Source organism: Zea mays, chromosome 6, assembly GCF_902167145.1.
Source record: "Zea mays cultivar B73 chromosome 6, Zm-B73-REFERENCE-NAM-5.0, whole genome shotgun sequence".
NCBI classification, from domain to species: domain Eukaryota; kingdom Viridiplantae; phylum Streptophyta; class Magnoliopsida; order Poales; family Poaceae; genus Zea; species Zea mays.
This window is the reverse complement of record NC_050101.1, coordinates 71,052,000-71,124,088: the sequence shown is the minus strand read 5'-3', so window position 1 is coordinate 71,124,088 and position 72,089 is coordinate 71,052,000. Positions and strand designations below refer to the sequence as shown.

General features: G+C 52.0%; 1 pseudogene; it reads right to left on the bottom strand.

Moving 5' to 3' along the window:
* Window positions 1-17,251: 17,251 nt before the first annotated feature.
* LOC103631086 (B3 domain-containing protein Os02g0683500-like) lies at window positions 17,252-25,506 on the bottom strand (annotated as a pseudogene).
* Window positions 25,507-72,089: the final 46,583 nt, after the last annotated feature.

Below are 72,089 nucleotides of genomic sequence, written 5' to 3'. Positions count from 1 at the left end.
ACGGGCGTCTCGACCTACGGGCCTTCTGGGTCCGAGGAAGACGACGACCCCAGCATCTGTTGGGATTTCTCTGGACTTGGCAACCCCAGTGCCATGAGGGACTTCATGACCGCATGTGACTACTGCCTCTCCGACTGTTCCGACGGTAGCCGCAGCCTCGACGACGAGGACTGCGGCCCAAGCCACGAATGTTTCCACGTCGATCTAGGGGGTCCCTCCGAAGGCAATCATCTCGGCATGCCGGAGGACGGTGATCTCCCTAGGCCGGTGCCCCGTGTTGACATCCCACGGGAGCTAGCTGTGGTCCCCGTTCAAGCGGGGGGCCATGACCCACAGCTCGAGCAAATCCGCGGGGTGCAGGCCAGGCTCGATGAGGGAAAAGGAGCGCTTGAGCCGATCCGCCGGGACGTCGGGCAGGCATGGGCGGGCCGACCCCCGGCCGGAGAAATATGTCATCTGCCCCAGGGCTTCCAGCACCGCGTCGCCGACGACGTCAGGGTCAGGCCGCCACCCGCATCTAGTGGGGTCGGCCAGAACCTGGCTGCAGCAGCGATGCTTCTCCGCGCGATGCCGGAGTCATCAACCACCGAGGGTCGGTGAATCTAGGGGGAGCTCAAGAATCTCCTGGAAGGCGCTGCGGTCCGACAGGCCGAGAGCTCTGCCTTCCGAAGGCAGGGGTACCCCTCGGAACCTCATGCCGCGACTTCTCGATTCATGCGGGAAGCCTCGGTCTACACCGGGCGCACGCGCAACACCGCGCCTGCGGCCCCGGGCCGCCTCGGCAACGAGCACCATCACCGCGACCGTCGGGCCCACCTCGATGAGAGGGTGCGCCGAGGCTACCACCCCAGGCGTGGGGGACGCTACGACAACGGGGAGGATCGGAGTCCCTCGCCCGAGCCACCCGGACCGCAGGCCTTCAGCCGGTCCATCCGACGGGCACCGTTCCCGACCTGGTTCCGACCCCCGACTACTATCACAAAGTACTCGGGGGAGACGAGACCGGAACTGTGGCTCACGGACTACCGTCTGGCCTGCCAACTGGGTGGAACGGACAACGACAACCTCATCATCCGCAACCTCCCCCTGTTCCTCTCCGACACCGCTCGCGCCTGGTTGGAGCACCTGCCTCTGGGGCAGATCTCCAACTGGGACGACCTAGTCCAAGCTTTCGCCGGCAATTTCCAGGGCACGTACGTGCGCCCCGGGAATTCCTGGGACCTCCGAAGCTGCCGGCAGCAGCCGGGAGAGTCTCTCCAGGACTACATCTGGCGATTCTCGAAGCAGCGCACCGAGCTGCCCAACATCACCGACTCGGATGTCATCGGCGCGTTTCTCGCCGGCACCACTTGCCGCGACCTGGTGAGCAAGTTGGGTCACAAGACCCCCACCAGGGCGAGCGAGCTGATGGACATCGCCACCAAGTTCGCCTCCGGCCAGAAGGCGGTCGAGGCCATCTTCCGAAAGGACAAGCAGCCCCAGGGCCGCCCATCGGAAGATGCTCCCGAGGCGTCAACTCAGCGCGGCGCCAAGAAGAAAGGCAAGAAGAAGTCGCAAGCGAAACGCGACGCCGCCGACGCGGACCTTGTCGCCGCCGCCGAGTACAAGAGCCCTCGGAAACCCCCCGGAGGTGCCAACCTCTTCGACAAGATGCTCAAGGAGCCGTGCCCCTATCATCAGGGGCCCGTCAAGCACACCCTTGAGGAGTGCGTCATGCTTCGGCGCCACTTCCACAGGGCCGGGCCACCCGCGGAGCGTGGCAGGGCCCGCGACGATGACAAGAAGGAAGACCACCAAGCAGGAGAGTTCCCCGAGGTCCGCGACTGCTTCATGATCTACGGTGGGCAAGCGGCGAATGCCTCGGCTCGGCACCGCAAGCAAGAGCACCGGGAGGTCTGCTCGGTGAAGGTGGCGGCGCCAGTCTACCTGGACTGGTCTGACAAGCCCATCACCTTCGACCAAGCCGACCACCCCGACCACGTGCCGAGCCCGGGGAAATACCCGCTCGTCGTCGACCCCGTCATCGGCGACGTCAGGCTCACCAAGGTCCTTATGGACGGGGGCAGCAGCCTCAACATCATCTACACCGAGACCCTCAGACTCCTGCATGTTGATCTGTCCTCCGTCCGAGCAGGCGCTGCACCCTTCCATGGGATCATTCCCGGGAAGCGCGTCCAGCCCCTCGGACGACTCGACCTTCCCGTCTACTTCGGAACACCCTCCAACTTCCGAAGGGAGACCCTGACGTTCGAGGTGATCGGGTTCCGAGGAACCTACCACGCGGTACTGGGAAGGCCATGCTACGCGAAGTTCATGGCCGTCCCCAACTACACCTACCTAAAGCTCAAGATGTCGGGCCCCAACGGGGTCATCACCGTCGGCCCCACGTACAAACACGCGTTCGAATGCGACGTGGAGTGCGTGGAGTACGCCGAGGCCCTCGCCGAGTCCGAGGCCCTCATCGCCGACTTGGAAAACCTCTCTAAGGAGGTGCCAGACGTGAAGCGTCATGCCGGCAACTTCGAGCCAGTGGAGACGGTTAAGGCCGTCCCCCTCGACCCCAGCGACGACGCCTCCAAGCAGATCCGGATCGGCTCCGGGCTCGACCCCAAATAGGAAGCAGTGCTCATCGACTTTCTCCGCGCAAACGCCGACGTCTTCGTGTGGAGTCCCTCGGACATGCCCGGCATACCGAGGGATGTCGCCGAGCACTCGCTGGATATTCGGGTCGGAGCCCGACCCGTCAAGCAGCCTCTGCGCCGATTCGACGAGGAGAAGCGCAGAGCGATAGGCGAGGAGATCCACAAGCTAATGGCAGCAGGGTTCATCAAAGAGGTATTCCATCCCGAATGGCTTGCCAACCACGTGCTTGTGAGAAAGAAAGGGGGGAAATGGCGGATGTGTGTAGACTACACTGGTCTCAACAAAGCATGTCCGAAGGTTCCCTACCCTCTGCCTCGCATCGATCAAATCGTGGATTCCACTGCTGGGTGCGAAACCCTGTCTTTCCTCGATGCCTACTCAGGGTATCATCAAATCAGGATGAAAGAGTCCGACCAGCTCGCGACTTCTTTCATCACGCCCTTCGGCATGTACTGCTATGTCACCATGCCGTTCGGCTTGAGGAATGCGGGCGCGACGTACCAGCGGTGCATGAACCATGTGTTCGGCGAACACATTGGCCGCACGGTCGAGGCCTACGTCGATGACATCGTAGTCAAGACGAGGAAAGCTTCCGACCTCCTTTCCAACCTTCAAGTGACATTCCGATGTCTCAAGGCGAAAGGCGTCAAGCTCAATCCCGAGAAGTGTGTCTTCGGGGTGCCCCGAGGCATGCTCTTGGGGTTCATCGTCTCCGAGCGGGGCATCGAAGCCAACCCGGAGAAGATCGCAGCCATCACCAGCATGGGGCCCATCAAGGACTTGAAAGGCGTACAGAGGGTCATGGGATGTCTCGCGGCTCTGAGCCGCTTCATCTCACGCCTCGGCGAAAGAGGTCTGCCTCTGTACCGCCTCTTAAGGAAGGCCGAGTGCTTCACTTGGACCTCTGAGGCCGAGAAAGCTCTCGGGAACTTGAAGGCGCTCCTCGCAAAGGCGCCTATCTTGGTGCCTCCAGCTGCCGGAGAAGCCCTCTTGGTCTACGTCGTCGCAACCACTGAGGTGGTTAGCGCCGCGATTGTGGTCGAGAGGCAGGAAGAGGGGCATGCGCTGCCCGTTCAGAGGCCAGTTTACTTCGTCAGCGAGGTACTGTCCGAAACCAAGGTCTGCTACCCACAAGTTCAGAAGCTGCTGTATGCAGTGATCCTGACACGGCGGAAGTTGCGACACTACTTCGAGTCTCATCCGGTAACTGTGGTGTCATCCTTCCCCCTGGGGGAGATCATCCAGTGCCGAGAGGCCTCGGGTAGGATTGCAAAGTGGGCGGTGGAAATCATGGGCGAGACAATCTCGTTCGCCCCTCAGAAGGCCATCAAGTCCCAGGTCTTGGCGGACTTCGTAGCCGAATGGGTCGACACCCAGCTATCGACGGCTCTGATCCAACCGGAGCTCTGGACCATGTTTTTCGACGGGTCGCTGATGAAGACGGGAGCCGGCGCGGGCCTACTCTTCATCTCGCCCCTCGGGAAACACCTACGCTATGTGCTACGCCTCCATTTCCCGGCGTCCAAGAATGTGGCTGAGTATGAGGCTCTGGTCAACGGGTTGCGGATCGCCATCGAGCTAGGGGTCCGGCGCCTCGACGCCCGCGGTGACTCGCAGCTCGTCATCGACCAAGTCATGAAGAACTCCCACTGTCGCGACCCGAAGATGGAGGCCTACTGCGATGAGGTTCGGCGCCTGGAAGACAAGTTCTACGGGCTCGAGCTTAACCACATCGCTCGGCGCTACAACGAGACCGCGGACGAGCTGGCTAAAATAGCCTCGGGGCGAACAACGGTTCCCCCGGACGTCTTCTCCCGGGATCTGCATCAACCCTCCGTCAAGATCGACGACACGCCCGAGCCTGAGGCGCCCTCGGCCCAGTCCGAGGTGCCCTCGGTCCAGCCCGAGGTACCCTCGGCACAGCCCGAGGCACCCTCATCTCGGGCCGAGGCGCCCTCGGTTCAGCCCGAGGTACCCTCGGCCCCCGAGGGTGAGGCACTACGCGTCGAGGAGGAGCGAAGCGGGGCCACGCCTGATCGAGACTGGCAGACCCCGTACCTGCGATATCTCTACCAAGGAGAGCTACCCCTCGACCGAGCCGACGCTCGGCGGGTGGTGCGGCGCGCCAAGTCGTTCGTCTTGCTGGGCGAAGAAAAGGAGCTCTACCACCGCAGCCCCTCAGGCATCCTCCAGCGATGCATCTCCGTCGCCGAAGGTCAGGAACTCCTGCGGGAGATACACTCGGGGGCTTGCGGCCATCATGCAGCGCCTCGAGCCCTTGTCGGGAATGCCTTCCGACAGGGCTTCTACTTGCCGACGGCGGTGGCCGACGCCACTAGAATTGTCCGCACCTGCGAAGGGTGTCAATTCTATGCGAAGCAGACCCACCTACCCGCTTAGGCTCTGCAGACGATACCCATCAACTGGCCCTTTGTTGTGTGGGGTCTGGACCTCGTCGGCCCCTTGCAGAAGGCACCCGGGGGCTACACGCACCTGCTGGTCGCCATCGACAAATTCTCCAAGTGGATCGAGGTTCGACCTCTGAACAGCATCAGGTCCGAGCAGGCGGTGGCGTTCTTCACCAACATCATCCATCACTTCGGGGTCCCAAACTCCATCATCACCGACAACGGCACCCAGTTCACCGGCAGAAAGTTCTTGGACTTCTGCGAGGATCACCACATCCGGGTGGACTGGGCCACCGTGGCTCATCCCATGTCAAATGGGCAAGTAGAGCGTGCCAACGACATGATTCTACAAGGGCTCAAGCCTCGGATCTACAACGACCTCAACAAGTTCGGCAAGCGATGGATGAAGGAACTCCCCTCGGTGGTCTGGAGCCTGAGGACAACGCCGAGCCGAGCCACAGGTTTCACGCCGTTCTTCCTAGTCTACGGGGCCGAGGCCGTCTTGCCCACAGACCTAGAATACGGCTCCCCGAGGACGAGGGCCTACAGCGATCAAAGCAACCAAGCTAGCCGAGAAGACTCGCTGGACCAGCTAGAAGAGGCTCGGGACAAGGCCTTACTACACTCGACGCGGTACCAACAGTCCCTACGATGCTACCACGCCCGAGGGGTCCGGTCCCGAGACCTCCAGGTGGGCGACCTGGTGCTTCGGCTGCGACAAGACGCCCGAGGGAGGCACAAGCTCACGCCCCCCTGAGAGGGACCGTTCGTCATCGCCAAGGTTCTGAAGCCCGGAACGTACAAGCTGGCCAACAGTCAAGGCGAGGTCTACGGCAACGCTTGGAACATCCAACAACTACGTCGCTTCTACCCTTAAGATGTTTTCAAGTTGTTCATATACCTCGCACCCACGCAAAGTTTAGTCATCAAGGAAGGGTCGGCCTCGCCTCGGCAAAGCCCGACCCTCCCTCGGGGGCTAAAAGGGGGGAACCCCCTCTGCGTTGAAATTTTCCTCGGAAAAAGATCTCTTCTGCCAGAATGTCTATCGTGCTTTTTGACTACTTCGAAAAGTGGATCCTGAAAACGACGGAGTACACGTACGCAGCCAAGGCTGACCGAGCCGAGGGACTCCTACGCCTCCGGGATACGGATACCTCACTCATCACCTTCTGCGATAAGTAACTCACGTTCGGATAAGTGATTCCGCGGACCGAACAAGTCTTCACGTTTGGAAGCTCTTCGGCCGAAGCGATCCTTCGAGCCTTCTCGACTGAGTCGGTGACAGAGCCTCATGGACGGGTAAAAGTGCGCGTAAGCGGCAAGGCCGACCGAGCCGAGGGACTCCTACGCCTCCGGGATACGGATACCTCACTCATCACCTTCCGCGAGAAGCAACTCTCGCTCGCACAAACATCCCTGTTACCGACAAAAAGGTCCAGATACTCGAAACAAGAGGAAAAGAGACGCAGCTTTACAACACAGCGAGGGTGTGTGTTCTGGCCTCAGCGGCCGTAGGAGACACACGCTACAAGACAATCCGATCCTGCAGGCTCGGGCCTTGACGCTGGAAGGGGGCAGCAGCACCCTCGGCATCGACGACACCTTCGGCGAGGTCCGACCTGGCCTCGGACGGCGACGTGGTCCGAGGATCTCCACTCTGAAGGACGACGTCATTGCCACGCCCGGGCAATCGCTGCCAGGGTCTTCTCCGGGAGTCCGGCCCAAGCAGGTGGCTCGGCCGGTCGCCCCGGGGCCTCGGCCACCCTTCCATCGAGGGCGCCAGCCCGACCCGAGGCGTCGGCTGGTCAACTCCAGCGTCGGTCCCGCCAACGGACGACCCGGCTAGGCTCCGGCCAACCAGGTTTCATTTTTGAGCCGACTCTGCCCCTGTTCATGCTGATATCGCTACCCCTGGCCTCGGCTCATCCAAGAGCGGCCGAGGGGTCCCTTTAACTAAGCTAGAGGAGCCTCGGACAACAAGGCCGACCGAGCCGAGGGACTCCTACGCCTCCGGGATACGGATACCTCACTCGTCACCTTGACACGGGGCGACTCACGCTTGGTGAAGCGGTTCAGACAACCAACAGGCGAGTCTTAGTGCTTGAAAATGAGGAAAAAACACGGCTCCGTGCCAAAATTACATACATGTTCAGGCCTCGACAGCCATAATGAACAAAAACACTGGCATTCAAAGTGCCATTACAAACGGAACTCCGGTTCCACCTCTGCAGGTACGAACAACCCCACTCGATGGGGGAGGGCGTGCGGAGCAACAGAAGACCGACGAACGGCGCGCCGTCGCCCGCTCCAGCAGCAGCGACGACAACGACTTCTGCTCCGTGGGGCCGAACAGCGGCAACACTGACCTTAGGGCGGATGCTGCTGCCAAGAGGCCCCCGCCCATGCCCAAACTCGTGAGGCAAGGACGGGCAGAAGGCCGTAGAGTTGGAGGTCGGTCCGTGGGCGGCCCTGGCTATCTCGTCGGCGGAAGAACCTCTTCCAGCTGCCGTGGCAGACGCCGGCGCCGCGAGCGGCTCCGAACCCACTCGCGTCCGAGAGCCAGGCACGGTGCAGCTGCCGGCGCCACGGACGACGACCGCCCTTCCCTCCGATCACTGAGTGAAGGAGCGGGCCACCGCCCACGCAGGGGCCGACCCCAACTCGGCACACTCCCCTCCCCAGCCCTAGTGATGAAAATCCTTGAGGCTGAGGGAGGGGCAGAGGCCGCAGCCCGGCTCGCTTTCCCCCACCATCAAGCTGGAGGTCACCATCTTGGGTGACCACCGGCGGAGGGGTGCAGCCGGGCTGCATGATGAAAATCCTTGAAGCCGAACGATGGCTGAAAGGTACCAACTCCCACGGAGTTGCGTTCCTCCGACGATGAGGCGGAAAAACGGCGGGTATCCCCCATCCGGGGGCTTGGAAGGTGGAAAGACACGATGCATAAGGGAGAGCGAAGACATGGTCACCTTCCAAAGGGGGTCACCCTCCTTTTAAAGGCGACTCTCCCTACTTGTGCCCCCGACCGTCGCGGGCTGAGTCTCCTCCAACACACTCCAAAGTCCTCCCCTGCGGCGCGGGGGCTGGGTCCCACACGTCATGCAAACCGGCTCAGAGCAGAAGGAGCCAAACCGCCGCGCGCGGTGCGCACGACCGCCCAGCGGTTACAAGTGACCCTCCACTTTTGCCCAGACCAGCGGGCGAAAGGGGCGGGCAACCATGCAGGCGGCATGCAACCGCGCCAAGTGGACGCCCTTCTCCGACTCCCAACACGCCCAGCCTGGAGGCCCAGGCCCACGCGTCATGCAACCGGCGTGCCAAATGCTTCGTGCATGCAACTGCACCGCCACTTGCACCACCACCGCGCCTCCTCGATTGCGGAACCAATACCGCGACTCAAGGCGACCCAGCGCGCGACCCAGTAGCGCCAGCCTAGCGCGGCGGTCAGTGCGGCCAAAAATGGGCCGGCAGTAATGACGGTGGCAGGCGGGCGGGAGCAGCGGTCACATCGTCAGCCAAGCTCACGTCCCATCCGGGGGCAGCGAGAGAACCCCCTCTCACGGCGTGAAGACAACGCGCCCGTGATCCGTTCCTCGAACGGCTCGTGCACGCGCAACGGCCGCCCCGCCAACCACTCGCCCCGTCGCATTAACTTCGCGGCGGGACAGGCGGCGCCTCAGGCAGGAGAAGCGGGCGACGCTTCGCCTTCGCCATAATGACCGCGTCAGTAAAGATACGCCGCGTCGTTCGATTTCGTATCCTTTTTTCCTCTTTCTCTCTCTTGCAATAGGGACCGGGAAAGGGGGATACCCCGAAAAGGATCCTTCCCCGAGAAGGAACCATGCTCCGAGCCTCCCTACTGATCAGAGGTTCGAAGGCTGGCCCCCCGGAAGGGTTCGACAGCCGCCTCAGATCGCGTGGGCCCTACACCCATTACTGGTCAGAGGTTCGAAGGCCGGCCCCTCGGAAGGGTTCCACGGCCGCCTCAGGCTACTCGGGCTCCGCGCCCATTACTGATCAGGGGTTCGAAGGCTAGCCCCCGAAGGGTTCACAGCCGCCCCAGACGCCGAGCGAGGGATGACCATGGGTACGTTCGATACATAACCAAGGCTCGGGCTGCACTCCCGAGGTACCCTAGGACATTTCCGAGACCAGCGGGAACGATCTTGTAACGGAATCCCATCGGAGGGAGGCATCGAGCCCTCGGACCCCGTCGCCAGGGGATCGGGTCCGGCAGATCACCCGCAGGTACTTTTGGGCATGCCTCTGGGCCCCTAGCCGACCCCTAACGAACGGGGCACAGACGTCCACTCGGATTACCCGCTTGCAGCTCACTGGAGACACCATGTTCGGCGCCCATCGAGGGCAACATGGCGCTTTCCTCCCCTCCTCCTTGCGGAAAGGCGACGCAGGGGCGTATGTATAAAAGTCGAGTCTGTCCCTGATCGCCCTCTCGCCCTGTGCAGAGGCTCGGGGGCTGCTCTCGCAAACCCGGCTCCGGCCGAACCGTTGACAGCGTCAACATACCAGCCCGAGAACTTGGGACCCGACCGTACTCCCGGGCTACGGCCAGCTCGCATGAGGGAACAACCAGGCCAGCCGAAGCATTACGCGAGGCATTAAGACCTCGAAGGAGTGAAACCACTCCTCCGAGGCCTCGGGGGCTACACCTGGCGGGTGCGCTCGCGCTCACCCACCGGAACAAAATGCAACCGAGAAAGGCTGGTCCCCTTGCAAAAAAGTGCGACGAAAGCCTCCAAGCGAGTGCTAACACTCCCTTCGAGGCTCGGGGGCTACTGTCGGGGACCATAATTAGGGGTACCCTCAAGACTCCTAATTCTCAGCTGGTAACCCCCATCAGCATAAAGCTGCTAAGGCCTGATGGGTGCGATTAAGTCAGGGATCAGTCCATTCGAGCGACTCGATCACGCCTCGCCCGAGCCTAGCCTTGGACAAGGGCAGCCGACCCCGGAGGATTTCCGTCTCGCCCGAGGCCCCCCTCCAACGGCAAACATATTTCCGGCTCGCACAAGGCCCTGCCTTCGCTAAGAAGCAACCCTGACTAAATCGCCGCACCGACCGACCAAGTCGCAGGAGCATTTAATGCAAAGGTGGCCTGACACCTTTATCCTGACGCGCGCCCCCCGACAGAGCCGAAGTGACCGCCGTCACTTCGCCGCTCCACTGACCGGCCTGACAGAAGGACAGCGTCGCCTGCGCCACTCCGACTGCGGTGCCATTTGACAGAGTGAGGCTGACAGGCAGTCAGGCCGTGCCGAAGGCACCATAGGAAGCTCCGCTTCGCCCGACCCAGGGCTCGGACTCGGGCTCAGCCCCGGAAGACGGCGAACTCTGCTCCGCCCGACCCAGGGCTCGGACTCGGGCTAAGTCCCGGAAGACGGTGAACTCCGCTCCGCCCGACCCAGGGCTCAGACTCGGGCTAAGTCCCGAAAGACGGCGAACTCCGCTCCGCCCAACCCAGGGCTCGGACTCGGGCTAAGTCCCGGAAGACGGCGCACTCCGCTCCGCCCGACCCAGGGCTCGGACTCGGGCTAAGTCCTGGAAGACGGCGAACTCCGCTCTGCCCGACCTAGGGCTCGGACTCGGGCTAAGTCCCGGAAGACGGCGAACTCCGCTCCGACCAACCCAGGGCTCGGACTCGGGCTAAGTCCTGGAAGACGGCGAACTCCGCTCCGCCCGACCTAGGGCTCGGACTCGGGCTAAGTCCCGGAAGACGACGAACTCCGCTTCGCCCGACCCCAGGGCTCGGACTCCGCCCTGGCCTCAGCCGACGACCTCCGCCTCGCCCGACCCAGGGGCTCGGACTCGGCCTCGGCCACGGAAGACAGACTCGACCTCGGCTTCGGAGGAGCCTCCACATCGCCCAACCTAGGGCGCAGGCCAGCCACGTCAACAGGAGGCGCCATCATCACCCTACCCCGAGCTGACTCGGGCCGCAGGAAACAAGACCGGCGTCCCATCTGGCTAGCTCCGCCAGATAGGCAATGATGGCGCCCCGCGTACTCTGTGACGACGGCGGCTCTCAGCCCCCCTTACGGAAGCAAGAGGACGTCAGCAAGGACCCAACCGCTCCGACAGCTGTCCCTCCGCCAGGCTCTATCGCTCCTCCGACGGCCACGACATCACACCAGATGGGTGCCAAAATATCTCCGGCTGCCACAACGGCATGTACTTAGGGCGCTAGCTCTCCTTCGCTAGACACATAGCACTCTGCTACACCCCCATTGTACACCTGGATCCTCTCCTTACGCCTATAAAAGGAAGGACCAGGGCCCTCTTAGAGAGGGTCGGCCGCGCGGGGACGAGGACGAGACAGGCGCTCACTTGGAGCCGCTCGCTCCCTCTCCCGCGTGGACGCTTGTAACCCCCTACTGCAAGCGCACCTGACCTGGGCGCGGGACGAACACGAAGGCCGCGGGATTCCCACCTCTCTCACGTCGGTCTCCGGCCGCCTCGCTCTCCCCCCTTCGCGCTCGCCCTCGCGCTCGACCCATCTGAGCTGGGGCACGCGGCGACACTCACTCGTCGGCCCAGGGACCCCCCGGTCTCGAAACGCCGACAAATTTAAATTCAAATATTTCAAACATGTGCATCAACCAGAAACAAAGCTCTCCATGATGCAAACATTATATCTCCCCTAAGTTTTAATATTCTAAAGAAAATAATATATCTTTCACATAATTAACCCAAAACTCTATTAAAGAGAATGGAAAATAAAATCTCTCACACCTGAATTTGGTAGGTATTAGAGAAGAAATTTTATACCCCCAAATTTAAGGTGTTACACCCTTGATCGCAAGGCGAAGTCCCTACCTTTCGTTTTATGCTAACCAGTTACACAGGTCCGTAAGCGAAGGGAGCTTCGATCCAGCGAGCGACCTCAACAAGAGATAACGTCGGGTTGAGTGAAGGGTGCCGAGGAGACCGGTAGCAACCAAGGCCTTTACCACTACTTCTCCTCATGGTCCTTACCGCCACTGACTTGTCCAAGTTGAGTGAAGGGTGCCGAGGCACGAAGGCTCCGAGGGTGGCGATGAAGGTTGTGCCTCGATCTACACATCGTCGATTCACCAGAAGACGCCTTTGGAGGCCCACCTGTCAGTGTAGCTTGCGGGTGTGTTAATTGGTGTGCACCGCCTGTTGCGCGCACGGTCCTGGAATTACCCCGTTATATGAAATATTCACTGGATATAGTTGGTAGTCGGGGGTAGGACCGTACTTTGGGCCACCTAACCCCGAACGGGGCTATAAATACCCCCTTCCTATAGCAGGATGAGACACGTATAACGAGAAGCTATAGTTCCTACCTATTGTCTCATTGCTCTCTCGTGCTCCCTGTCTTTGCCTCTGAGTGTTTGGGCCCACCTGACCACGTTTCCTATCTTTGTCTCTGAGTATTTAGGCCCACATGACCACTCGTGAGTACCTAACACGTAGTAGTTTTTTTGGAACGGAACAAGGCAGTGGCTTCAACCATAGGGAGCAGTACACTGCACACATCATGCGTTTACAATGTGGTAATAGTCACTTTCCCTCTCTCTCCTTTTAGCAGCACACTGCAGACAGCATGTGTTTACACATCATGTGTTTACACTGCAACCATAGGAAAAAGTGAGGATAGAGATGCAAATGGAAAATGGAATTTCGTTTGTGGCATTGTGGCCTCCCTTTAGAGCTTGTTGATTTGAACCCTAATCCATATGGATTGAGTGAGCTTTATTTTTAATAAGTCAAAATCTCTTTTAATCTATATCAATTTTCTCCAATCTATATGGAATGACTTTTAACCGAACAAGCCCTTTCCTCTAGAGGATATATAAATTTTAAAGGGTTATTATCCATGTGCTCTTCTGGATCATCTACGGTCTTTGCTTATATACAATCTATTCTTTAATCTTTTTTGTCTTTATCTTTGGTACTTATATTCCATTTTCTTTTCTTCTCTTTAATTTTCCAAAGGAATGGAAGCACGTGCTGTCCTGGAGCAGGAGTCTCATTTTCATGAACCATAGGACAGTCTTTGTTTACAAGTTGGATGGCATCTGATCCATTTTCTTGTCTCCTCTTTGCCAAAGGCAGGACATGTGTATAGGACAACGACAATCTCTCTCTTCATTTTCACGAGATCTATGCTTTAACACCAACCGGTGCACAGTCTGCATGCACTAACGACATGGATGCAACTTGTGTCAGCTGTAAAGCAAGTCTATTTACGGCATCACCTTTAGTAGGGAACATGTGCAAACTACTGGGAACATTTCGTTGTCCCTACTATCAAAGGCATCCTAGTCTTATCTGCACTACTACAAAAAAGCTTTATACAGGTGGTTGTGAACACATTTATACTATCATTTTTCAGATTTATCATTGTTAGGGGTCAGTAGAAAAAAATTATTTGTACAGCCAGGTAATTGAGAACCGTCAGTAAAAATCGATTTTCACTGGCGGTCGCGCAAAGAAAACCGTCAATGGAAATCAATTTTCACAATCAGTCGAGGTAATAAAACCACCAGTGAAAATTCTTTTCCAGAAACATAAAACGTGTTTTAAAAATAGCAAAAAAATATTTTATTAGAGGAGGTTTCTACACGTAGTTTGTGACAACTATCATGAAACAATGTCAAATTTTTCGACTTTGTTTGTGTTATATACAATTTTAAATGAACTGGATCGTAAGTTCGTGGTCATGTTTCATGAGCATGGTGTTCGAAAATTTTGGTCTATTTCTGCATGGTGTTCGAAAATTTCGGTCTATTCCTGAAATGGGTCGTAACTTGTGCTAAATAACATGAATACTATTTTACAATCATCATTTTCCATTTTTCGAGTGACTTGCAGTTCAAATCTAAATTATCTAAATAATTTTAATTAAACAAACTAAATCTAATAGTTATAGCAAACACTTTGATAATTGTGTCAAAATTGAACATGTAGGTCTATATATTGTAGGACCACGCCACAAAAAATTTGGTGAAAAAGAAAAAAACAAATATAATTTGCCGAGTGTCAAGCGAAGACACTCGGCGAAGGCTTACTTTGTGCAAAACTCGGCGAAGGCTTATTTTGTGCAAAATTCACGGCTAGGCAACATTTTTCATGGCTACGCGGCCGGTGGGAATCAAACCCACATCACCATTTTCCATTTTTCGAGTGACTTGCAGTTCGAAACTGAATTATCTAAATAAATTTAAAAAAACAAACTAAATCTAATAGTTATAGAAAACACTTTGATAATTGTGCCAAAATTAAACATGTAGGTCTATATACTGTAGGACCACGCCACAAAAACTTTGGTGAAAAAATAAAAAGAAAACAATTATAAAAGCTTACTTTGTGCAAAATTCACGACTACGCAACATTTTTCATGGCTACGCGGTCGGTGGGAATTAAACCCACAACCTCACCCTCACGTATAGCCCCTATACTAGTTGCTCTATAACTATTTTGTGTCTATATCACTGTTTGTTTCCCATATATTAGAATAACCCGAGTATAAATTGACGATTTAAGACTGTAAACGAATTCAAATGAAAAAGTTGTCAACTACAAAATTTTATAACTTTTGAAGACATATAACTTTTATTTTGGTACTTTTCATGTTTGCAAAATTTGCATTTTAAATTTGACAAATTTAGATGCAATTTTTAAGAATCAAAATGATTTCAAATAAAAAAGTTGTCAACTATAAAGTTTTATAACTTTTAGAGATATACAACTTTTATGTTGGTGGTTTCTTCATATGAGGTCATTTAAAAAAACAAAAAATTCAGAAACCATCTGTAGAAATATGATTTCTAGTGGTGGTTTTCACAAGAAACTGCCACTACAACTAACACTGCATTTGATAACTAAATCCGCCTGTAAAAATTAAACTCTATCGCATGCTTTGAGCTATTTTCTACTGGTGCTAAATATATGTGGATGCATATGGACCATGACTTAACCAGCCTGGTGATAGCGTCCTCGTCTTTCTATTATTGCATGCATCCTACTCCCTCCATTATATAAACCAATGCATTCTTGTTGGTGTTTGGACTCATTGTCCTAACCAACTAGTGAAATTATGCCGTGTGCCCCAGATCCAGATGGTGATGTGAGCGGACACAAGTGATTTATCCTTTTTCGGGCTATGCAAGGCCCTACTTCCAGTGTGGGGGATGAAGCTTTTATTACTCGCACCTAAGTGTCTACAGTAGGGGTTACAAGCTGAGCGGGAGAGGGGAAGACTCCAAGTCCCTGTAAATGATTTAGGCAAGTGTGTATATCGAATGCCAGTGGAAGACTATGAAGTGTTCGCCTGCCCCTGGAAGAGTTGTAGGCAGCCCTATTTATACACTCAGGGGGTGCATGACATTGTAGCCGGGGAACGCCTTGTCACTGAGGGAGGCGTCTTTGTACCCTATGGACAGTATGGCCTTTTACTTCATCATTGACTTGAATCCGCTGGTTTTCCCGCTGAGAGCCAGGGCTGAGGTTGAGGGTTTGGCCACATACCCGAACCCCCAGGGGAGGGGTTGCCCATACCATAGTGGTTGTCACAGGGCTTAAGTATGGGGAAAAGCTGCTTACGGGATGCGTCATCGCTTCTATATCCGATGACGTTGGGGTGTCCTTTGATGCAGATATTGAGATCGGAGCCGAGCTAGGGCGAGGTGGAAGTCTTCCCTAGGTGATAGACGAACCCTTTCTGACGTGTGCCACAGTCGACGGAGTGGCCTCCTGCGGGATTCGTGGTGGAGCAGGTACCCGAGCTCGGGCGAGGGGGGCTTTGGATCCGAGGGTAAGCTTGGCACCGGGTGAGGCAGAATCTGCGCCCGAGGGCCGATATGCCCTCCTGTCGTATTACATGTCCCTTCAGGGGCTGGCAGGCGGCGTGCATGCACAGTGGTGCATGCGTAGTCATGATGTTAATATTTGAAAAGACCGCAGTCTTATTGCCACTGTGCACCTGTAGTGCTGGGCAGGGTAGGTATGCGCATTAAAGGTAGTTGTCCCCCATTGGCCCTCGGGTAGCTCTGTCCTCATCGCCTGAGACAGGTTCAGGCGAGGCAAACATGGCAGTCCTAGGGCTAGGTAGCCTCGGGCGAGGCGGAGATGGGGCCCTAGGGCGCGGGAGGCTTGGGCGAGGTGGAGATATGCCCGAGCATGTGGCCTACTCGAGATCAATCTCAGGTAAGCCGAAGATTTTGTAAGACCCTCGTGGGGGGCTCGGTTTGGGCGGAGTTTTGGGGAAGGCCCTTGACGTGGACCTCGAGCAAGGCGAAGCCCTGGTTCTTTGTTCTTGGGGTATGTACCTGGGTAGAGTTCTTAAGCGCATTTTAAGGACGTAATCTGGGTGTCAATAATTATTGTCTGTGACAGTAGCTCGCGAGCCTTCCGAGGAAGTGTGTTGACACTTGCTTGGAGGCTCCTATGCTTTCGTTATTTTTTCTTGAGGTGTGGAAGATTCGGTCTCCGATGGGTGCGTGCGAGTGCGCCCATCGGGTGTAGCCCCCGAGGCCCCGAAGGAGTGGTTGACTCCTTCGGGGGCTTTACTTTTTACCATCGCTAGTGTGATGGACCCATTTTGATGTCGGGTCGTGGCCAAGGTGAAGAGGGAGCCTCCGAGTGCTGTGCGTTGGTCTATTGGAACTTTCAACATATTCGTCGTAGCGTAGTTTTGCATGTGTAGCGCCCGAGCCTTCGCACGGGGCAAAAGGATGATCAAGGGGTACCTTGACTTCTTTGTTTTTACGCCACTTTGTCGCCTCTCCACGAGGAGGAAGAGGGGGAGCGCATCACGCTACCCTCGGTGGGCAACGGGCATGATTTTTCCATGGAGCTATTAACAGGTAAGAGATGGTGAGCAGTACCGATGAAAGAAGATGAGACGATTTAGAAGTTAAACAACTGACCTGCAAATGCTTCTAGCTAGCTAGTCCGGGCTTTGCCTGCTGTAAGTTGAGTGCTGCTGATGGACATGGACTGTCAATGTAGCGAAGCAAAAAACTGAGTCAGTTTTCAAACCATATGAAAGCAACAATAATTGATTAATTAATTCGCCTAACTTCTCTCTATATATATTGTCAAGCCAGCACAAGAATTTGAATGGCCGAAACAAAAATCAGAGAACAAGTGTTAAGAAGGCTACTCTAGATCCTATGATCAAAAGTTATAATGTAATCTCAAAAGGTGAAGAAGGTAGCAGACGGAAGGAGGAAATTTTCAACTTTCCTTTTTTACTCCCCCGATCGATCGAGTTCGCCAGCTGATCGATCTCTCGCTCACAGATCGAGATCCAAGGACGAGTGCGCTTCTCTCTTGGAGGAAGACGATGACAACTGCGACGAGGCTGCAGATGACTCGGCGCCGTGTTGAGGCGATTCGAAGAACCTCAACGGCCCCGGTCTTTGCCATCCCGGTGTCCTCAGCGACAATGTGTTGGCATCTTGGCTTGACTCCGCACTTGTGCCTGGTTGCGGGTTGTCGAGGTTGACCCCAAGCAGGCGGACATGCTTCGACGCTGCCGTTGGGCTGTTGACGAGCGGTACCGAGTCGAGAAGCATGGGCACGCTAGCCGTGGGCGGCGCGGGGCTGGGTTACAATGCTGTGCAGAGGCGGGTGCAGGGGCGGAGGCGGTTGCTGCTACGGCATGGACGCGCGAGGGGGCATGCCGGCTGAGCCGAAGAAGAGGAGCTGCCTGGCCGGCGCGGCCGTGGCGTTGATGTTGCGGAAGTCGAGGGCCTAGCGGAAGCGGTGGTGCTTGTAGAGTGTGGCGGGCGGCATGAAGAAACCGCCCGCGCCGCCGCCACAGGGGCCGTAGGGCGACGCGACGAACGCCATGGGGAGCGGGAGGCACCGCATGCGGTGTGGGTCGCGGGAGTCGGCGCGGCGCTTCCAGTCGATGAAGAGGCGGTCGCGTGTGGTGTTGCCGTCACTGCGGTAGAAAGAGACGGTGTCGCCGGCGTCGAGGCGCTTCTCCTTGACGAAGCGGCTCTAGCCCTTGGTCATGACGTAGCTCTGGCTGCTGTTCCAATAGGAGTAGCGGAAGCGCCAGAGCTTACCGGCGCGGTCCTCGAATCTGAGCAGCAGGCCCTTCTCGTTGGCCGCCGCTTCCAGCGGGAAGTACTTCGCCGCGTGCTGCTTCGGGATCACCAGCCGGTTGAGCTTCCCCACGTCGCTGGGCGTCACCAGCCAGTTGAGCTTCCCCACGTCGCCGGCGGAGGCGGCGGCGGCTACTTCGTCTGGTGGAAGACACGGGAGTGAAAAGAGGATAAGATTAGGGGTTTAAGATAAAAAAATTTAATTTCCTAGAGTAAAGCCGTAGGAAGTTACATAACTTTCTAGAGTTCGTACATGTACTCTAGGACGTTAAATAACTTCCTAGAGTAGATCATAGAAAGTTAGCTTTTCGTTTGACTGGTCAAAAGCTAAAACCTAACTTCCTAGAGGAGGTTGTAGTAAGTTAGCCACCTATGCTAACTTCCTAGAGGCAGCAGTAGGAAGTTAGCTTTTCATTTGACTCGTCAAAAGCTAAAATCTAATTTCCTAGAGTAGGCCTTAGGAAGTTAGCTGCCCACGCTAACTTACTAGAGGTGGCCGTAGGAAGTTAGCGGCTCGTTCGACCACACCCCTGGATCAGCAACTAAAAGCTAACTTCCCAGAGGCAGCCGCAGGAAGTTAGCTGCCCATGCTAACTTCCTACGGCCGCCTCTAGGAAGTTAGCGGCTCGCTTGACCGAACGAACGGGTCAGCATGTGAAAGCTAACTTCCTATAGCTTTTATAAAATACCGTAGGAAGTTATGTTTATTTTCTAGAGCTACCAGTTGCCTGTCGGAAGTTATTTATTTCCTACGGTTTGTTATAAAAGCTGTAGGAAGTTAAAAAACCGTAGGAAGTGTATGATTTTGGTGTAGTGCCCCAACGGGGTCATCACTGTCGGATCCACGTACCGACACGCGTACGAATGCGACGTGGAGTGCGTGGAGTACGCTGAGGCCCTCGCCGAGTCTAAGGCCCTCATCGCCGACCTGGAGTGCCTCTCCAAGGAGGTGCCAGATGCGAAGCGCCACGGCGGAAACTTAGAACCAGTTGAGGCGGTTAAGTCCGTCCTTCTCGACCCTAGCAACGACGACTGCAAGCAAGTCCGGATCGGCTCCGAGCTCGACCCCAAATAGGAAGCAATGCTCGTCGACTTTCTCCGCGCGAACGCCGAAGTGTTTGCGTGGAGTCCCTCGGACATGCCCGACATACCGAGGGATGTCGCCGAGCACTCACTGGATATCCGAGCCGGTGCCTGGCCCGTGAAGCAGCCTCTGCGCCGTTTCGACGAAGAAAAGCGCAGAGCCATAGGCGAGGAGATCCACAAGCTGATGGCTGCAGGGTTCATCAAAGAGGTATTCCATCCTGAATGGTTAGCCAACCCTGTGCTTGTGAAAAAGAAAGGTGTGAAATGGAGGATGTGTGTAGACTACACTGGTCTAAACAAAGCGTGTCCGAAGGTTCCCTACCCTCTGCCTCGCATCGATCAAATTGTGGACTCCACTGCTGGGTGCGAAACCCTATCATTCCTTGACGCCTACTCAGGTTATCACCAAATCAAGATGAAAGAGTATGACCAGCTCGCAACTTCTTTCATCACACCTTTTGGCATGTACTGCTATACTACTATGCCATTTGGCTTGAGGAATGCAGGTGCAACATACCAAAGGTGCATGAACCACGTGTTCGGAGAGCACATCGACCGAACGGTCGAGGCTTACGTCGATGACATCGTAGTCAAGACAAGGAAAGCCTCCGACCTCCTCTCTAACCTTGAAACGACATTCAAGTGTCTGAGAGCGAAGGGCGTGAAGCTCAACCCCGAGAAGTGTGTCTTCGGAGTCCCCCAAGGCATGCTCCTGGGGTTCATCGTCTCCGAGCGGGGCATCGAGGCCAACTCGGAGAAAATCGCGGCCATCACCAACATGGGGCCTATCAAAGATTTGAAAGGAGTACAAAGGGTCATGGGATGCCTTGCGGCTCCGAGCCGCTTCATCTCGCGCCTCGGCGAAAAAGGCCTACCCTTGTACCGCCTCTTAAGGAAGACCGAGCGCTTCACTTGGACCCCCGAGGCCGAGGAAGCCCTCGGAAACTTAAAGGCGCTCCTTACAAACGTGCCCATCTTGGTGCCCCCCGCTGCGGGAGAAGCCCTCTTGATCTACGTAGCCGCAACCACTCAGGTGGTCAGCGCCGCGATCGTAGTCGAGAGACGAGAAGAAGGGCATGCACTGCTCGTCCAGAGGCCGGTCTACTTCATCAGTGAAGGGCTATCCGAGACCAAGATCCGCTACTCGCAAATTCATAAGCTACTGTACGCAGTAATTCTGACGTGGCGAAAGTTGCGACAGTCGAGTCTCATCTATTGACTGTGGTGTCATCCTTCCCCCTGGGGGAGATCATCCAGTGCCAAGAGGCCTCGGGTAGGATAGCAAAGTGGGCAGTGGAGATCATGGGCGAGCCAATCTCGTTCGCTCCTCAGAAGGCCATCATGTCCCAAGTCTTGGCGGACTTCATGGCTGAATGGGTCGACACCCAATTACCAACGACTCCGATCCAACCGGAACTCTAGACCATGTACTTCGATGGGTCGCTGATGAAAACAGGAGCTGGCGCGGGCCTGCTCTTCATCTCACCCCTCGGGAAGCATCTCCGCTACGTGCTACGCCTCCATTTCCCGGTGTCAAACAACGTGGCCGAGTACGAGGCTCTGGTTAATGGGTTGCGCATCACCATCGAGCTAGGGGTTCGGCGCCTCGACGCTCGTGGCGACTCGCAGCTTGTCATTGACCAAGTCATGAAGAACTCCTACTGTCGCGGCCGGAAGATGGAGGCCTACTGCGACGAAGTTCGACGCCTGGAAGACAAGTTCTACAGGCTCGAGCTCAACCACATCGCTCGACGGTACAGCGAGACTGCGGATGAGCTGGCTAAAATAGCCTCGGGGCAGACAACGGTTCCCCCGGATGTCTTCTCCAGAGACATACATCAACCCTCCGTCAAGACCGACGACACGCCCGAGCCCGAGGAGGCCTCGGTCCACCCCGAGGAGGCCTCGGCCCAGCCCGAGGTATCCTCGGCCGCCGAGGGTGAGGCACTGCACGTCGAGGAAGAGCGGAATGGGGTCACGCCTAATCAAAATTGGCAGACCCCATACCTGCAATATCTCCACCGAGGAGAGCTACACCTCGACAAGGCCGAAGCTCGGCGACTGGCGTGGCGCGCCAAGTCGTTCGTCTTACTGGGTGATGAAAAGGAGCTCTACCACCACAGCCCCTTAGGCATTCTCCAACGATGCATATCTATCGCCGAAGGACAGGAGCTATTACAAGAAATACACTCGGGGGCTTGCGGCCACCATGCAGCACCTCGAGCCCTCGTTGGGAACGCCTTCCGACAAGTCTTCTACTGGTCGACCGCGGTGGCCGACGCCACTAGGATTGTACACTCCTGCCAAGGGTGTCAATTCTATGCGAGACAGACGCACCTGCCCGCTCAGGCCCTGCAGATAATACCCATCACCTGGTTGTTTGTTGTGTGGGGTCTGGACCTCATCTGTCCCTTGCAGAAGGCACCCGAGGGCTCCTCGCACCTGCTGGTCGCCATCGACAAATTCTCCAAGTGGATCGAGGTCCGACCCCTAACCAGCATCAGGTCCGAGCAGGTGGTGGCGTTCTTCACCAACATCATCCATCGCTTTGGGGTCCCGAACTGCATCATCACCGACAATGGCACCAAGTTCACTGGGAAGAAGTTCCTGGACTTCTGCGAGGACCACCACATCCGTGTGGACTGGGCCGCCGTAGCTCACTCCATGACGAATGGGCAGGCTGAGCGTGCCAACAGTATGATTTTGCAGGGACTTAAACCGAAGATCTACAACGACCTCAACAAGTTCGGCAAGCGATGGATGAAAGAGCTACCCTCGGTGGTCTGGAGTCTGAGGACGACACCAAGCCGAGCCACGGGTTTCTCGCTGTTCTTTCTAGTCTATGGGGCCGAGGCTATCTTGCCCACAGACTTAGAATACGGTTCCCCGAGGACAAAGGCGTACGACGACCGAAGCAACCAGACCAGCCGAGAAGACTCACTGGACCAGCTGGAAGAGGCTCGGGGCATGGCCTTACTACACTCGGCGCGGTATCAGTAGTCTCTGCGACGCTATCACGCCCGAGGGGTTCGGCCCCGAGACTTCCAGGTGGGAGACTTTGTACTTCGACTGCGGCAGGACGCCCGAGGGCGCCACAAGCTCACTCCTCCCTAGGAAGGGCCATTCATCATCGCCAAGATTTTGAAGCCCGGAACATACAAGCTGGCCAACGATCAAGGCGAGGTCTACAGCAATGCTTGGAACATCCGACAGCTATGTCGCTTTTACCCTTAAGATGTTTTCAAGTCGTTCATATACCTCGTTTTCTTTACATACAAAAATAAAGTCTAACCGTCAAGGAAGGGTCAGCCTTGCCTCGGCAAAGCCCGACCCTCCCTCGGGGGCTAGAAGGGGGGAACCCCCTCTGCGTCAAAATTTTCCTCGGAAAAAGTCTTTTGCCAAAACGTCTTTCGCGCTTTTCGACTGCTTCGGTAGTGGGGTCCTGAAAACGACGGGAGTACACGTAAGCGGCAAGGCCGACCGAGCCGAGGGACTCCTACGCCTCCGGGATACGGATACCTCACTCATCACCTTCCGTGAAAAGTAACTCACGCTCGGATAAGCGATTCTGCTGCCGAACAAGTCCTAACGCTCGAAAAACTTTTCTGCCAGAACGACTTTCGTGCCTTCTCGACTATATCGGTAACAGAATCCTACGAACGAGTAAGAGTGCACGTAAGCGACAAGGCCGACCGAGCCGAGGGACTCCTACGCCTCCGGGATACGGATACCTCACTCATCACCTTCCGTGAAAAGTAACTCTCGCTCGGACAAGCGATTCTGCTACCGACGAACAAGTCCTGATACTTGAAACAAGAGGAAAGAAAACACAGCTTTATAATACGACAATAAGATGTTTGGGCCTCGGCGGCCGCGAAAAACATACGCATACTACAAACAAATTGTTCCTGCCGGTTCAGACATCGACAGAGGGAGCAACGACACCCTCGGCGTTGTTTCCACTTTCGGCGGGATCTGGCCCGGCCTCGAACGGCGACACGGGCGGAAGGATCTCCACCTCGAAGGAGGACGCCAACACCGTGCTTGGGCCATCGCAGCCAGGGTCTCCGCAAGGGTCCCGGCCCGAGCAGACACCTCGACCGGCCGCTCCGTAGACTCAGCCAGCTGTCCCCCGAGGACATCAGCCCGGCTCACGGCCTCGGCAGCATGACTCCGAGGTTGGTCCCGCTCACGGATGACCTGGCCAGGCTCCAGCCGCCGCTGCTGCACCTCCTCGGCCTGGGAAGCCACCCGCTCCTGGGCCGACGAAGCCTCTTTTTGAGCCGACTCCGCCTCTGTCCACGTCGACAACGCAGCCTCTAGCTCCAGCTCATCGCAGAGCGGCCGAAGGTTCTCAAACTGAGCAAGGGAAGCCTTGAGCGGCAAGGCCGACCGAGCCGAGGGACTCCTATGCCTCCGGGATATGGATACCTCACTCGTCACCTTCCGCGCAGGGCAACTCACACTCGGTTAAGCGGTTCAGCTAGCCGACAGGCAAGTCCTGGTGCTCGAAATGAGGAAGAAACACGGCTTCATGCCAAAATAACCAGATGTTCAGGCCCCGACAGCCACAATGAACATACACCCACACTCAGGGTGCCATTACAAACGGAACTTCGGTTCCACTTCCGCGGGTATGAACAACCTCCACACCAGAGGGCCTGCGGGACAACAAACTCCAGGTGGCTCGCCGGCGACCACTACAGCAGCAGCGATGACCTCAGGTTAAATGCTGCTGTAGGAAGACCCTCGCCCACGTCCCCACACGAGGGGCGAGGACAAGCAGTCAAGGCCGAAGAGCCGGAGGTCCGACTGCAGGTGGCGCCAACGATCTCATCGTAGGAGAAACCTTCTCTGGCTGCCACCACCTCAGCACCGACGACAGTGGCCACCTGCGCGCCGGTGCTACACCAACAAATGGCGGCCGCCCCAGCCTACACCGGCAGATCCCTACTCAAGTCCTCGCGGACGGGCATGCACCGACCTCCGCGTGGAGGCGTCGTGCCAGAGTGAGGACTAGACAATCCAAGAACACGAACGCCGCCCTAGCGGCGTGCGACGTCTTGGACGATCCCCCGGTGCGCACGGGGCAACGACCGCCCGTGCGGTGGACGGACGGCCACGCCCGGATCAAGCGGCAGGATGCAGCGTCGGAGGCCACGACAGGGCCAGCTGAGCCAGCGAGCCAGGCACGCTGGAGCTGACAACGCTTGTGGCCGACCGGCCCCGCGTTGTCAAAGTTTGCCCCCTCCGCAAGGCCGGTGAGCGCCCTCTCCCCTGAGTGCTGAAGGAAGAGGCGGCCCGCTGGCCCATGCGGGAGGTAGAACCCCGGCTCAGCTCGCCCCCTTGCCACAGCAAGGATGATGAAGATCCTTGAAGCTGAGGGCGGGGTAGAGGCCGCAGCCCGGCTTGCTCCTCCCCACCATCGAACTGGTGGTCATCATCCTGGATGACCATTGGTGAGGGAATGCAACCTGGCTGCATGATGAAAATCCTTGAAGCCGAGCGATGGCTGAAGGGTGCCAACCCCCGTGAGGTTGCGCTCCTCCAACAACAAGACGAAGGCAACGCAGGCGCTCCCTATCCGGGGGCTCGGAAGGTGGAAGGACGCGATGCATGAGGGGAGTGCGAAGGCATGGCTACCGCCCGGGGGATCGATCCCTTTTTAAAGGCGGCTCTCCCCACTCGCGTCCTCAAGCGTCGCGGACAAAGTCTTCACCGATGTGCTCCAGGGTCCTCCCCCTACGACACGGGGGCTGGGTCCCACGCGTCATGCAAGCTAACCTGAAACGGAAGAAGCCAAACCGCCGCACGAGAAGCGTGTAACCGCCCCGCGGTTACAAGCACTCCTCCATCCTCGCCGAAACCAGCGGTCGAAAGGGTGGACCGCCATGCAGGTGGCGTACAACCGCACTGCGGGGGAGCACCCCTTCGGCTTCGTCGCATCCAGCATGGAGGCCCAGGCCCACACGTCATGTAACCGACGCGCCAGTTACTACGTGCAAGCAACCGCACCACCATTTGCGCCAATGCCGCGCCTTCTCGACTGTGGAACCGGTGCTGCGACTCGAGGCAACCCTGCGCGTGGCCCAGCAGTGCCAATCGAGCACATCGATCATGGGTCAGTCAGCCGCGGGAGGAGGCGTGATGGTTGATATGGCCAAAAGTGGACCGGCAGTAATGGCGGCAGCAGGCGAGCGGAAGCGGTAGTCAAATCGTCTACAAGCTCACGTACCCTCTGGAGTAGCAGGGGAGCCCTCTCCCATGGCGTGAAGACGATGCGCCCGTGTTCCGTTCCTCGAACGGCTCGCACACGCGGCCGCCCCGCGAACCGCCCGTCCCGTCGCATTAACTCCTCGGCAGGGCAAGCGACACCTTTGGCAGGCGAAGCGGGCGTCGTTTCACCTCCGCCATGATGACGGCGTCAAAAAAGGTGCGCCACGCCATTTAAATTCATATCCTTTTCCTCTTCCCCTTTCTCTCTCTTGCTACAGGGACCGGGAAAGGGGATATTTCGAACGGGATCCTTCTCCGCGAAGGAAGCGGGCCCCGAGCCCTCCTACTGATCAGGGGTTCGAAGGCTGGCCCCTCGGAAGGGTTCGACAGCCGCCCCAGAGCACTCGGGCTTCAGGCTCACTACTGATCAGGGGTTCGAAGGCTGGCCCCTCGGAAGGGTTCGACAGCCGCCTCAGAGCACTCAGGCTCCGCGCCCACTACTGATCAGGGGTTCGAAGGCTGGCCCCTCGGAAGGGTTCGACAACCACCCTAGAGCACGCAGAGCAAGGGATGACTCTGGGTACGTCGGTTACATGGCCGAGGCTCGGCCTACGCTCCCGAGGTACCCTAGGACATTTCCGAGACCAGCAGGAGCGATTTTGTAACGGAATCCCATCAGAGGGAGGCATCGAGCCCTCGGACCCTATCGAATGGGTCCGGGTCCGGCAAATCACCTGCAGGTACTTTTGGAGTGCGCCTCTAGGCCACTAGCCGACCCTTATCGAACGGGGCACGGGCGTCCACCCGGATCACCCGTTAGCAACTCAATGGAGACACCATGTTCGGCGCCCTCCGAGGGCAACATGGCGCTTTCCCCCCTTCCTCCTTGCGGAAAGGCGACGAAGGGGCGTATGATAAAAGTCGAGACAGTCCTTGATCGTCCTCTCGCTCCGTGCAGAGGCTCGGGGGCTGCTCTCGCAAACCCGGCTACGGCCAAACCGTTGACAGCGTCAACAAACCAGCCTGAAAACTCGGAACCTGACCATGCACCCGGGATACAATCAGGTTGCATGAGGGAACAACCAGACCGGCCGAGGCATCACGAAAGGCATTAAGACCTCAGAGGAGTCAAACCACTCCTCCGAGGCCTCGGGGGCTACACCCGGCAGGTGCGCTCGCGCGCACCCACCGGAACAAAGTGTAACCGAGAAAGGCCGGTCCCCTCGCAAAAAAGTGCCGCAAAGCCTCCAAGCGAGTACCAACACTCCCTTTGAGGCTCGGGGGCTACTGTCGGGTACCGTAATTAGGGGTACCCCCAACACTCCTAAACACGGCTGGTAACCACCATCAGCACAAGCTGCAGAGACTGATGGGCACGATTCAGGTCAAGGCTTCATCTGCTCAAGGGACACGATCTCACCCCGCCCGAGCCTAGCCTCCGGCGGGAATAGTAGTCCCAGACAAATTCTCACCTCGCCCAAGGGCCTCTTCAAGCAACGGACGCACCCTCGACTCGCCCGAACCCCAGCTCGGGCAGGCATCGTTGTGAAGCAACCTTGGCCAAATCGCCTCACCAACCGACCGTATCGCAGGCGCATTCAATGCGAGGATCGCCTGACGCCTTATCCTGACACATGTGCCTCAGTCGGCAAGGTCGAAGTGACCGCAGTCACTTCGACCTTCCACTGACTGACCTGACAGGAAAATAGCCCCGCTCGCCCCGCTCCGACTGTTGTGCCACATGCCAGAGTGAGGCTGGCAACAACCGAGTTCAGCCTTAGGCGCAACAGGAAGCTCCGCCTCGCCCGACCTTAGGCCTCAGCCTCGGCCTCGGAAGGAGATCTCCGCCTCACTCGACCCTAGGGCTCGACCTCAACCTCGGCCTCGGAAGGAGGACTCCACCTCGCCCGACCCCAAGGCTCAGCCTCAACCTTGGCCTCGGAGGGTGGTCTCCGCCTCGCCCGACCCCAGGGCTCGGCCTCAACCTCGACCTCGAGAGGAATCGCGTCCTCGCCTGACCCCGGCCTCGGCCTCAGGAGGAGTCTCCGCCTCGCCCGACCTTGGGCTCGGACCGACCGCGCCACGAGGGATACATCATTACCCTACCCCTAGCTAGCTCAGGCTATGGGGGAACAAGATCGGCGTCCCATCCAGGCTCGCCCCGGTAACAAGTAATGATGGCTCCCCGCGTGCGTCCATGACGACGGTGGTTCTTAGCCCCCTACGGAAGCAAGGAGACGTCAGCAAGATCCCAGCAGCCCCGATAGCTGTGCTTCTACAGGGCTCAAGCGCTCCTCCGACGGCCACGATACCGCGTGCACAGGGCTCTAGCACCTCTCCGACAGCCACGTTGGCATGTACACAGGGCTCTGGCACCTCTCTGCCGGACACGTTAGCGCATAGCTACACCCCCATTGTACACCTGGACCCTCTCCTTGCATCTATAAAAGGAAGGTCCAGGGCCCTCATGCGGGAGGGTCGCGTGGGAGGACGGGCTGACGAACAGGCTCACTCTCCCTCCCTCGCGAACGCTTGTAACCCCTACTACGAGTGCATCCCCCTGGCGCAGGATAACACGAGCTGCGTTTTCCCCCTTGTGTTCCATCTCGCGCCAACCCATCTGGGCTGGGACACGCAGCGACAATTTTGCTCGTCGGTCCAGGGACCCCCCGGGGGCGAAACGCCGACAATACTGTACCTTCTTGAGTTGTGTGCCAATATTTGTACATGTGTGATGTGATGTTCATTTTTACCTTCCAAATGTATTGAATGTATGCTCACTTTACTTAGACAACAAGCAGCTCGTGGTTCCTGAGTGTGTTGCCGAAGATCCCTCTAAGCAACAACCTGGTGAAGGCAACTGTTCTCAGACCTACTATGTCCTACTATACTTTATAATTCACTATCCCGCATTACATTACTAAAACTTAAGGATTGACTAGTTTGTATTTCCCTTACCCTTGTTTACCTCTTTGGGTTAATCATGGTTAGCTTATGCTATTGCTTAAACATAATCAATGAACATGATGTGATATTTTATGATACGATGATGTTATCCCGATGGGGTCCTTGTGATTACTTTAGGGGGCTCAGGCTCTTTCCTGAGTACCTCTCCGTAAGGACCTGTTTGGGGAGTGCCAACCCGTGATAATAGTGCAACCATGAGGGTGGAATGGGAGGCCCTTAGCTGATTAATTAGAGGAACCAGAGGAGTAGTTGGCTTCGCCATAGGGCCGTCAATGGGGTCCGGGCACAGTACTTGCTCTGCCAAGGTTGGTTGTAGAGGTTCTTTGATTTGATTTTGTTAGTCACCCTTCCTTTGGGGAGATGTACTGTGTTTATCAAACTGGAGAAACCTAACAGGCGGCTATGACCTCTGGGAAATCTTTGTAAAGGCTACGTAGTGAGACCCTGCTGGGTCACCTTGGTAGTGATCAATGGGGAGGCTAGAACCCCAGGCAGAATGGGAATCACGGCTTGTGGGTAAAGTGTGCAACCTCTGCAGAGTGTTAGAAAGTGGTATATCAGCCGTGCTCACGGTTATGAGCAGCCTTGGGATCCTCTTCGATTAGAAGAACAATGGTTATTTTTATGATGATGATTAACAATGGTGATTATAAATCCTGATCTCTGGTATTTCCTCTTGGAGGGAGTGCCTGTGGGTAATAACTGGGCTATTACTAAAATTTGGCTCTACTTATAAAAATAAAACTTGACCAACTAAAAGCAACTGCACATACCGCTAGTCCAGCTTAGCCAAACGGGATATTTGCTGAGTACGTTGATGTGTACTCACCCTTGCTTTACACATCACCCCACCCCAGGTTGTCCCCAGTGTACCCAATGCTCAGGAGGTGAAGTTGGCAACATGGATGACTTCCAGGAGTTCCTGGAATACGACGAGTTCTAGTTTACTTTAGTGGCAAACCCCCAGTCAGCTGCCTGTGTAGGCTTATAATTCTACTTTTCGTTACTCCGCACTTTGATGTTATTGTTAAACACTACGATTATGTAATAGACTCTGTGGATGTCTTAGACATCTTGATGTAACTAAGTACCTTTCCGCTATTTAATTCAAGCATTGTGTGATGATGTCCAATTATGTAATTGGTGTGTACGTGAGTTCTGATCCTGGCACGTACATGGTTCGCATTCGGTTTACCTTCCAAAACTGGGTGTGACACCATGCGTGGCTCGACGCCGCCTAGGAGGCCATCCAGAGGGGTGTCGAGTCGGTCTAGACCACCCTCGGAGGCCCGACTGGGCATGGCGCTTCTGTGGCCAAGGCGGTAGCTGTAGGCCCCGCGGTGTTGGTTGAGGCCATCCTCGTCTCCTCCGGGGAGGAGGTGGGTTGGGAAGCTACATCGATGGTAGCATCTCCCATAGTCTCAGACCTTCTACGCGCCATTCTCGACACCCCCGACACCACGCAGGGCTTGGGGGCGATGTCCATTGAGGAGGACGGTTGAAGAGTACATCATCCCGCCTCCTATCGTCGGGGGAACGACGACCTTGTTCGCATAGGGCTAGATCTCTCGACATGGGGAGGGTTGACTCTGACATGGATGGCCGCCGAGGGCAACCCCTACTTCGTCCTTGATGATACGGAGGAGAGGGAAATGTGGGCGGTGCTGCGGGCGATGACTTGGGTAAGGGAGCCACTTCTTCGAGTTGGGGATCCCTTCTTCTTCATGGTGTGGTGATGTGGCTTGTTTCCTTCGCAGGGGGTTATGGCAAAGTCCATGGCTAAGTCGCTCTTCATCAGCCGCGAGCATGATGTCTGGGCCATGCTGCAGCGCCATCATGCCATGTTGTGTCCTGCGAACGAGCAGCTGGCGCTGAAGAGTGTCGAGGCGACTGACCTATCGTCGCTATGCATGGAGCCGAAAGATGAAGGCACAATCGAGCGTGGGAAGGTGCCCCGCTGGAGAAGGAGGTGCGACGCCTGAGGGAAAACCTTTGGGTGGTGTCTGGCGAACGAGATGAGTCTCGGCGTCAAGTCAGCGAGGCTTCTCTCCGAGCCGACTTCCTTGCGAAGGACTTGGGGGGCGAGCAGACCATGGCCCGAGGACTGAGGGCCTGTTTGGGAGGTAAGTGTTGTTGTCTCGTTTTACCCATTTTAACTTCTTCTAGCAATGGCTTAACATTTCTGTTCTTTTCCAGAGCTCGAGAAGGATCTAGAGACTACCACCCAGACCTCTCTGATGCTCACCTAGACCGTCGACAAGAAGAGGGCCAAGCTGAAGGACATGTATGACGCGGTGATGGAGTTCGGCTGAGACATCGGTGCCTCAAACATTCCCCTGGATGAGCTCTCGTGAAGCCACATGCAGGCCCTGAGTGGCTACATGCGGAGCAAACTTCACGAGGCTATGCATCTCTGGGTGAAGTGGGCATTGGCCGTGGTTACCTCCCACTACGAGATCAATCTCGAGCGGGTGTGCAAAGGCTATGTTCTGTCGGACGAGTGTGACCTCGCCGAGGCTGAAATGCAGAGGCTTACCAATGTCGTCGAGGGGCCAGGCTCAGCGTTGGCGATCCACTTCGAAGACGAGGTGGTTCCACTAGTGTTGTCCCCTCCTGTCGGATATTACTGTGTTGCGGTGCCTCCTGGCGCCCCTGAGGTTGACGCTTCGCCTCCTCCTGCCATGCAAGCCTCCTATTCACCCTGAGGGCTTGCTTGTAAAGAACATGTTAAGTTGTTTGCGCGAATTGTGCTTTTAGACCTTTTATTTTTGGCCTTGTTCTGACGTTTCACTGTGTTATTTTTTCCGTTGTTTCGCTCTCGTCGTCTGGTCCTTCCATGGAGTTCCCTTTTGGAGCACGAGTTACCATTTTAGGTGGGGATAGTGAGTGAGAAAACCATTCCCTAAGGCGTAGGTGCTCCGCGTCTCGGCTATCCTTCCTGATCGGGGTGTCTTTTGTTCCTTAGGGTTCCGTTTTTTGACTAGAACAAGGACATGAAACAGGTTTTTTGAGAAAAAACTGCGAGAAAAAGTGACATAGAGGGGGTTTCCACCTTCCAGCCCCCGAGGGAGGCTTGGTTTTGAGGTTAAGGCTAAGCCTCACTTGAATGCCAACTTTATTATTTATGAAAGTTTTAGTACAATTTAGACATGGGATACTAAAGGTAGAAAGCGATGTAGCTGCTCAATGTTCCATGCGTTGGCATAGACTTCTCCTTGTTCGTTGCAAAGTTTGTATATTCTCGGCTTTAGTACTTGGGCAAAGATGAAGGGTCCTTCCCAGGGGGCGTGAGCTTGTGGTGCCCCTGGTTGTCTTGTCGTAACCAAAGCACCATGTCACCCTCCTGGAACTCCCGATGTCGGACACGCCTTGCATGGTAGCGTCAGAGCGATTGCTGGTACTTGGCCGAATGAAGGAGTGCCACATCCCGAGCCTCTTCTAGCTAGTCCAGTGAGTCCTCGCTGTTGACTTGATTATTGTGTTCGCTATATGATCGTAGCCTTGGGGAGCCATGATATAGGTCTGTGGGCAAGATGGCCTCGGCCCCATAGACTTGGAAGAACGACATGAACCCCAGGGCCTGGCTCGGGGTTGTCCACAGACTCCAAATCACCGAGGGGAGTTCGTTAAGCCATCTTCTGCCAAACTTGTTTAAATAATTGAGGATCCTTGGCTTAAGACCTTGTAGAATCATGCCGTTGGCGCATTCTAGTTGCTCATTTGTCCTTGGATGAGCCACAGCTAACCAGTCCACACGAATGTGGTGGTCGTTGTAGAAACTCAAGAACTTCTTTCTTGTGAACTGGTTGGCATTGTCTGTGATGATGGAGTTGGGGACCCCAAAGCGATGGATGATGTCCATAAAGAATGCTACCGCCTGCTCAGATCTAATGTTGGCGAGGGGTAGACTTCGATCCATTTGGAGAACTTGTCGATGGCAACCAGGAGGTGCGTAAAGCCCCTAGGCACCTTCTGCAGAGGACCGACAAGGTCTAACCCCCACACAGCGAAGGGCCAAGTGATTGGGATCGTCTGTAGGGCCTAGGCTGGCATGTGCGTTTGCCTTGCGTAGACCTGGCATCCTCGACAGGGTCGCACAATCCTAGTACCGTCGGCGACCATTGTTGGCTAGTAGAAACCTTGCCTGAAGTCGTTTCCAATGAGGGTCCGTGGCGTCACGTGGTGCCCGCAAGCCCCGAGTGGATTTCTCCTAATAACTCTTCTCCCTAGATGATAGGGATGCACCACTGAAGAATTCCTGAGGGACTGTGTTGGTACAGGTCCTTTTCTTCTCCAAATAGCACAAAAGCCTTCGCGCGCCGAGCCAGGCGTCGAGCCTCAACCTTACCGAGGAGTAGTTCTCGAAGGAGGAGGTACTCTAGGTACGGGGTCCGCTAGTTCGACGCTGAGGTGGCTGTAACACCCTAGGTGTTACTCAAGATTTTCCCTCCACACCCACATTTGTGAACATTATCACATGTGAATTAAATTGAGCAAAAGACACCAAACTTGATATGATAAAACTAAATCAAGTCTTTTCATCCCAAGAATCATACCCTAACCACATCATGCACCCGAAAGTGAGCAAAATTCTCAAACCCTAAAACTAACCTATTTAAGCCTTTTTAAGTACCACCAAGAAATTTAGTGAAAAGGCTATGAAAAACATAAAATCATGATTTGGACTAATTAACAAAGTTTTAGTACACTAAATAAGCTACAAAATATAGTAAGGAAGTTTAATCAAAAGGGTTTTGCAAAATTCTCAAAACAGCCACTTAAGTGGAGACTTCAAATGGAAATCAGAAATTCAGAATTCTGACCTGCTCATCAAAATCAATCGTGTTCACCTAGTTCCAAGGCTCAAATCTGCTAGGTCCAAATAATAAATTGGCGCCAAATTACCTTAGGCACGCCCTGGAAAAATTTGGAGACAAATCTCAGCCGTTTGACATGATCTTGGCATGGATTTGCCTCGGGACGCAGCAGCCAGACACTGATGACTTGGCGACGCGACAACTCTCTGTACACGGCCGAAAACCTCTCGGCTCCCACACAAAAACAACAAAGCATACCCCGGGGAACATATCTTACAATATGATCTTGCCTAAATTCGTGAAGATTTGAAGCCCATGGGCGTTGGAACAGTAGCAAAAGCAATGTGCCACGTGCTCGACCACGTCTGACCGCCGGTGCACGCCTGCCCGCGCGCTCGCGCCGAGCCACGCCCGCCCGCGCACCCGCACCGGTCCATGCCTGACCGTGCACTGCACCCACGCCTATAAGAGCAGCACGGCCTCGGTCGTACTCCCTCCGCACCGCGCCCAACTCCCTAGAGCTAGTCCGTAGCTCCGGCGACCTCCCCGTGAACCGCCACCACTGCTAGAGCTCGGCCACCGTAGCTAGACCTTTTCCTTGCAACCTCCAGTCGATCCAATGCCTCGGCTAGCTTCCCTAGAGCCCCGTAGAGCTCCCCGAAGCAAGAAACCAAACGCTACCTCATCGGAGACGCTGTTCCACCCTCGCCGGAGTTGTTTCCCCGCCGGCACGCGTGGCCACGACTAACCGGTAAGCCATAGTACTCGTGCCCATGTTTTCCCTGACACCCAGTGAAGCTCGCTGCAAGGTTTAATCGAATCCTACCGCCGTGGTTAGGCTGGAACACTTGCCGCCGACGAGCTCCCCCGCCTGCGCACGAGGTTCGACCGACTTCGACCACCGCTAGCGACGAGCCGACCATCGACGTGACCGCCGTGACCTCCCCGACCTCCATGGACACTTCACCGGAGCTAGATCGCCGCCGGTAAGCCCCGCCGCCCTTTCCTCCGCCGCAGTTGCTGTTCCAGTAAGGTTAGGACCACGAGATAGATTTAAGTTAACCCTAGGGGGTTTTCTGCAATGTCAGTGACTTACATGAATAGTATATCGAAGGCTAATCTGTGAGAGAATGGGAAGAATAGAACCAGGGACTTCAGCGCAAATATGATTTTCTTTTTCCTTTTCGAATTTCTGAGTTATTAAATCTGTAGCAAACTTGATAAATGCATAACTTAAAGAGTATGCATCCAAAATTGGTCAAAATAAAATTTCGACTCCATAAAATATGAACTATCCAACAAAAATAGTAAACTCCATGTTTCCTGTACTATTTTTTGAGTTTTGAATTAAATTAGAAAACTGCCCAAATCTTAAGAATGCAGAGAAAAATAGAAATGCTTCTAGACTAGGCTTGAGAAAAATTGTGGGGACACTCACCTAGTAGTTACACTGTTTAAAAATAGTAAACACCACAGTATACAAGGCTAAACTAGATATATCCATTAAAGCCTATTTCTACCCAAACTTTAGGAAAATGAAAAAGGGGATAGAAAATAGAAACTAGAGGGTGACCACATTTTCCTAGCAATGCCTAAGTGATGTAGTTCATAGGAAAAATATATGGAACCCTAGTCTAGTATTGATCTGAGTATATAATTTTATTTAGGTGTTATGAAGTTAATAAAGACCATGATTAAAAATATAAGGACACAAACATTAATGCAAAGAAAAATTCAGTAGACCCCTGACCACTAATATACCACTACAAAAATGATAACCACCCCAAACCATCACAGTAAGTGGGTTAAACAAATAAAAGTTGGATTTTGCCAATACTTCAAATAAATCAAAAGAAAGACTAAAATGGGAAACAATGAGCAACCCTATTTTTACCTAAGTACTTATGATGTATACTACAAGATAAAAATATAAGACTAAGGTAAAAATGTAATGGAATACACCTCACCCCATGCCCCATGAAAAAGACCATATATTCCAAGAAATCTTACAACCCATTCCCTATAAGCAAAATTAACTAACTTTAAGAATGATTGCTCTTGCGCAAATAAAAATATAGAAAAATTAGGAAATCTGTTGTTTGACATTTTTTAAAAATAGTAGTAGTGGAGAGCACCACTGTGCCCCCAAACTTTAGAAAATCACCATAAATTAACCATTAGGTATCTTTGGCTAAAATTTGGCATAAAGTCATATTATTACACCTAGATAACAGCAAAAATAAACCTTAGGGTAAAATTCACTTCTAGAAGAGAGTTGTAGTTCAAAGCACCCCCTCTGCCCTAAATTTTAATATTTTTGTGCAGAGAAAACCATTCTTATTTTAGGCCTCAATTTTTGAGACTGAATTATATAAACCCGTGAAAAGCCACTGTAATTTTTATAGGATTTTTGTAAATTTTTACATCAATGTTGTAGTTCAATTCCACTCTAAAAACATATGTAGAAAAGGAAAAGAAAGGATTAATGAAGTACAAAATTAAGCCGTAAATAACTTCAGCCAAAAACCCTATCACAACAGCACTGTGCACCATTTTCGGCGGCCACACCTAAGACATTGAAGGATTGTTGAGTACAACATTAATCCAACTTTCCAGACTGGCCACACCTACTTCTAATTACCAAGTATACCACTTAAATCTTCAATAGTAAGGCTAAGATCCGTCTTGCTAACTTGAGTACTTCACCTTGCATTTTAATTATTAAACTTACATACCATAGCATACATGTATCTTATTCATTGCATTCATTTAGATTGCAACCTCGCTGACAGAGAGTACATGCTCATCCCCGAGCAAGGAGTTGCCCAAGAAGAAGTCCAGGAGCTAGCTCCAGAGCCTACCACCGAGGATCTCCCTGCAGCCTCAGCATTTGAAGGCAAGCCCCAGCTTTATGCATAACCATTATATATGCTACTTTACTACACTTAATATTTGTAGGTTTGTAATGTGCACTTAAGTGTAGGAGTTGCTTGAAAACCTAGTTGCATGAACTCAGGATTCCTTTTTTTAGATGGATACTAATATGCTAGGTCGAGTAGCCGCTTTGCTAATTAGGGATCTCGGTAGAAGTCGAGTGATTTTTCTAGCACTCGCGCGAGGTCAGGAATTATATGTATTCATCTTGATAACGGGATCTATGATGGTCTATAGACTTGGATCCAGGGTGGATGCATTGTCTATGAGACGGAAATGGAATTAAGGATTAATGTGCGGATACCTGAGTCAAGCGTTTGAAAGTACTAAACACATGTCGGGAAATATGGTAACCGGTAAGCCTAGTACCTGAGTGAAGCCGGGCACAGACTTTCCTCCTCACTTATCTTGAGACGGGGTCTCCCATGCTAGCTATGGTGGGTGCAAGTGCAGCCACTGCACGGCGGCAGCCGTGGTCAGTGGGGCATTGCATGCCAAGGCGGTGAGCCCTGGCCGCGAACGGGGAATCGATGGGGATGGCTGATATTTGTGGGGACGGAGTGCCCCTACATGTCGTGTGTTTAGGTTTACCTTGCAAGGTTAAAACTCAATTCGAATTGTCTGCTTCTCGCAGCTAATGAGACTTCTTGACCCCTTGTACTGCATCGAGTAAAAAGTGAAATGAGGTTTTACTTGAGATAACATGTTGATTGTACTAAATGATTGCTACCTTCTATGCTTAGAAAGGAGCAAACCTAGCTTAATTAAATATGTTAGAACTGGTAAAGCTAAAACTGTTTTTAGACTCAGCTAGTGCTTATGGCAAACCAACCCCTCAGCCAAACAGCTGCATGGTCTAGAGGTAGAGGAGTAGACTCATCACACCGGGTAAGTCTAGCTGAGTATTAGTATACTCAGCCTTGCTTGTGGCATATTTTTTTCAGGTACGCTACAAGAAATGGTTGATGGTGTGACTTGGCCTTCCACCCTGCCACCGGGTTGGACGGTCTAGTGGGATGCTGCCTCGACAAGACAGGACCAGGAGGAGTAGTGGGCTAGGCCTTGCCCTGTTCCTCAGTATCATCGCTATCGATTATCCGCTGCACTATTAAGAACTTGTTACCTTTTATCAAAACTTCGATTTATGTAATAACTTTAGTACCTTAATTTGTGGTTTCATGTTTATTGTATTCTCTCTGAGCCTCACCATCGTGTGAGCTAATGGTACTCGATCCTTGGTAAGTGGCTCTATCGGACGAGATCCGAAGAACTAAACAATTTATTCCAGTTTAAGTGTGTTGTTGCCCTTGAGGGTGTGACTTGGGCACTTAAGCTGGAATAATTTGAGTGATTTTGCCACAGCTGGTATCGGAGCGTTTACCATTATAGAGGAATCGATAAGTCATGAACGCCAACTTTTCAAAAGTAAAATTTGCTTAGAAACCAGTGTTGGGTCGTCAGAACTAGAACGCTAGACCTAGGACGAAAGGCCTTAAGAATTGTGGGGAAAATAGGTGGCTACATAAGTAGGCCATATAGGCCAACCTTAGAGTGTAGGGATGCCCTAGAAGCACCCCTCTGAAAGGTGAGAAGACGTTCTTTCCAGCATGCATGAATTATAAAACATGAAGAAATTAAAAGTTAAGGAAAAAATACATCAAACTATGAACCTGACAAGCATTGTTAATAATGGATGACAAGAAATGGGTTGGAATAGATAAATCTAAGTTAACCCACCTCCTTTGAAACTTGAGCACACGTTTCTCCTTACCGGTACTTTAGCACTTACATCTAACCCTATTTCCTAGATGACTTCACCCACCCCAGCAATGGAGGATACACTCGCTTTAGTTTTGACTACCTTTCCCATGAGGGCTTTCCCTCCATCTTGTGGAAGGTGCTCTGCTCCGCTGATTACCCTACTCCCCCTCTGTACATGGTGCAGTTGTACGAGGAGCATCGAGTTCCACGTTGTAGGGTTTGGCTGACCCTGGAGTCTCACCCTCTGCAGCCTAGATGGCGTTCCCTTGATTCCGAGAGTGTCGGGTTCAGGGTGGACGACACCACCGAGGCCACAGCTAGCGCTGAAAGCCCTGACAACCTTCTGCAGATATCATCCCCTGGAGATGATGATGCACCCACTGGGACTCTTCCCCGCCGAGAAGAGGGATGACCCCATGTGGTGCAACCGAGTGAGCCACGTGAAGGACGTGTGGGCCATTCATCCCGACCAGGTTGGGAGAATCACTGTTTAGTGTATGAGTGCACTGTACCGCCTACAGGCCCTGTAGAGCAACGCCATGGCACACCTTACCGATCTAGCTCAAACTACTAAGATCACTCTCGACAGTCAAGAGGACTTCATGGTCGACTTGTCTTCGGAATTGGTGGAAAAAGACCTACAGGTGGAACAGTTGAGCCAGTGCATCATGACTCTAAAGCAGAAGGTGGAGATCCGGGATAACACCATCGATATCCTAGAGATCTAGCTCCATGATGTGCAGGAGGAACTTGAGGAAGCTAATGACCACCTGGAGATGCACCACCATGACATGGAGGCAAATGAGGCAGGAAGCGAGGGAGAGGAGGATCCCAAGGAATTAGAGCCAGCTCCCGATCCAAATGCAACTCCCTACGGAGTGCCCCCTTTACTTGCATCCACCGTTTCCTCTACCACTCAGAGTTGACGGGTTAGTTTGACATATTAGGAGGACAGGAACCCACGCGAGCTTAGAACAACAAACAATACTACAAAAGTGCACGCCGTGCAGCATCCTACATGTCTTCCTCGGCAGTGTCCCGCTCAGTGATAGAATAATGCTCTGAGTAGGCCTCTGTACCTCGGAGATCATCATCCGAATGGCACACCAAGCAGGTAGCCTCCCATTGGTCCGGGTATAACCCACGACTGTGCTGGTAGAATACACAGCGGTACTGGATGGACCAAGTGTGTGTAACACCCCAGGTGTTACTCAGGCTTTTTCTCTCCACACACCCACATTTGTGAACATTATCACATGTGAATGTAATTGAGCAAAAGGGCACCAAATTGAAAAGGAAAAACTCAAACATGTAATTTTCATGTCAAGAAACATACCATAAACTCATCATGCACCTCAAGGGAGAAAATGTTCAAAACCCTAGTACTACCCTAATTAAGTCATTTGAACACAAAAAGGGAAAATAGTGAGAAGACTATGAAAACATAAAATCATGATGAGGATCAAATAACAAAGTTATAGTACACTAAATAAGCTACAAAATATCGTGAGGAAGATTGATCAAAGGGGTTATGCAAAATTCCCAAAATGACCCCTCAAGTGAAAACTCAATGGGAAATTCAAAAAATTCAGAATCTGGATTTTGACCTCTTCATAATGTTCAGTCGTGTTCTCTAAATTCCAAAACTCAAATCCACAAGATCCAAATATAAACGTGGCGTCAAATTACCTTGAACACACTGTGGCAAAGTTTGAAATCAAACCAAAATCGTTTGACATGATTTGGCTTGACCTTGGTCTCGGATTCCAGCAGGGCGACAAACCCAACTTTGCCCCCTCGTATCTTGCAAATCCGAGATCTAATCCACTGAAGTGTTGTAAGAGAAACAAAGAGTAAATGACAAAGAAGAAATCGTGTGCAGGGATTTGGGAGAGTTACGAGAGGATCGCGAGCCAATTAGCGTTTGAAAATGACCAGACCGAGCGATGCCACGCGTTCGATGGCTTGCGTGACCGGCCAAGCGCGGACTGGCCGAGGCAGCATGCGCCCTGCGCGTGGTCGCCCCGCCCCGCGCGCCTGCGTCTCGCCCCCGCCTATATGTGCCCCCACAGGCCTTAGCAGTATTCACTTGATGTCACACCCGGTTTTAGGGGGCAAAACTGAATGCATAGCATATGTGTGCCAGGATCTATTTCCACACATATGTTGACGTCACAAGTGTAATATATCAAAAGGACAATGCATAAAAGCATAAATAGCGACTATATTAACATATTACACTTCGAACGGACATAATGTCTTAACCTTTATTCATCAAAGTACAGCGAAACATGGACATCCATCAACGGGAAGATGATCGGGGGTATCACTAAACTAGCATCCATGGAGCTCAGCATCATAACTTTATCTGCAAACTTCTGATCAAAATTAAGCAAGGGTGAGCTCACTTATAGTCGGGGCTCAACAAGTGGGAGAAAATGCAAGGTAACAAGGTAAGGCGATGTTTAATGCGATTGGCATTTTAGTTGGTCAACATTTTATTATCAACACCCGATTACTAGGTATAAGTGTATACCAAACCCAATTAAGCATAATTCATAATCAGCATGAACTTAAACCATTTGAGCAAATACCATCAACATGAAGCTCAACCTCTTGAGCGCACCATTTAAGCATACCACTTAAACAAAACCGATCACAATTTATTTCCATCTTCAAGTTCAATTATCATGTGAGAGTCCAGGCTGCTCATAACTGTGAGCACGACTGATATATTAGTTTTACACTCTGTAGAGGTGGCACATCTTTACCCATGAGTCACGATTCCCTTCTAGCCTGGGTTAGCTAGACCCGTATTCACTTCTGAGGTGAATGGATAGGGTCTCACTACGAGGCTTTTCCCTAGAGTCCTCATTATGCAAATGCTGGAAATGGTCAAACTGCATAAAGCACACCTGATGTAACCAACTTATAGACCAGTCTGCAGGGTAAAGCTTGGGAACCATGCCCGTATGCAATCTGCCTGAGCCGGAAATATAATCGCTTGGCAGATGCCTCCATTCCGGTCGACCACGACCAGCACCCAACATAAGACTTCCCTAGTGATTTAGCCAAGGGCGTCCCATACCACCCTCATGGTAGCACTGTTTTCCTGGGTAGTCACTCCATGTTCCAATTAAATCATATGATCTTGCTTAATCATCGGATTAGCAACAATAATGTAAACTTATCATTTGGAACATTAATATCACAAACAGGAGTGACTGCATAAAGTTACGTTGTAGCAATAGCATAGCTACGAAGGTAAAGTATAATACCCATGTTTGATCAAGGAATACGATTGAAACGGTTAAGTGTATCCGAATAGGTAACCCATCAAATTATGCATATATATATATCCAAGAATAAACTTTATTAAATGTATTGTTTGGGATCAAACAGAGTATGCAGAGGGAGAAGTCCACTTGCCTTGCTTATTGAAAACTTGAGTTTCTTCCACGGATCGGAATAGATCTTGATTCTTAACTACTAAATCAACCACTGAATATTACATAAACAAACAAGAAGAAACAAACACCACTCAATAACATACAACATTCACCATACACAAAGCTAAAAGAAAGCTTAACGAAAAGAGCATTCATTTTTCAAAAACATTGCAAGTAATGGTTATAATAAGAAGGTATTCTTTTCAGAAATGTGTGATCTATACTTTATAAAACAAGACATGAGCTTAAAGATATCTTCATTAAAATATACAAATATTAGGTTTGTCATATGTGATATGTCTAAGATTAAGGGTTTATAAGATGATAAAACACGTTATAACAATATTAAACCTTTTTAACCTTTTAGAAAAGATATATGTTATATATCTAAGGTTAATGGGCTACGAAACACGTTATAAATTTTAGAAGCATTATGGAACATATTATGAATCATTGTTAAATATTCACTTATGATAAACTAAGATATAAGTCTAAATAGGTTTTATGTGAAACGATCAGCATTATTAAACACCTATTTTATGAAAAGCTAGGTTATAGGCCTTTAAGTGGATTTTCATGCAAAAGATAATGAACAAATAACTATCTTTTATTTTTATTAGAAAGTACATGGTCTATATTCCTTATTAAGAAAGCTATATACAAAATAATATGTAAACTAACATTTTAATTACAAAAAGAACATGAACACTAATTTAGTTATTTTATCCTTTAGGAAAAACTAAGTGATATATATATATATATATATAATATGGACTAATTTGATGGATAATATTAATCATGTCTAGAAAACTAATTGATATTATATATATATGGCATGGACTAAGTTTGATTAAATGATTAATTAAGCCTATATAACCAGTTCTAAACAAATTGAAATATAAATCTAATTAACTAGATTATGAGGAAACATAATTAATCTATTACTTATCTTTACCTTTAGTTAGGAACATATGACCTAGATATTTAAAATGAATACTATATTCATTAACTATCATTTTAGTTATGAAGGTGTGAGCACTAAATTAAGCCATTTTATCAATATTATAAAATTCTATTCTTTATGTTTTCTCCTTTCTTTTCTAAATAGAAATTATACGTATAACTAAATTTTTTTTATTTATAATTCTTCTAACATTAATATTCTAAGAATTAATGTAAATTACTAATTGGACTTTAATAACATAATCATGGTTGTTATGACATAAATAAGCATTTTACTATTCTAAGTAAATAAGTGTTATACTTATGGACACCTTTATTTTGGCTAGTACAAACCTATTCTTGTTACGACTAGTGATATTCTTTTAGTTTTCTCTTTTCTTCCTAAAAGAAAGTATTATTAATAATAATCGGAGATAAATAATCTAATAACCTATAATATTTATATTGCCATGAATTCTATACCATTTACTAATTCCATGTTAAGAAAAGCTTCTATTATCTATTAAAATGAACTTATGATATAATCTTCCAAATAATTTCCAACATTCCTTGTGAACAAAATTAATTATAAAAATTACCTATCTAGTGTTTTTTATCACCAACATGTGTTTAGTAATTTTCGTCATATCCAACATTCTAAAAGTCATCGTAACAAATAACATGAATAATCATTGTGCACTAATTTATCGCGTACATCTACCAAAAATCCATAGCGCACATACGCATGAATTCCGAATCACCACATGCTCATATTACAACACAATAATTATAAAATTCACAAACTGAATCAAAAATTGATTTCAAAAATAGATAAAATTATTTTGGATCGTCTTCAACCTCGCGACGAACGGCGGACGGGCTTGGGCGCGCGTCTAGGCGAAGGCTTGGTACGGCGGGTGGCGTAGCTCCGGCGAGTAGGGCACGAGCGCGGTCCATGAAGCTCTAGCGACGGCGTTGTGAACTCCGGCGACGACAGTGGTGGCTCAAACGGCGAGGAGAGTGAGAGAGTAGGGGGTGAGCTCGGGTAGGGAGGAGCAAGGGCTCGGTGTCGGTTTTATAGGGGAGAAGGGACAGAGGAAGAGACGCCCGGGGAGAGAGAGAGAGACGGCTGGTCGGTGCTTCAAGGCGCCATTGATTGCGTTCATCAATGGGGGAAGAACGTGGGGAGGGAGAAATAGACGTGTTGAAGCTCCTTAACGTGAGATGGCGAACGGTCGGTTGGGCACGGGGCTGGGCGTGGCGTCCTGGCGCTCGCACTTGGCGTCCTAGGCGCGGCCGGGGTCGGGTCGCGAGGCTTGGGCGCGCTCCTGGCGGCCTGATGACTGTGCAGTCTCGGCGCGGGCGTTGCTCCTGGCGGCGCGCAGGAAGGGGATGCGAGGGGGAGGAGAGAGAGGCCGGGTGGCGGCGGGGCTGGGTTAGGGCAGGGAGGGCCGCACGCTAATGGGCCCTGGTGGGCCGTTAGGGTTAGGGTTATGTTAGGGTTTTTCTTTTTCTTTTTTTATTTCTTTTCTAATTTCAAAAATATATTTTTAAATAACCCTAAAATTCATAATAATTATACCAAAATTATTTATAAATAAAATATTTATTTTTGGACTAATAATTATTATATTATTTATTTAGATTTTTATTTAAAAAGAAATGCTATTAAATATCCAAAATCAATCTTGAGCAATCATAAATTATTCCAAATGTAAATAAATAACAAACACTTGAGTGAAAAATTTATTGCCATAATTACCATTAATAACTAAATGCATTATTTTTAGTTGATGGTTTTTATAGTGTTATACTTGAGCACCCAAAGCCCCACCTGAGCCAGAGATCACTGGAGTTCGCCATGAAAGGCAAGCGCCACCGCCCGCCACCACTGCCCGAGCACGGCCGCCGTGGCCAGCCTTTCCCATCGACCCCGAGCCCTTGGACGACTTCCCCGAGAGGCTGTGAAGCTTTCCCAAGCTTGAGCCGAGACCCTGCCTCGCCGGAGAAGCGAGCGCAACCTCGTCGGACTTCGGCCGCCCGCCACCACTGCCCGAGCACGGCCGCCGTGGCCAGCCTTTCCCATCGACCCCGAGCCCTTGGACGACTTCCCCGAGAGGCTGTGAAGCTTTCCCAAGCTTGAGCCGAGACCCTGCCTCGCCGGAGAAGCGAGCGCAACCTCGTCGGACTTCGGCCGCCCGCCACCGCACGTAGACTGGGCTACCAGGTAAACCATTTTCCAATTACTTGCGCCTACAACCTCCCTAACCTCCCGTGAAGCTCCCCAACTCACTGGATTGAGCTATCCCACCATGGTTAGGCCAAATCACTCACCGCCGATGAGCTCCCCCACTTGCGCGTGAAGACCGACCAACTCCTACCATCTCCGACACCAACCAGCACACCGACGTGACCGTCGTGACCTTCCCGACGTCGTTGACCACTTCATCGGGTCTAAATCACCGCCGGTAAGTCTCGCCGCCATAATCTTTGCCTCAGCCACTGTTCGAAGAACCTAGGGACCGCGGGTTAAATTTAGGTTAACCCTAGGGGGGTTTCTGCTTTGTTAGTGACTCGTTTGAATAGTGACCCGAGGACTAGTCTGTAAGGAAAAAGGGAAATGTACACCAGGGACCCGAGTGCAAGATGTATTTTCCTTTCCCTTTTTGAATATTAAGTTAATTAAATCTACTGTAAACTTGATAAATGTATAACTTGGAAACTATTCATCCAAATTTGGTCAAACAAATTTTGCTAGATTCTGTAAAATAAGAGCTGGCAAAAAATATTGAACCCCATGTTTTCTGTAAAATAAGAGTTTGGAATTAAATTAGAAAATTGCCCAAACTTTATTAATACAGAGAAAAATATAAATACTTCTATACTGGACTGGAGAAAATTTGTAGAGATACTTACCTAGCATATACACTGTTTAAAATAATGAACACCCCAGTATACAAGAATAAACCAGAGATATCCATTAAAGACTATTTCTTTCCAAACTTTAGAAAAATGAAAAAGGGGATAGAAAATAGAAACCAGTGGGTGACCATATTTTTCCTAGAATTCCTAAGTGATATAGATCATAGGAAAAATATATGGAACACTAGTCTAGTGTAATCTAAGATTATAATTTTAATTAGGCATTAAGAAGTCAACAAAAGCCATAGTTAAAAATATTTGGGCACATGCAATAATGACAATAAAAATTCAGTAGACCTCTAACCACTAGCATACCACTGCAAAAATGGTAAACACCCCAAACCATCACAGTAAGTGAGTTAGACAAATAGAACTTGGATTTGGCCAATACTTCAAATAAATCAAAAGAAAGATTAAAAATGTGCAACAGTGAGCAACCCAATTTTTACCTAAATACTTATGATGTAAACTACCAGAGAAAAATATGAAACTAAGATAAAAATATGATGTAATACACCTCACCCCCTACCCCATGAAAAGACCATGTATTCCAAAAAAATTTACCACCCCTACCCTATGAGCAAAATTAACCAACTTCAAGAATAATTGTTCTTGCACAAAGGACATGATAAGAAAATTTGAAAGTCTGTTGTTTGACATTTTTCAAATATAGTAGTAGTAGAAAGCACCACTAAGCCCTAAAACTTTAGAAAATCACCATAAAATGACCAGTAGGTATCATTGGCTAAAATTTGGTACAAAGTCATATTTTTTACCCCTAGATGCCAGCAAAAATAAACCTTAGGGAAAACTCTACTGTTAGAAGAGAGTTGTAGTTCAAAGTACCCCCTCTGCCCTAAATTTTAATATTTTTGTACAGAGAAAACCGTTATCATTTTAAGCCTCAATTTTTGAGAATGAGTTATGCAAACCAGTGAGAAGCCACTGTAATTTTTACAGAATTTTTGTAAATTTTAAATCAGTGTTATAGTTCAAACCTACTCTAAAAGCATAAATGGAAAAGAGGAGAAAGAGAAAATTAGTAAAAGTGATAAATCCTACCCATAAGGATTTCAGCAAGGATCTTGATAAACTTTTTACTAAGACACTAAAAGTCAGTGGAATACCAAAATCATCTGACCACTTTAACTTAACCATACCTGATTCTAAAATGACCAAGTATGCCACTAAAACCTCCAATAGATGGGTTGACTTTATGTCCCAAACTTAAATCATTTCACCTTGCATTATCCTTACTAAATTACATACCATATTATACATATCTCTTATTCATTGCATTCATTTAGATTGCAACCTCGCTGACGGAGAGTACGTGCTCATCCCCAAGCAAGGAGTTACCCAAGAGGAAGTCCAGGAGCCAGCTCCAAAGCCTGCCACCGAGGATCTCGCCGCAGCCTCAACTTTTGAAGGCAAGCCCCAGTTTTATGCATAACTGTTTATATATGCTATTTTACTACACTTAATGTGTGTAGGTTTGTAATGTGCACTTAAGTGTAGGAGTTGCTTGAAACCCTTAGTTGCATGAACTCAGGATTCCTTTTTGAGATGGATACTAGTATGCTAGGTCGCGTAGCTGCTTTGCTAATTAGGGATCTCGGTAGAAGTCGAGTGATTTTTCTAGCACCCGCGCAAGGTCAGTAATTGGTTGTATCCATTTTGATAACAAAATGATGATGGTATGTGGACACGGATCCATGGGGATGTGTTGTCTACGAGACGAAATTGGAATAAGGATTAACGTGCGGATATCTGTGTCAAGCGTTTGAATGTACTAAACACATGTCAGGAAATATGGTAATCGATAAGCCTAGTACCTGATTGAACCTGCCTGCATACTTTACTCCTCACTGGATCTGAGACAGAGTCTCCCATGCTGGATTATGGTGGGTACAAGTGCGGCCGTTGCACGGTGGCAGCCGGGGACAATTGGAGCATTGTACGCCAAGGCCGTGAGTCCTATTTTGTTACCAGGGAATCGATGGGGACGGTTGAGATGGGTGGGGACGGAGTACCCCTACATGTCGTGTGTTTATGTTTACCTTGCAAAGTTAAAACACGATTCGAATCGTCTGCTTCTCGCAGCTAATGAGACTGCTTGACCCCTTGTACTGCATTGAGTAAAAAGTGAAATGAGGTTTTACTTGACATAACATGTTCAATGTACTAAATGATTGTTACCATGTATTCTTAGAAAGGAGCAAACTTAGCTTAATTGAATATGCTAGAACTAGAAAAGCTAAAACTGTTTTTAGACTCAGCTAGTGCTTTTGGCAAACCAAACCCCTCAGCCAAACAACTGCATGGTCTAGAGGTAGAGGAGTATACTCCTCACACCGGGTAAGTCTAGATGAGTATTAGCATACACAACCTTGCTTGTGGCATATTTTTTTCCATGTACGCTACAGGATATGGTTGATGGTGTGACTTGGCCTTCCACCCTGCCACCGGGTTGGACGGTCGAGTGGGATGCTGCCTCGACAGGAGAGGACCAGGAGGAGTAGTGGGCTAGGCCTTGCCCTATTCCTCAGTATTCGACGTAATCAATTATCCGCTACATTTTAATTACGAACTTGTTATCTTTTGATAAAACTCCGATCTATGTAATAACTTCAGTACTTTAATTTGTGGTTTCATGATTATTGTATTTTCTATGTGCCTCACCTTCGAGTGAGCTAGTGGTATTCGATCCTTGGTAAGTGGCTTTATTAGACCAGATCTGAGGAATCGACAGTTTATTCCGATTTAAGTGTGTCGTTGCCTCTAAGGCGGGACTTGGGCACTTAAGCTGGAATAATTCAAGCGGTTCTGCCACAGTGTGTCGGTCGAAGGCCCAACACAGCAAAGTATTGAGAGCGTTGTGGAAATGACAACCGCGAGTGGCGTCACGAGTGATAGGTCGGGCGACCATCCATCTAGCTCCTGCTCCTCCGAAAGCTCTGTATTGTGGCTTGAACTGCCACCATCGTCGTCATCTCTGTCAGGGTCTCCTCTAGTAGCTGGGGTGGCCTGTGGTGGTGCAGGGGGGACCTCTAGTTGAGGCACAAAGGAGGCATACCTCCTAGACTCCACCTCCTGCTAAGGCAAGGAGGAAGAGTCCTGCCGTTCTCACTCCTGGCATCGGTGCTCTTGCTCCTCGTGCAGGCGGCGATGCAGTCTCTCCAGGTGACTCGACTGTCCTGTCACTGTGCAGCACAGTGGACGCTCTACAAGGCGAGATGGCAAGAAAGGGATCACTGACTTACGTGTAGTGCATCTATGATGAGCCATCTACAAAAGATGTTGTAAGCACATGAGTGAGAACATAACTATATGACTAGCAAGTAAACCATAAGCATAATAAGGTAAAAAATTTGTAAGGTGGGTATATATAGTAGTATAACATAGAATTGGTCAAGACGACCAACTTTAGAAGTGACACCAAGGTCAAGATAAGAATAAGGGTCTATAGTCCTTAAAGCGACCATTCTAGTCTAGGTTAATTGTCCTATAGTCAGCAACGCTCTGATACCACTTGCGGTACCTTGAAACAGGGCTACCCCCTGTTACAAGGAAAAGGCGTTGTGCCAAGACTCTGGTTGCGCGGTAAACGGCTCACCGTCGCGCAACATCAGTCGCCTTGGGGGTCGCCATGGGAAAAGAAGTGCTCCGGATGTACGCAGCAGGCCTAGACCTGCTGCATGGAAAGCGCCGGACCCCGTGCATAGCGTGCGAACCTCTGGGACAGATCCCGGACCCTTCCAAGTGAGGTCCGGACGGTTCACCACCGGGTCCCGGATCCTAGGGGCAGGAAATACCTGAGCCCTGCCCTGGTAGGGGTCCTCGGCTTGCACCACGCTCCCTGCCAAGGCAGAAACCCGCTACTACCACATGGCTTGCGGCCCATGACGTGAGCCAACGGAAAGAGTCTGACGTCGGGTCACTTGAGTCGCGCAGGCACTGCATTTATTGCAGTAGGGATGCGACGCCTGCCGCCAAGCCAACAAAAGATGTGCCCCCTCGGCATTTAATGCGTCCAGTCCTCTTCACTGGCAGACGGTGTCAGACGGCACGCCTGTCCAATCTATCATCAAACAGCGCGCCTGTGCCATGCGGCAGACTGTGCTCGTTGTCCCTTCTACAAGAAAGCTTCCCCAGCACGCCAAGGATACGCAGATCTCCGGCGCCAGGGCACAAGAAGATTGCCTCGGCAACATACATTAGAGGATCCAAGCACTATATTCTTTATGTCCCTGGGCCCACATGTCGGAGCCCAGTCCTTTTGTGCATGCCCCCCTTCAACTATAAAAGGGGAGGCATGCAATGTTACAAAGGGAGACTCAAACCAAGCTTTTAGGCAGACACTCACAAGTTCATAAAAGCTCCCAAGCAATACATCACACAGTGGAGTATGGTATTACGCTCCAGCGACCCGAACCACTCTAAACCCTCGCGTGCTCTCGTGTGTTGATCCACCAGTCTCGTAGCAAGCAAAACGCTTAGGCCCCTCCTCTCTTTAGGATTTAGGTCGGGTGCAATCCACCACCCGGCCGGGGAGATTTCCTCCCCGACATTTGGCGCGCCAGGTAGGGACTAGGCTTCGAGTTTTTGCTTGCTACCTGTTTGACACTATGATCCATATCGCCGAGCACCAAGATGAGGCCTCCAAGGATTTCCTCTTGGAAGAGGGGGCCGCATCCGCTACGCCACAAGAGTCCGACTGCCCGGTGCTCGGTGCCGCAACTATGTGCTCCGCATGGCAGCACAGACCGGCATGGGCAACCCGGGCTTCATCGGGGCTCGCTCCCGCCGGAGCGCTCTCCGCGGCCAGGGAGTTGTTGCGCCACCCACCGAGTTCCATAGCCTCGTCTGGGGCCGTGGGACAATGGCGCGACGATGTGGATCGCCTCTTTGGCATAGTACACATCGGCTCAATTAGGCCCAGGCCTCAATCATCTCGATGTTGTTACGACGCATTGGCCTCGGTGCATTCGCCCTCGGAGAGGGCCACGCCGACCCAAGACCTACGAGCAGAGCTCAATCGCAGACGTGCGACAGAAGGTACGCAAGTCAACCCGGGGAGACCAGAAGACCTACGGGACGAACTCAACCGTAGGCGTGTGGGCAAGGATGCCCGCCTCTCCTTAAGGAAGGCACGTGAATGCTGCCGGAGCCCCGAGAGTCACAACCTCGAGGAAGGTCCTGCAGCCGTCGTGCTGCCGAGCTCGGGTGATGCCTGATTCCAGACGGGCATCCCATTAACTGGAGTAGGCTGCGCCGCCCTAGCGGACTACCTCCACGCGGTGACATGGCCAGCCAAGTTTCATCCACACCTGCTGGAAAAATACGACGGTACGACAAACCCATCAGAATTCCTGCAGGTCTATATCACCGCCATTGCAGCGGTAGATGGAGACACCGCCATGATGGCGACCTACTTCCATGTAGCTCTATCTGGGCCAGCCCGGACTTGGCTCATGAACCAAGCCCTAGGATCGATATACTCCTAGGAAGAGCTCTACGTGCGGTTCATGGCGAACTTCGCCAGCGCCTACCAGCAGCATGGTGTAGAAGCACACCTCCATGCAGTAAGGCAGGGACCCAGGGAAACCCTCCGGGCATTCATTTCCCGCTTCACCAAGGTACGTGGGACAATACCTCGTATCTCAGATGCTTCCATCATCACTGCCTTCCGCCAGGGGGTGCGTGACGAAAAGATGCTGGAAAAGCTGGCCACACGTGATGTGGACAACGTCACCACACTCTTCGCCCTGGCTGATAAATGTGCCAGGGCCGCCGAGGGCCGTGCTTGGCACTCAATGCCGCAAGCTGAGGTCACCCAGACCGGCAGTTTCGGCGCCGTCACCCAGGACGGTGTCAAGAAGAAAAAGAGAAACAAGGGTCGCGGTCGCAGGAATCAGCGGGTTACTTGTCGTAACGGTAGATGGGTTGTACTGTTATGTTGTGATGCCTTATGGTCTGAAAAATGCCCTGCCAACATTTGTTTGGGTGATGAGTAAGACCTTTGGGGACCTGATCCGAGACAAGGTGGAGGTTTACGTCGATGACATCGTGGTCAAGACTAGTAGGGGGTCGACTGTAGTAGAAGATCTAACCCTGGTCTTCGACAAGCTACGGGCAACCCACACCAAACTGAACCCGGAGAAATGCATCTTCGGCATATCTGTAGGGAAGCTGCTGGGTTTCCTGGTTTCATACCGGGGCATTGAAGCTAACCCAGAAAAAATCAAGGCTATTGAGATAATGAGGCCTCCCGCCCGTGTCAAGGACATCTAGAAACTTACGAGATCTTTGGCTACTCTGAGCCGCTTTATTTCAAGGTTGGCTGAGAGGACTCTGCCCTTCTTCAAGCTCCTACGGAAATCTAGCCCTTTTGCTTGGACCGAAGAGGCGGAACAAGCCTTCCGGGAATTGAAGCAACACCTAACCTCCCTGTCGGTCCTGGTCGCCCCAGAGCCATGAGAAACGTTGAACATGTACATTGTGGCGGCTGCGGAAGCAGTGAGCATGGTGTTAGTCGTCGAAAGGGCAACACCAGAAAGACAGAGACCTGAGAACTCAGAACCAGCATCGGGCACCCAGACCGTCCAGAAACCAGTTTATTACGTCAGCGAGGTCCTCCATGAAGCGAAGGCCACGTACCTCGAGACACATAAACTCCTCTATGATGTCCTAGTTGCGTCCAGGAAGTTACGTCACTACTTCCAGGCGCACAGAGTTGTGGTGGTGACCTCCTTTCCATTGAGGACCATCCTCCACAACTCAAACGCCACTGGCAACATTGCCAAATGGGCAGCGGAGCTCGCTGAATTCCAGCTGGAATTCTAGCCCCGCCACGCTATCAAGAGTTAGGTCTTAGCCGACTTCATTGTGGAGTGGACTCCGCCCCCGTGCGCCCCTGGGGGCCCGGACCCCGAGCCGGGCCCCACACCAGCGGGGCACGGGGGCCCGATCTTCACCGAACCCCACTGGACACTCTTCTTCGACGGGTCCGCTCGCCAAGAGAGTGCTGGCGCAGGAGTGGTCCTCGTCGGTCCAGATGGGGACCAGTTGAAGTATATGGTACGCCTCGAGTTCAAAGCCACCAACAACATGGCAGAATGAGGCACTGATCTTCGGCCTATCTACGGCCCTATCCCTAGGGGTCCGCCAGCTCCTTGTGAAGGGGGACTCTTAGCTAATCATCAAGCAGACCCGTAGGGAATGCAGCTGCAATGAGCCCAGGCTCGCAGCTTACCTCCTTCATGTAAAGAAGCTGGAGAAGGACTTTGCGGCCTTGGAACTACAACATGTTCCCAGGGCCGACAACTCAATGGCAGATGACCTCTCCTAGAGAGCATCAACTCGAGCACCCACGCCCGAGGGCGCCTTCGAAAGGCGGTTGCTGAGACCCACTGCCCAGCCAGCCAAACTGAGCGAGGGGGGCGAGACCGGCACCTCGAAGCCGGCGGTCCTGGTGGCGTCCCAGGACCCACCAAAGGTGGTGTGTGCACTGGGGGGATTCACCGCCCCCTAGCACCGCAATCGACAACTCAGAGTTGTCCCGATGCATGGATCTCTGAGATCCGGGACTACCTGAAGGAAAATATCCTTCCTGAAGACCATGTCTCCATAGAACGGATAGTACGGTTGGCTAAACGGTACACAACGGTAGAAGGGGATCTCTACCGTCGTGGCGCCAATGGTATTCTTATGCGGTGCATCACCTAGGAGGAGGGCCATGAGTTACTCACGGAGATCCATGGAGGGGAGTGCGGAAGTCATTCTTCATCCCACACACTGGTCGGTAAGGCCTTCCGGCATGGTTTTTACTGGCCAACCGCCCTCCAGGATGTAGTCGAGCTAGTAAAGTCCTGCGAAGCGTGCTAGTACCACGCAAAGCTGATACACACACTGGCTCAGGCTCTGCAAATGATTCCACCCTCCTGGCCATTTGCCGTATGGGGGGTGGATATCCTGGGACCATTTCCTAGGTCCGTCGGCGACTACCGGTACCTCTTTGTCGCCATCGATAAGTTCACCAAGTGGCCAGAGGCCACCCCTGTGGTCAACATTACCCAGAGTGCTGCTGTCGCCTTCCTCAAGTCGATCGTAGATTCGGTGTCCCAAGCCGTATCATTACAGACAATAGGACCCAGTTTACAAGTCGAATCTTTCAGGAATATTGCGAGGACATCGACATCCAGCTCTCCTTTGCATCCATGGCTCACCCCAGAAGTAACGGGCACGCGGAGAGGCTAAATGCAGAAATCCTCAAGGGACTCAAGACGCGCACCTATAACTGCTTAAAAAAGCATGGCGCAAATTGGGTCAGTGAGCTCCCATCCGTATTGTGGGGGAACCGGACAACGCCCAGCCGAGCCACCGGGGAGACCCCATTCTTCCTGGTGTACAGGGCTGAAGCTTGCCTTCCTCCGGAAATCATTATGGGCTCCCCGCGAGTCCAATCTTTTGATGAGTCTGCGCAGGAACAATTGCGACGTGAAGATGTGGAATTCATCGACGAGCACAGGTGGCAAGCGTCAATCCAAAATGCACGATACAACCAGGCGCTACCACCAGCGGTTCGTGCATAGTAGGAAGCTTGGGGTCAGGGATCTGGTCCTGAGGCGAATACTGAACCGAGAAGGGCTCCATAAGCTCTCTCCCAGTTGGGAAGGACCCTTCAAAGTGATAGAAATATGCCGCCCCAGATGCGTCCACCTTGCCATAGCCAACGGAGTACCTCTTCCCAACCCTGGAACATAGAACATCTCCGTAAGTTTTTCCCATAAAGGCAAAATTGGGGGTTCGGTCCCTTTCCCTGTAACCAAGAAGCACACTTATATGCGCCAGCCCGGGGAGGTCCGCCCTCAATAAACCCGACCTGTTGGCCTGCGCCCGAGTATATCAAGTTATAAGGAAGGGGTTCGACCCATAGAACTGTTCTTATGCAGATTTTTTTCATACAGTTTGCGACCATTATTGCTATCTCACCCATGCAGTTTTATTCCCTGGCTGGTATTATGACATCCGAGCTGAGTAGTCAGGCCCGGCAACCAGACGGTGGGGTGGTCGGGGGTCGTGAAGTTGCTTGGTATGGTCAAGTACCATAAGCCTACACACCCCACCGCCCCACGACCGGCCCTGTTGCGTAAATCAAAGGACAAGAAATACCAGCCGGTGGACCCTATGGGCGCACTGCTAAAAATACCTTGCCAAGACTGTGTGTAGGTCAAGTCCTAGTTGGGAGCTCCCTTGAGGGTCACGACATCAGTTACCGACTACAATTCCTAGTATCCAGCCCCGATGCGTCGAGGCCATATCCCAGGGGGCCAAGTACCAAGGAAGAAGTTGGTAACGGTGCACACAACAAAGGAAAAGTGGCACGCAGATAAGTTGTAATATCGCCCAGTAAGTAGTACCTGAAGAGTATCTTACGAAATCAATGGTATATTACAACCCGCTTCCCAGCGGAAACCTCGTTTTCTCCACGCAGGCCTAGCTACTCATCGTCAGTAGGATCCCGCTGAAAGCGCTCGGCCACCGCTTCCACAACGTCCTGCACGCCCTCATGAGCAGCATCTTCGGCATCGGCACCAGACCTGCGATGACTGGCCCCAAGGAGACAGCCGGATCGTGGCTCCGGAAGCATGTCAAGACGTATTCTATTGCCGACCGGCAAAGTCTGCTGCCCTCGGCCTCCAAGCGGGCGCCAAGAATCTGATCCAGACGTCGAAGGCGGTCAGCAACAGAATCTAGTACCGGGAGCACATCGGAGATGGACGCCGGCCGCACCAGTGCCGGGATGGGGCTCACCCCCAATGGCACTAACGCCGTGCTTGCCTCGCCGGCCCAGGCAGTGATGCGCTGGGCCCCGGCGCGTTGCTCAGCCCGGAGGTCGTCGAGTGTCTTCCGCATCGCCTCCAATGCCTCGGGGCCCGAGGCTGTCTGCGTCGCCTGAGCAACTTGCACTGCCCAAAACTGGAGGACCTGCTCCTCAGAGCCTACACTTTCTCCCCCAAACACTTCCTCCTCTCCTCGGCCTCGAGCTCAAGCTCATCAGACAGCTTGTTCCGCCTTGCCCACATCTCCTCCTTGAAGGCGAGGTCCTCCTCCTGCCGGGTAAGACCAGCTGCCTGTTTCGCAAGGGAAGCTTCCCCCGCCTTGAGGCTTCCCTCGGTGCGAGCAATGTCGCTGGCCCAGTCGGCAAGCTCCTGCTGCAGCTTCTTCAGCTTCACCTCAGCCGCAGCCTGCTTGTCCCGCTGTTTCTCCAACACCGTATTATAAGCTTTCAGCTTAGCATGGAGCGCTGTGACGGCCTCCTCCCTTTGGTCTAAGCGTACCTCCTTCCTAGCCAGACTTTTCTCCTTCTGGATAATCTCTTCCTCTCGGTCAAACACCTTCCGGATGTCCTCCTTGAAGTCCTCACGCTCCTGCTCAAACTCAGCCCGTTCTAAGGCGAAATGGCAGGACACCGCCTTAGTGCGCTCCTCCAGTTGGGTGCACCAGTCGCTAAGGCGCTGGTGCTTGGTCTCGAGCACCTCCCACTCCCGCCGGATAGCCACCTCGGTTTCCCGGAGAGCCTGGTGAGCGCGGGACATCACCCGAGGGAGGGGAGTCAGCGTTGCTTCAGATTCGGTGCCAGACCGGAGTGGTCGCCCAAGGATAACCTCCGGAGACCCCGGAGTTGGTGGCGGAACAGAGCTGGGTGCGCCTCCCATGCCTACCGCCGACGGTACATCCGATGGTATCCCCGCCGCTAGGCCCTCAGTAATTGTCAACAGCGTCACCTCTAGACCCTCAGCTGGAACTCGGGGACCCGAAGGTGCCGCCTCGACGGTGACAGGCGAATCCTGGGGGTCCAGCGGCGCCACCTCAGCACCAGCGCCACCCAGCACGGTGGAGGCAAGTCTAATGGAAACCTCTTCAGCCACTGCCAATGGAGGACTTCGCACTGATGCTGATGCTAAAGATGCGGTAGCCGCTGACAGATCACCGGCAATGTCCTCGGCGGGTGTACGCTGCTAGGAACTAGTCCCACTAGCGGGCACATCGACCGAAGGGGTATGAGCGCCCGTGGAAGCTGAAGCAAGAGGGGCCCTGACAGACAAAGGGCGGTTCATGACCTGTCAGCTAAAAACTACGCTCGAAATATGACATTAGGAAAAGCTTAAGCTTAATTGGGGCCACGAACCTCCCAGTGGCCTTGGAAGCGGGGCGCCCGTTGTCGTTGCTGCCGCTGCCCCTGCGGTGATGACGATCGGTCTGTCATGGGCGGCGGTGGTGGTGGGGTCGAATCCGGAGGAGGTAGGGATGGAGGGCTCACGCCCCTCTGCCCGTCCTGGGCCTGAGGTTCGGCCTCCTTAGCCCCAACAACTATTTTCTGGCGCTTCTGGGAGGAACCCGAATCAAGGGGTGGGTCCGAGACAAAAGACCCATCGGCACAACGCAGTCGATGTCGCCTTTCTTCCCCCGACCTCTCGGTGACCGAATAAAGGGGTGGGTCCAAAACAAAGGACCCGTCGGCGCGACGCAGTCGAGGTCGCCCCTCTTCCCCCGGCCTCCCGGCGACGTCCGGAGTAGAGGAGCTGCACGCAGGCTCCTTGCCCTTGCCCGAGGAGCTGGGCCCCACGGGGGACCCTGGGGGCCACATTAGCAGGCTGGGGGCCTCCGGCTGGTGTACCAGGAATATGGATCCCCTGATGGGGGTCCCGGCCACCGGTCTGGTGAACCGCCACACCACTCTCATCAAGGGTCGGCAGCCGGGCCAGCACCGTTAACCGCAACCCTGGGTCATCGCAGAGTGGCGAAATGCCTTGGGGAAGCATCAAGGATTCGAGGATGAAAGCCTCACCGGTAATCCCCCTCACAAAAATTTCCAACTCCTCCCAGGTCAGGTTAGTCCCAGGCCCGCGTAGGATCCTGCCAATGTCACTGGAGCCGGTGAACCAGCAACATAGACGCGGCCTCCCCTGCAGTGGCATGACTCAGCGCTTCAGGAAATTGCCAAGTACGTGCATTGAGGTCAGGCCGCCAACCGCCAGTTCCTTAATCCTATCCAGGATGGGCATGAACTCTGGCACGAGGCATGGATTTTCCTCCACTACTTCCGGCTGAGACTGGGCCCGTCACTCGGAAGGGCCAGACGGTCACTGACCTCAGTACGGGTGATCACCCAGTCGTGCCGCCAGTTCTCCCACCTTGCGCTGCCAAGAGAGGCGATGTAGGTCACTGTCGGATATGACCTTGTCTGGAAGTAGTAGGCCCCAACGTGGTCTTTGCCCTTCCCAGACCTCACCAGCACAAAAAACTAGCGAAAGAGGGAAGTGCAAGCTGCCACCCCCACGAACATCTCACAGAAATGAACAAAGATGGCCACCTAGAGGATGGAGTGGGGCAAGAGATGCTGGAGTTGGAGCCCGAACTCCTCCAACAGCAACAGAAAGAACGGCGAAATCGGTAGCGCCAATCCGCAGAAGAGATAGGAGACGAAGAGCACAAACTCCCCGGCAGAAAGATTGTCGAGGGGAATAGTGTCGGCTCGGATCCTCCTAGCGAGCGCAGGCGAGCCCCATCCGAGCATACGGCGCACTGAGTCGAGCGCCTCCTCGGTCTGGTAGTGATCAGGGCGAACCAGTGTGGCCATGGCAATCGCGGCGGCCGAAAACTGACACGGAGAAGCGTGGAAAGCTTGGAGGCGAAAGGGCAGAGCAGTTACGAAAGAATGCAGAGGCAAAACCACTGCGCGCAGAAAACCCTCCTTAAAGAGATGGCTCCTCGCACGCTCTGGAAAAATCCGCCTGGCGCATACCTAGCGCCCGAGCAACTCAGTAGCTGACAAAGGGACCCGGACCCGCAAGTCACATGGCTGGGCGCTGGTCTCCATGCGCAGGAAGAACAAACCGCCGCACGCTCCCACGCCGCCTCGGGGCCGCTGCTGGAAGATATTCTCAACATAGGCGGGGCAAGCGGGGCGCCCCACGCGTGCGGGGCACGACCGAACCGCCATGTGTGGGGGGCCACGCGCCAGTTTGCCGCAAAGGCGGGCACGACGGTTGGAGTGACCTGTAGGGAACTGACAGCGTGTGCGCACTGAGTTAGTACGACGCGTGCTAAAAAGATGCCCTGATTCCTGGTCATGCAGAGCTTACACAGGAAGAGGGTTATGGCCCCACCTGTAGGCTCGCTCCCTCCCTTGAGGTGGGCCCGGGGGCCACCGTCGGTACCTTGAAACAGGGGTACCCTCTGTTACAAGGAAAATGCGTTGTGCCAAGACTCTTGTTGCACGGTAAACGGCTCACCGTCGCGCAACATCAGCCGCCTTGGGGGTCGCCATGGGAAAAGAAGTGCTCCGAATGTACGCAGCAGGCCTGGACCTGCTGCATGGAAAGCGCCGGACCCCGTGCATAGCATGCGGACCTCCGGGACAGATCCCGGACCCTTCCAAGTGAGGTCCGGACGGTTCACCACTGGGTCCTGGATCCTAGGGGCAGGAAATACCCGGGCCCTGCCCTGGGAGGGGTCCGGGGCTAACATGTGTCCGGGGCTTGCACCACGCTCCCCGCCAAGGCAGAAACCCGCTACTACCACATGGCTTGCGGCCCATGACGTGAGCCAACGAAAAGAGTCTGACGTCGGGTCACTTGAGTCGCGCAGCCACTGCATTTATTGCAGTAGGGACGCGACGCCAGCCGCCAAGCCAACGAAAGATGTGCCCCCTCAGCATTTAATGCGTCCAGTCCTCTCCGCTGGCAGACAGTGTCAGACGGCGCGCCTATCCAATCTATCATGAAATAGTGCGCCTGTGCCATGCGGCGGACTGTGCTCGTTGTCCCTTCTGCAAGAAAGCTCCCCCAACACGCCAAGGACACGTAGATCTCCGGCACCAGGGCACAAGAAGATTGCCTCGGCAACAGACATTAGAGTATCCAAGCACTATATTCTTTATGTCCCTGGGCCCACATGTCGGGGCCCAGTCCTTTTGTGCATGCCCCCCTTCAACTATAAAAGGGGAGGCATGCGACGTTACAAAGGGAGACTCAGACCGAGCTTTTAGGTAGACACTCACAAGTTCATACAAGCTCCCAAGCAATACATCACACAGTGGAGTATGGTATTACGCTCCGGCGGCCCGAACCACTCTAAACCCTCGCGTGCTCTCGTGTGTTGATCCACCAGTCTCGTAGCAAGCAAAACGCTTAGGCCCCTCCTCTCTTTAGGATTTAGGGCGAGTGCAATCCGCCACCCGGCCGGGGAGATTTCCTCCCCGACACCACTTATGTCACACCCAGTTTTGGAAGGCAAACCAAATGCGAACCAAGTACGTGCCTGGATCAGAAACTCATGTACACAACGATTACATAGTTTGACATCATCACATATTGCTCAAAATAAATAGCGAAAATAGTACTTTATTACATCAAGATGTCCAAGACATCCACAGAGTCATTAACTTAAGTCATAATCATAATCAAAGTGTGAATTACGAAACGTAGTACGATAAGGCCTTCACAGGCAACTGACTAGGGGTTTTCCACTAAACACAACTAGAACATATTGAAGTCCTAAAACTCCTGGAAATCCTCCATGTTGCCTTCATCTTCTTCTGAGCACTGATGGCAATGGGGACAACCTAGGGTTGGGTGGTTTTTAATGCTAGGTTGAGTACACATCAACGTACTCAGCAAATCTCCAGTTTGGCTAAAGTGGACTAAATGTATGTGGAGTTAAGGTTAAAGTTGTTGCTTTTAGTTGGTCAGGTATTTATTACTAGTAGAAAGCTAGATTTTAGTAATAATCCCAAGTTATTACCCATGTGGCACTCCCTCCAAGAGGAAATACCAAAATGCACTAAAGACAATCATCATCATTAATCATTACCATAAATGTAAACCAGACCAACTCTAATCAAAGGAGCTCCCAAGGCTGCTCATAACTGCGAGCACGGCTAATATACCAGTTTCTAACACTCTGCATAGGTTGCACACTTTACCCACGAGTCATGATCCCTTTCTTCCTCGGGTCGATCAAACCCTGTACACTACCAAGGTGAGTCGACAAGGTTTCACTACTTAGCCTTTACAAAGATTCCCCTGGTGTATAATTGCTCTTTAGGTTTTGCCAGTCATACAAACACAATACTCCTCACTAAGGTGGGTGACTAACAAACAAAATTGAAATAACCTCGGCACCCACCCTTAGGAGAGCAAGCACTATGCCACGGTCCCGATTGACGGCACAATGACAAAGCCAACTACACCCCAAGTTCATCCAATTAATCAGCTAAGGGCGTCCCGTTTCACCCTCATCGTTGTACGGTTTTCCTGGGTGGTCATCCAACGAACAGGTCCTTACAGAGAAGTACTCAGGAAACACCCTAAGTCCCCTGAAGTATTACAAGTTCATCATTATAATCAAGATAACATCATCGTATCATAAATGTTCTCATCATGTTCATTGATTAAAGTAAAGCAATAGCATAAAGCTAACCATAGTAACCCAAAAGATAATCAAGGACAAGGTAAATAGAAAGCTAGTCAATCCTTAGGTTGATCATGGTATGCAGGACAATGAATTATAAAGTAAGTAGGACATAATGGGTTAGAGGACACTTGCCTTCACCAGGTTGCTGCTTAGGGAAGTCTCCTGCAACACACTCAGAGACCTCGGACTGCTCGTTGTCTACGCAAAGGAATCATTCATTCCACATATTTGGGAAATGACAAATAAATAGTACACCAACCATATGCAACAGAGTGAACACAAGTTCAATAGAAAAGTATAAACACAAAAGTGAAGTTTTAGGTCCTAGGGTAGATTAATACACCTAGAGGTTTGTGGTTCTCTAAGTATTGCCTATCTCAGTGGATTACATAACTTAACTATAGCTATCTTAATGAATTACTTACTTAATTAAAGTTACTCTAGAGATGAGATCGTATATTACATGAGATTAAATTCTCAAAGTTAACCACTCAACTATTCATTAGTGTTTGCCTTTTATTTTCCTTTTAATAAATAATCCATCACCTTAAATTAACCTATTATCAAGCCATAAAAATAAGACAACCAAACAATGAAAGATTATAATTTAAACAGGTAGAGAATAATATTATGAACATTTTACAATTTGAACCACCCAATTTGGAGTTCATATGCAAAAGATATGAAATTCACAAGTTTTAGAATTAAAAAAACATTAAATTAGACACATTTTTGTGATTAAAATAAAGGCCATGAGCTTCTTTGCAAGAAACCAGGGGCATGGGCGCAATAAAACAGGACCGCGGGTTCATTTCTAAGAAACCAGGGGTTTCTTAACAAAATCCCCAAGCGAACGGGTATCCAGCTCTCTCGGTCGTCCAATCACAGATCAACGGACGAGATTAGATCCGAGTGCAAGGGTGCATGTGCGATGGCGAGCGAGCGCTAACAAGTGGGCCAGAGCAGTCAACGACTCAGGGTGGGAAGGCGGTCTGACTAGTCAGGCCTAGCGCCAGGGGCGCAGGCAACCGACAGGTGGGATCCAGCGGCAGGGCGAGCTCCCGCGAAGCGGTATCCAGAGATCTAGACCGCTGGATCAAGAACGAACAGTTAAGATATGACGCACAGGGTTAAACGACTCGATGACTGGCGCCTGTAACACCCTGAATTTGGGGGTACAAAATTTCTTTTCTAATATCCACCAAATTCAGGTGTTTCCCTCTCTTTTCCTTAATTATCTTTTCTTTTTCCTAAATAGTGGAGAATTATTTTGTGTATATATATATATGTTAAGTGTAGTAAAATAGAACCCTAAAAGAGTCCTTGATTATTGCATAACATGCAGAGACATTTTATTGTATGTTGAATTGTTGTGGTGTTGCATCCATCCAAACTCATGAAGTATATTTGAATTTTCGATTCAAAAACTATATCTAAATTTGAATAGAAATAGGTAAAAGAATAGGGGAAGAAAAATAGAAAACAAAAAGGCCCAGCTCGCCCCTTTTTCTTTTCCCCGTCGGCCCAACCCCTCACCTCGGCCTGCCCCGCGTCCCCCCGGCCCACCCCCACACCCACCACTCGTTCTCGCGCGGCCCAGGAGCTAGTGGCTCACCCCCTCCACGCCTGCGCGCTCAGCTAGCTCGGCCCAGCGCCACACCCCCCCATCCCTGGCCCAACTTGCTTCTCCCGCGCTGCCCTGGCCCAGAGCGCTGGCGCGGCCCATGCGGATTTTCCCCCGTCGACCCAGCCCCGGCGCTGTGCTTCGCCTCGCCCACGGCCCACGTGCGCCTGCTCGCTCCTCCCTTGCGCTCGCAGGGACGCGCGCCGCCGTGCCCCGTCCCTGGCAGGTGTGCCCCACCGGGCAGCTCGGCCTTCTTCCCTGACCGCTTACACCCACGACGTGAGAAGCACGGCTATGAGTCCTCTCCCTCTGCTCCTTCCCTCACATGTCCGTCCCCCCTGCTCCCACGATCTCCGCCCCACACTTAGCCGTTCTCACGAGCGCTGTCAATAGTGAACGCACCCGCGCCTTCTCCTCTTCTTCGCTCACTGTCTGCCGTCGAAAGAGTAAATTGCCAACGTCACCGTTTACCAAAATTCGTCGAGCTTGCTCCATCTTCATATGATTGGTTGCGCGGTCAGCTTCCCCATGTCCTTCTGCATATTCCCGTGCTCTCACTTTTAGGATTGGTGACTTCTAGATCCTTGGCCACACGCAACCGAGACCTAGCCTCCGCTCGCCGGCCATGGTGGACGCCACGTGTCGCCGTCGACGCTGTTCTCTTCCCCGGCGCGCCCGTCGTTTGTGCTCGCCACGACGTTCGTCGTCGGCTTCGGGTGAGCCTCCTTCCCCCCTATCTCTCCGGCGTATTCCCCTGTACGCGTCCAACCAAACCATGGCTGAGTCCCCTCCCGTGGCCTATCTATTCGACGCGAGCAGTGCCCGTCGCGGCCAGCAGCGCACGGCCTGGCGTGGCGTGCGGCCTGCGCCCACGACCTGGCGTGGCGTGCAGCCTGTGTGGCTTGCCCGCGGTTGGCGTGGCATGCCCGCGGCGTGTGGTCGGTGCAGCTCGCCCGTGCGCGCCCCGGCGTGGCTGCTCGTGCCACGGCGCGACATGTAGCGCTGTTTCATGGCCGCGCGACACGTTCACCAACCCGCACGTGCACGAAAATCCCAGACCCACAATCTCGCAGTAGGCATCCGCATCCGTGTACGCGCAGCGCGTCGTCGGGGTCCCGACGACATCCGTCTACTCCCTAGACGACGTTCGTCCACCCGTAGACGATGCCCGTCTACCCCCGAACCCGTTTCTCTACCCCACGTTTTAGTAGCATTGTTTTGTCGTAAGCATGTTTTAATTAATTAACTAATAATTTGTTAGTCTGATGGTTATTAAAATGGTATGTTAATTAAAAACTAATCCGTCGCTTTAATCTATACTTTTATAAATAAACATAAGCGTGATAAATATCAGCTCAAATGTTTCTGAACTCATACTTGTTTAGTATAAACACGATGTCTATTAGCGACTCTCGTAAGTCTTGCGCGACATCGGGCTATTCGCGCGCGTAGTCGCGTTGACTCGTGCGTGTCACGTGCGGTCGTGTGCGTTGTTTCGCGTGCCGCCCGCGCGCTATTTTTCACAGTGTCGCGTGTTTTCACGCGTCTTTCACGCGTTATCGCACGCGTTATTAAATTGTTTTTGCTTATGGTCATTCATATTAATTAATCACCTGTGTAGTTGTTAACTATTAGAATATCAGAATAATTGAAACTAAGTTGTTGCGTTAATTTATATTTTATAAATGCCTGCTAATATGATCATGCTGAAAATAAGTATTATAGCTAATACCCATTTAGCATAAAAGCAATATTATTAGCGATTCTCGTGTGTTGTCGCGCGCTGAATCACGTGCCTTTCGCACGTCGCGCTGTTTCGCATGTAGATCGTGCGATGTTGTGTGTGCTTTTTCACAAGCGTCGTCTAGGCGCTAAGTCGCATTGGTCACGCGTCGTCGCACCACCTGTGCGCTGTTCGCGTGTGATGTTCTTGTGGCGTGCGTGCTGTTTGCGCAAGTCATTGCGCGTCGTTTGCGTACCGGTTGCGCGTCGTCGTCATTCCTTCGCGCGTTCGTGCCGCGCGTGGTGCGCGTTAGGTCGCGTGCGGTCGTGCTGTTTCACGTGCGTATTTCGTCTCGCTCCTCTAACTCGTCCTACTTAGAGTCACTGATGTTATTTAAATTACTTGTTTAACTAAGAATTGTTAGTATGGTTAGCTAATTAAAACTGTGCGATAGCTCTAGTTTCATTTTAAATAAATATCGATTAATATAATCAGGTCAAACTAAATGTTATGATTAATACTCGTTTAGTGTAACGCGATAACTTCTCGACCGTAGCTCCACCTGTCGCGTTTCTTTTTCCTCGCATGACCGTAGTAACGTGCTCTATTTCGTTTTGCATGCTTTATTATGTTTGTATTTGTATGGTGTAAAGTTTTTATGCATATATGTGTTTGTTTGTTTGTGCTTGTCTGTATTCGTTGTGCTTTGCGAATAGATCGCGAGTCGTTTCTGAGCTTCAAGGAATTGAAGATCAAGCTTCGGCGACCAAGAGATCAAACTCTACCGGTTCACGAGGCTGAAGATCCTGAGCATCTGTTTGGTGAAGGCAAGTGTCCTCTGACCCATTATGTCCCATTCACTTTTAATTCATTGTCCCGCATTACTTAATTAAAACCTAAGGATTGACTAGCTTTGTATTTACCTTGTCCTTGATCACCTTTTGGGTTACTATGGTTAGCTTCATGCTATTGCTTTAATTTAATCAATGAACATGATGTGAATATTATGATACGATGATGTTATCCTGATGATGTTCTTGTGATACTTTAGGGGACTCAGGCTGTTTTCTGAGTACCTCTCCGTAAGGACTTGTTTGGGGAGTGACAACCCTGGATAACTGTAATGCCCTGAATTTGGGGGTAGAATTTTTTCTTCTTTTCTCTCACCAAATTCAGGCGTTACCCTTTCCTTTTCCCTTTTCCCCTCGCTAAACCTTGATCTTTTCCAAAATTATAGCGGGTTTTGGCTTTAGACCTCGTGTAAAGCAAAACCTTAAAATACTTTATTTTGGGTGATGCACCATGCCGAACCATGCATACTTTTTTGATTGTTTAAAAATGTGAAAGCATTCATCTAGAGGAAATTAGATTTTAGAAAAAAGAAAACCTTTTTCTTCTCCTCTCCCCCCTCCTTCCCCATTTTCGGCCTAGCCGCCCCCCCCTTCCCTTCCCGCCGTGGGCCGCCTGACGGCCCAGCCGCGCGCCCCCTCCCCCTTTCGGCCCAGCCGGCCCAACCGTCCCCCCCTCCCCTTTTCTTTTTCCAAAAATCTCCTCCCCGCGGGCCCCGCCCGTCATCCCCTCTCTCTCTCTCCCTCACCCTAACCCTAGCCGCCGCCGCCTCTCCCCTGCCCTAGCGCCGCCGCCGCGCCATCCTCCCCTCCGGTGAGGTTTCTCCCTCCCCCCTCCCTCCTCTCCTCCCCTCCCTCCTCTTTCCCTCCCGCCGGCGTCCCCCGCCCCCGCGCCACGGGCACGCCCGCCTCGGCCCCGGCAAGCTCGGCCCCGGCCCCGGCCCCGGCCCCGGCCGGCCCCGCGCCGCCCCCGGCCGCCCCGGCCTCGCCCTCGCCCGCGCCCGGTCGCCCTCGGCCGCCCGCTCGACCACCCTCCCCGGCCACCCCCTGCTCGACCGCCCTCGGCCCCTCGCGCTCGGCCGCCAGCCCCTCGCCGCCCCTCGCCGCCGCTCGGCCACCCCGCCTCGGCCACCCCCGGCCCCGGCCCCGGCGCGCCTCGCTCCGGCGAGCCTGCCCCTCGCCGCGCCCCGGCTGTCCCGGCCCAGCCGCCCCCGCGCGAGCCCCGCTCGGCCCCTCGCGTCCGGCCGCCCCCATCCGCCCCGCCCTCGGCCGCCTCGCCTCCGGCGAGCCCCGCGCCCGTTCGGCCCCGCCCTGGCTCGGCCGCCTCCCGGCGAGCTTGGCCGCCCCGTGCCCCGGCTCGGCCACCCGCCCCCGCGCCAGGCCTCGCCCGACCGTGTCCTCGCTCGGCCGCGTCCTCGCTCGCCCGTGCTCGCTTGCCCCGGCGCGCTTGCCCGCTCGCCCCGCCGTGCCTTGCTCGCGTCGTGACGGCCCCGGCGTGGCCTCAAGCTCGGCCCAGCGTGCCTTTAGCGCGCGACTTTGAGCTCGGCTAGCGCTCGGCCCCGACGTGCGCACGGCTAGTTCGTGGCGTGTGCGTGCGGTCTCGCGCGCGTGCCTTGGCACGACCCGTCGTGCCCTGTCTACCCCCAGACGCCCCGTCTACCCCCCCCCCGTGTCCTATGCGCGCTAATCACGTGTTTATATTAATAAGATAGGAGTCTCAATTTGGAAATTGGTTACGTTAGTTAATTTGTATAGCTAATTGCCTAACTCATTCAATGTTAATCTACTAAAAGTGGTAACGTTTACATTAGTGCATGTAGCTAATTCTTTTGTTAAGACCAATTGGAATTAGAACACGTGACGTCTAGTTATTCATCAACCCATAGTGTGTCTCGGGCATAAGCTTTAACTCTCGCGAGACCTTTTCTCATTTCTTTCTAACCATGGTAAGTTCATTATCGTATGTGATATTCTATGCATATTTACTTCATTTGTTCTCTTGTATGGTGTACTGTTTGTTCCCTAATTTGAATGGATGGATGTATGTATGCTTGCAATCGCATAGAGAACGATCCGGTCGAAGAGCCCGAGGAACTCGCAGGAGAAGCCCCTGAGCAGCAGTCGGTTGGTGGAGGCAAGTGTCCTTTGACCTATCTCTGTCCTATTCATTCTTTAATTCACCTCCCGCTTTATACATTTATGCCTAAGGATTGACTAGCTTTGTTATCCATGTCCTTGTTTACCTATTTGGGTTCGATTATTATTGTTTAGCTTTATGCTATTGCTCAAACTCTAATCAATGAACATGATGAGATTATCTATGATACGCTGTTTTCCCTTCTCTTATTATGATGTTGTACTTGTTGTCTTCAAGGGGGCTCGAGCGGTTTCTCGAGTGCCTCTCCGTAAGGACCTGTTCTATGGATGACCGCCCGGGAAAACAGTGCAACCATGAGGGTGGAATGGGGTGCCCTTAGCTGAATAATTAGAGGATCCGGGGTGTAGTTCGCTTAGCCGTCGTGCCGTCAATGGGGCTCGGTGTATGCGGCTCGCTCTGCCAAGTTTGGGTTCGTCCCTTCGGGATGAGTGCGGTGCATTTAGGAAACCTAACGGGCAGCTACAGCCCCGGGGAATCTTTGTAAAGGCTACGTAGTGAGACCCTGCCTATTCACCTTGGTAGTGTTTAAGGGTTTGATCGGCCCGAGGCAAGAGGGAATCACGACTTGTGGGTAAAGTGCACAACCTCTGCAGAGTGTTTGAAAACTGATATATCAGCTGTGCTCGCGGTTATGAGCGGCCAAGGGAGCTCCAGTGATTAGTGGTACTTGATCAGAGACATTATGGTACAGGTGGCTATGAGATCGATGGTTTTGGTTATGACTATGGTGCTGGTAAGTGGTATTCTTTCCGTTTGGAAAGGGTACATCGGGCTAATAACTTGGGTTAATGTTAAAACCTGGCTTTCTATTAATAAATAATAATCTGACCAACTAAAAGCAACAGCTTGACTTATCCCCCACATAAAGCTAGTCCACTACAGCCAAACAGGATACTTGCTGAGTATGTTGATGTGTACTCACCCTTGCTCTACACACCAACCCCCCCCCCCATCCCCAGGTTGTCAGCATTGCAACCACTGCTCAGGCGAAGATGAAGTTGTGGAAGGAGACTTCCAGGAGTTTCAAGACTACGACGAGTTCTAGGCATGGGTTAGCGGCAACCCCCAGTCGGCTGCCTGTGAAGGCCGCATTTATCTACGTTTCTTTTCCGCACTTTGATTTATTGTAAGGACTATATGGACGTCTCAGACGTATGATGTAATCGACTATTATTTCCCCTTTTAATACTATTTGAGCACTGTGTGATGATGTCCATGTTATGTAACCGCTGTGTACGTGAATAACTGATCCTAGCACGTACATGGTTCGCATTCGGTTTGCCTTCTAAAACCGAGTGTGACAATAACAGTGCAACCATGAGGGTGGAATGGGACGCCCTTAGCTGATTAATTAGAGGAACCAGAGGAGTAGTTGGCTTCGCTGTAGGGCCGTCAATGGGGTCCGGACACAGTACTTGCTCTGTCGAGGCTGGTTGCAGAGGTTCGTGAGTTTGTTTTGTTAGTCACCCTTCCTTTGGGAGAGACGTACTGTGTTTATCAAATTGAAGAAACCTAACGGGTGGCTATGACCTCTGGGAATTCTTTGTAAAGGCTACGTAGTGAGACCCTGCTAGGTCACCTTGGTAGTGATCAATGGAGAGTCATGATCTCCGAGCAGAACGGGAATCACGACTTGTGGGTTAAGTGTGCGACCTCTACAGAGGATTAGAAATTGATATATCAATCATGCTCACGGTTATGAACGGCCTTGGGATCCTCTTTGATTAGAGATACAATGGTTCTATTGATGGTTTTTTTATGATGATGACAATGTTGTTCCTCGATGAGGAAATGATTCACGGGTTGGTTATTGCTAAAACCTGGCTTCCACTAATAATAAATACCTGACCAACTAAAAGCAACTGCTTTGAGCTTAACTCCACATAAAGCTAGTCCACTTCAGCCAAACGGGACATTTGTTGAGTACGTTGATGTGTACTCACCATTGCTTTCACAAAACACTAGGTTGCCTTTGGTGCAATCTATGCTCAGGTAAAGAAGAAGGAGTCGAGGCGGATCTCCAGGAGTTTCAGGACTTCGATGAGTTCAAGGATTAGGCTAGCGACCTCCCCCAGTCAGCTGCCTGTGGTGGGTTTATTTGTGTTGGCTACGTTTCGATTCTGTGTACTTTAATTTATATTATGTAAATGACTCAAGTCTTTAATGTTATTACTTATTCTTTATTGTTATTCAAAGCATTGTGCTATGATGAGTCATGTTGGGGACTTGCTCTCAAATGCTTTGGCTTAAGAGCAAGGCAACATAAAGAATGTTAGACGTTAAAGGTCTTCGTCCTTCGGAGCATTATTTCCCTTAGGATATAATGTATTTCGGACGAAGATTACAAAGAGCATACCTTCGTAAATTCGATGTATAAAAATGAAGCAGGAATTATACGAAACATGAACAGTACGAACCATCAAATATGTTATTATTATTGTATTATTTTTATTTTATTACCATGAATAAGTAAAGATAACAATTCATTACAAGTGTACCTTCGGCTTGTCAGAAGATAAAGAATACAAGCGTGACGCAAAAGCAAATGCCAAGTCAGCGTGAACAGTACGGGAGTACTGTTCATCTATTTATAGGCACGGGTCGCAGCCCATGCAAAATTACATCCAGGCCCTTTGCATTTGATAATAACTCTATAGTAATTTATCGGGGTCTAGATAGCCTTTTCCTCTTTAAGTCGGTTTCCTTTTTCCTGTCAACATGCTGAAGCTCCCTTGCGCACAGCTTCGGCTCTGTTCTATCCTTCGTTCTCCTTGTGTTTCTTTATACAACGATTTTGACTCAAGTCCAAAAGGTCCATGTCCGAAGGTACCTGCTCATGTATTACACTCCAGAAACATTGTCAAATCACATTTTTTAGGACCTTCGGAAGCCGAAGGCCCCCAACAAGTCATTTATGTAATCATTGTGTACGTGAATTTCTGATCCTGGCACGTACATGGTTCGCATTCGATTTACTTCCAAAATCAGGTGTGACAGCGCCGCTTCTGTCCGCGGCGGCAGGGTTGCTAGAGACAGGGTAGACACGGCCTCCTAGGGTCTGGGGTCGCTGGAGTTGGCCAGGACCGGTGAGAGGGGCCCAATGAACTCAATGGCGGAGCTTCGGCCACGAGAATCGGACCGGGCACGAGAGAACGACGGAGGTAATGCTCTAGGTGGGTCGAGGTAACTCTTGTGAGGAATCCTGGCCGCAGGGAGGGGGAATTGGGCACGCTAAAGCCTGGACTAGCTTCAGCGAGGGAAGGGGAATGCTACAGACCACAACCAGGGCTCGAGATGGGACTCAACTGGCCGAACACCGCGTGGGCACAGTGAACCTGTGCACAGCAACTCCGGCGAGCACCAATTAGCTACGGCAAGGAAAAATTAAGGCAACCAGAGCACAAGAGCGAGTTCCTCACCTCGGGATGGCGCTCGGGAAGGCTTGGCGCGGCTCCTCGTGCCCTGGATGACTGGCACGACGGGCGCTGGTCACCTGCAAGCTCTGGCGGCGGCGATAGAGGGCGAGCATGGGCCAAATGAGGCAAGGGAGAGAGAGCGGGTGCGAGTGAGGCTCAAAAAGGGGTAGGGGCATGTGGGCAGGCAACGTGGCTAGATTTCTCGGTGTGCGTGCTCGTGCGGGTCAACGGTAGTTACGGGGAAGACAAGGCTGACAGGGCGGGCCCGCGACATAGAGGCACGGGCGCGCGGAGTCAATGGGCGACGACGTTGACGAGGCAGTCCCGCAGCGAAGAGAGAGAGCGGAGGCACGCGCGCGAGGGGAATCGGCGCCAACAGATCGGCCCCACCGGGCAGAAGGAGAGAGCGAGCGAGTACACGCGGGCGGGGACCGCCTATCAGGGAGGGAGCGGGCACGGGCGCGGGGCTAGGCTGAGTTGGGCTAGTTTGGCTGATTTTGGTTTTCCTTTTTCCTTTGAATTTCTAATTCCTTTTCTTTTTATTTTATCTATGGAATTCTGTAATGCCCAAAATTGGTATAAGAGAAAGATAATAGGATAAATAAATAAATATACTTCTATGCTTGGATTTGGAGGATTTCTTGATCTTCTTTCCTTTGTGCATATTCAACTGAAGGAATTAAAGTAGTTAAATGGAAAATAAATAAAAACGTGAATGTGCATTCCATGATGGAGTTCTTGTATGATTGCATGTGTACTCAAATTTTGAGACAAGTTAAGTTTGAAAGGTAGAATTTGTAACACCTTAAAAATCTTATTGTGGAAATTAGGTAATTCCTATGACATATTTGGATTAAAGATGGTTTGTCCTTGAAACTATTTTCCTAAAACTAACTAAAATAAAATATTAACTATGTGTTTAATCATATTAAACATAAGTTATAGGATGAAGTAGTTACATTATTTGTTTTTAGGAATTGTATGGGAGATTCGGTGGTTTCAAATAAAATAGAAAAGTTGTTTGAATTTTAGGAAGCATGAACTATGCATTCGAAATTAAACTATGAATTAAAAGAATAAAATGAACCTTGCATTATGGTAAATCTCTTTGTTTGTTCATTTTAAATAAAATTTGAAATTCAAATACCTGATTCGAATTGGGATTCAAATTTGAATTAAAAATAGAAAGGAAAGCAATATAAAAAAAGAGAAACTCGCTGCCTGGGCCGATTTTTCCCTTCCCTGGCCCACTTCCATTGTTTCCTTGCACCGGCCCAATTGCATTCTCCTCCGCCGCAGCCCAGCAGACCGTTTTCGCGCCTGGCTCGGTCTGTGGTTGTGCCACTGTGCTGAGGACCCCACATGTCATCCCTTTCTTCCCCCCTCACCGTAACAAGCGGGCGTGGAGCTCGGGCCGTTGCAATGGCCATGCCTCTTCCCCCTTCCGAACCGGACTCCGCTTCGATATTAAACCCGAGCGCGCCGCTTCCCTGGCCATATAAACTCCATTCCTCATGCCACAGAAGAGACGGCGCGGGTTGGAGTATTCGTCGCCGTGTCCTCTCATCTCTCCTCCCTCCCCATGCGCG